Source organism: Sorex araneus, chromosome X (genome assembly GCF_027595985.1).
Source record: "Sorex araneus isolate mSorAra2 chromosome X, mSorAra2.pri, whole genome shotgun sequence".
Classification (NCBI taxonomy): Eukaryota; Metazoa; Chordata; class Mammalia; order Eulipotyphla; family Soricidae; genus Sorex; species Sorex araneus.
Genome location: NC_073313.1, coordinates 338,677,332 through 338,749,420, shown reverse-complemented (window position 1 = coordinate 338,749,420; position 72,089 = coordinate 338,677,332). Strand labels below are relative to the sequence as shown.

General features: G+C 39.3%; 1 pseudogene; it reads right to left on the bottom strand.

The window, feature by feature from the left end:
- Nucleotides 1–17,120: 17,120 nt before the first annotated feature.
- Nucleotides 17,121–71,787, bottom strand: LOC129399670 (uncharacterized; annotated as a pseudogene).
- Between the last annotated feature and the right edge of the window lie 302 nt (nt 71,788–72,089).

Below are 72,089 nucleotides of genomic sequence, written 5' to 3'. Positions count from 1 at the left end.
TTATGCCCATTGAGTGGCTTAAATAGACTTTAATGATTTTTGTTTGTTTTTTTCCTCCTACTGTCTGCATTTGTGTATATCTATATAAATCCTTTTCTTCTATTCTCATAATACAGGGGAAATCAAACAGTTCAACAATTCCCAGAGATATGATTGATTTCAACAAAGGAAAGAATATTAATTTAGCAACTTAGTAATTAATACACTATGGCTAGTGTGCTAATATATGCATATTAATGAAAATCAGATCACAATTTTCACTGAATTGCAAAAAATTTGACCATCAAAAACCTAGGTTAAGTAGTTTACAGAAGGGTAGACCAGTTGACCACATTTCAAATAGCACACTGGGCATTTGCAGGACAACCCAGGACCCTGTTTGCATATCTCGAGGTTATGAGTCACTTATTAGTAGTATTCAGTGACAGAACCAGCCAGGGCTGGGTGTATTTTGTGGAGGAGTCTGACAGCCTGTATTTACCCATTGGATGTATATGCACATCTTCCTAAGCATTCATTTAGCTGACAGTCTGGGAAATGTCAGCGTTCTAATTAACTCCAGCCAAAGAAGGTTGTGCTGCAATTTGAAATCTCTTTGATTGATATGGCTGCAATTAAAGCCTTCTCTCTCTCTCAGCACACTGAAGTGGAAGAGGGTTGAGGAAGAGGCATTGCTGGATCCCTCTGCCAGACAAGGGCTCTCCTCCCTGTGCAGGCATTTTTTTTCATGTCCATAGATTGGATTAGATGAAGAAAGATGCTTAGTTGACTTATCCCAGCTTCTCAATACCCTCAAATAAGGAATTTTATTACCTTTATTAGATTTTAAAATTATTCTATATATTTTTGTAGCTATTATCTATTTAGGGGATTAAGAATGTAAAAGTATATAACTAATATACTTGTGTACATATACTTGTAAAATATATTGATAAGAACATACTTATTTATAATTTTTTAAAATTAAACTGGTAAATGCTATGTTAAAAAAACCACACAATTGAAATGAGAGGAATAAAGATTGTTTAGGTTTCTAGGTACTTCATATAGATGCTGATATACCAGATAATAGTACATCTTTAGAGGTATTAATGATATGGCTTAAGTAATAGAGTACATGACTTGTATGTGTGAGGCTTTGGGTTCAATTACAACAGCGGTAGGGCACCCACAGAAATGAAAAACATGTTGTCTTTTGAGAGCTGAATTCAGTAAATCAATAATTTTTATGGCCATCTCTGTGCAAGGAAATATGGTAATTTTTTTTCTTTTTGGTTCACGTCCGGCAATGCACAGGGGTTACTCCTGACTCTGCACTCAGGAATTACCCCTGACGGTGCTCAGGGGACCATATGGGATATTGGGAATCGAACTCAGTTCGGCCCCATGCAAGGCAAATGCCCTACCCACTGTGCTATTGCTCCAGCCCCAAGATAATTTTAGAAGCTACAGCTACAGATAAGACCTTATGAAGTCATAGAAAAGCTCAGAGTAAGACCTTGGTGAAGCACAGTTAAAGGAAGAGCTGGCATCAGCATGGTTTCAGTCAGGGAAGAGTTGAGGAACTTGGCTTTCAGTCTTAGTAGAAGCATGGTGGGAAGAACCTACACGGCATATTTGTTTAACGTCTGGTTTGTCAGTGCATGATGGTTGGGGCTTAAAGGATTTCTCTCTGAATATTGTGTGGGTGGGGGAGAAGGTTGGATACTGATTCCACAGGCTCTGGAATGCCAACAAGTTTGAGACCAGAAGTGGGAACCTGTAGAGTAGTGGTCTGCCTGGTGGTTTTGGGCTGCTTGTTTTATTCCCTTCCACAATACACTTGGGATATTTGATGCAAAGAATAGATCTTAGATGGTCTTCTGTAGAAATATTTACCCCTTTACTTGAAATTTGAATTTCAGTCCCTCTTATCCTTCTAACAGTTGACTTGGAACTGTCCTAATAACCTGTAGGTTGGTGCAGGTTAAGAGAGCATCTCTAGCCCTCAGGTAGGGGAATAGAAGTCCAGCTGGGTTATCAACTTTTTAGAAGACATGAATATTAAAATTTATTTTTATTTGAAGCACTGTGACTTATAATACTATTAAAGATTGTTTTCTTTGTAATCCAACATCTCATCCCCCACTTTATCTGCTTCTCTTGACCATTGTCTCAGGATTCTCTCCAACCACCCCTCTCAACACCCCATCCCTTAATAAGCGTATTTTTGTTAATTAGCTCTCAGATTATGTTGTTTTTTGACTGTTGATATTATCTTACTATGTTTTATTATATTCCACATATGAGAGACACCATTCTGTATCTATCCCTCTTCTTCTGGCTGGTTTCACTTAGTAAGATACACTCCAATTTTGTTCATCTAGTGGAAATTTTCATTATTTTATTTTTTCTTATAAATGAGTATATTCCATTGTGTGTATATAGCAATTTCTTTCTCTAGTTTTCTATTCTTGAACACTGAAGATGTTTTCAGATCTTGGCTATTGTGAATCAAATGTTGCAATGAACATAGGAGCACATCTGAAACAATGTTTTGAGTCCCTTGAGATAATGCCAAGTGGAATTGCTGGGTCCTATAGGACACCAATTCTCAAGTTTTTTTTTTGAGAAGTGTCCATAAGTTTTCCAAAGAGATTAAAATAATTGATATTCTCACTATGAGTGCATGAGGGTTCCTTTTCCCGTACACCCATACCAACAATGGTTATTCTGAAAACCTGAGTTCATAGGGCACTTCAGCTAGCAATCCTGTAAGCTGGCATTTTTTTGTTGTTGTTGGAGAGGCAAGAATTTGAGGCCCTCCATGCTCAAATGCTTACTGCCTTTTAGGAGGATAAGGCTGGCCAGGGGGAGTATTTTCTGTGCCAATCAGTGATGGTTAATTTTCTGTGTCAACATGACTGGGTCCAGGGATCTAGATATTTATTAGACAATTTTTTCCTGTTGTGTCTGTGATGTTGTTTATGGATAACATGTACTTTTGAATGTGTAGATTGAGTAAAGTTGATTTTCCTTCCATGCTGGTCTAGGTGTGCCTTATCCAGTGTGGTAAGAATCTTTGTTCACTTAGCTCAGCTATCTGAGCTTGTATATGTGGAATTTCTTCTGCCTCAAATTCAGAGATGATCTTATGGGCTGTAGTGATAGTAAAGCCAGTAGGGCACTTGTCTTGTACGTGGTCAACCCAGGTTCAATCCCTGGCACCCCAGATGGTCCCCTGAACCCTGCCAGGAGTAAGCCCTGAGTACTGCTGGGCTTAAAGGAAAAAAGACAGAAATAAAGAAAGAAGAAAGAAAGAAGGAAGAAAGAAAGAAAGAAAGAAAGAAAGAAAGAAAGAAAGAAAGAAAGAAAGAAAGAAAGAAAGAAAGAAAGAAAGAAAGAAAGGAAAGAAAGAAAGAGAGAGAGAAAGGAAGGAAGGAAGGAAGGAAGGAAGGAAGGAAGGAAGGAAGGAAGGAAGGAAGGAAGGAAGGAAGGAAGGAAGGAAGGAAGGAAGAAAAAGAAAGAGAGAGGAATGAAAGGGGATCTTTAAACCAGTAGCTTTCTTGGTTCTTAGGCTTTTGAACTTGGAATTTCTGGAATTTGTACCATTAACCAATTGTGTAATTTGGACTGCTTAACCTCAAGAGCCATTTGAACCAATTCCTTATAGTAAATCTCTGTTTATATGTCTATATCTATTTATATAGTTGCATATGCATACATATCTATATACTTGCATATGCATATATACCCACCTCCTATTAGTTCTGTTTCTCTAGAGAATTCATACTAATAAAGGTTTAATATCCTTTTAAAGAATTTTAATGACTTTACTGTTTTTATATAACAGCAACACATTATAATAACAATCAAATAACATTGATGAGACCATAAATGAGAGTCAAAATAGCTTAATATGCTCAAATATTATTGTGAGACTAAAAAATGTTATGAAACATTGAATAATAAATTGGAATTATTATATTTATAACTCCATGTTTTTATTTTAGATGTTATCAACTTCTGGCTATGAAAGATGAGAGAATAAGCACTCTTACATTTCTTGCCAAATTCACTCCTTTCCCCTGTGACGTTTTTTGTATTATTGTTTCAACTTTGTTAAGATTTAAAGCCTTTCTGGAATTTCCTTAGATGTTTTATATATTAATAGATATGAGATCAAGAGTAAAAATCAATAATCTCTCAAGAACTTTTAAGGGATTATGTAGAAGTAATTTCATTTTTAGGGCATTTGCTTTTTTGTTTGTGTTTTAAATTTTTATTGCAATAAGTTGAGTTTTAGGGGATACATATGTCTATAAACTTAACATTGTATTTTATTTAGAATTTTATTATATCATAGTTATATCTATATCAGATAGATATGTACCAGATATTATATTAATCTACTTGTCATCTCTCTCGCTTCCTCTAAACTCCTTTTCTAATATGATTTCCTCAGATAATTGAGTAAATTGCTAACTTTTTAATTGTTCTACTACCATTTCTTTGAGTATAAGTTTTCCACAGTAACTATATGCACTCAATTTGGGAGAAACTCTATAATTATTTGGAAATAAATAATATATGCCAAATGCCAATTTTCCATAATTGACTTGTAACAAATTTTTTTAGTTTTAATTGTAATTATTAAAGATCACTTGAAAAGCCATTGACTTAGACTTCATTTTGTCTCTGTCATATTGGGTTAAAATTGAGAATTCTGGGTAAACTGATTAACTCTCTGTTGACAGATTCACGAAAACCAACACTCTGTACTTTCATTACGGATTAGGAAAGAAACAAGGGGCCATTTTCTGATTGTTGTAAAAGAACCCCATGTTATTTCTTTAGCAATCTTGTCAACCAATCCAAAAATTTCAAAACAAAAATGTTATAAACGATTCCTTTGCTGGATCTTTTTACATCACTCACCCTGATCTGGGTAAAATACATTACCAGGCTCTCCCTTGGTTGTGGACCTGATCAAAATCCCTGTTCTCAAGCTATTTCTATTTTTTATTTTCTTTTCCTTTTTATTTTTTTTTCAGTTTTTGGGCCACACCCAGCAATGCTCAGCGGTCACTCCTGGCTCTGTGCTCAGGAATCACTCCTTGTGGTGCTTGAGGGATCATATGGGATGCCAGGGATTGAACCCAGGTCGGCTTCATATAAGGCAAATACCCTCCCTGCTGTGCTATCACTTTGGCCCCTCAATTTCTTGATTATATTACAAATTAGTTATTTTTCAGTTGACAGTAATAAATGAAACTTACCCTGTTAATTTTAACAGCAGTATGAATGCTTTTGAGAAATTCCATGTTAAGGACATAATACAACTTAAGCAGACTATCTTATAGTAATATCAAATAGCTTCCGTAGTTTTCAATTTTGGAGAAACTCTTTAATTATTTGGGAATAAATAACATAAGTGCCAATTTCCCATAATTGATTTGTAACAAAAGTACAAGTTACTAGTAGTGCCCAAGTGGCAATGACCCAAAGAGAGGAGAGAGCTCTTTTCATCTAGCATGATGGTAAGAGTGTACAGGTGTGGCTGGTGCAGCCCTTACAGTGGATTTTCCTGTGCCCAGAACTTTCCTATCTTCACTTTCCTTTAGCCTCATGCTTTTCACCTTTGTCTCAGTTTGGCTGTTGTGGTTTTAGTCATCTTGGCCGCATTCTATACATCAGTAACACTGTAGATTTTTATTAAGACGAAATAATTCAGGCAAGCAATTTGAAGTTCAAAGAGATGAAATAACTCTTCCTAGATCACAGACCTAGAAAGTGGTAATTTATCATTGAAACCAGAGTGGCCCAATTTGGAAATCCGTTTTCTCTGCATCTGAGGCGTCTGTGTGAGCTTTCCTTCCACTGGCATGTAGAGCAGACAGAGAAGGGGAACTCGTGTCATCTAAAGGGAATTCAGGAAGAAATCTAAGGTTTTTCCATGCCAGACACATTTTCCCTCCAGTATTATCTTTTCAATCTTCTAAAGTTCTTGTGGTTATTTCATCACTGATGAGGTGACAGTGAATTTGGCAGGGAAGGACCAGTTTCTAAGGAAGATAGGAATTGGCAGGGTGGACCTCTGGTCACCTGTCTCAGGACTCCTGGTTTTACTCAATGTAGTGCACAAACCAATGCTAGATATCACTCTTCTATTCCTCATCGATGTTCTGCGTCAGGGTGGGCCTGAGGTGACGCAGTGGAAGCCATGTGGTCTGGCGAGCCAAACCCTGCCATTCTTACTGGTAACATGAGAACATGAGATGGTATATTTTGCCCATTCAGACTTTCCTTAGGTTTTAGTTTTGCAAACCAAAATTGTGCTGCCTTTTGTATACTTGTCGTTTACTCTCAAACCCTGGTCTCACTAATCTTGAAACAAGGGAATTGACAAAAGGAAACAGAAATGTATAATTAACAGCAGCAAAACAAACGTAGATACCATCTCACACCAAAGTAAAAGCAAGTAACCAAACCAAAACTCAACAACAACAACAACAACAACAACAACAAAACCAACACTCTGAATAATTGTTTACAATCTACTAAAACAAGTTTGTAAGATAGTACAATGGGTAGGGCACTCGCCATGCATCTAGTGGACCTGGGTTCAATCTCTGGCACCCTATATGGCCCCCTTTGCCTTCCAGGAGTGATTCCTCAGCTCAGAACCAGCAGTAAGTGCTGAGTACTGCAGGGTATGGGCACACCCCCCTTTGCAAATAAAAAAAAACCCAAAACCAAATGCATGCAGAAAAGAAACAATAACCCTTTGTTGCGTCAACAGTAAAAAGTCACTATGAACAGTAAGTTTTGCAAGACTGTTTAGATGAGCATATTGATAAAAGATAAATGCAAGGCATGTCTCCTCAGCATCACTGTACAAATGTATCAGAACACTGTTTTTTTTAAATTTTTTTATTTTTATTATTTTAATTTTTTATTTTTAATTATTTTTTTAAATTTATTTTTTGATTAGTGAGTCACAGTGAGGGTAAAGTTACAGATTCACACATATTTGTTCTTGTTTTTCCCTCATGCAATGTTTAAGAGCCCATCCCTCCACCAGTGTCCATTCTCCACCACCAATGTTGAACCCAGTATCCCTCCCACCCCCTGTCCCATCCCCCCACCTCACCCCACCTCTGTGGCAGGGTATTCCAATTTGATATATCTCTTTCCTTTTGGGTGTTGTGGTTTGAAATAGGGGTATTGAGTGGACATTCTGTTCAGTCTCTAGTCTACTTTCAGCATGCATCTCCCTTCCCACGCAGGATCTCCAATCACATATTACTTGGTGTTACCCTCTTTATCTGGGATGACATTCACCCAGCTTGTGAGGCCAGCTTCCAAGCTATGGAGACAACCTCCTGGTATTATATACTACCATTCTTAGATATTAGTCTCGTACTCTGTTAGAACACTGTTTTTTTTTTTAAGAGGAAGCCATGCAATTTGCTGTTATGTGGCTGGATCTGGAGAGTATCATGCCGAGTGAAATTAGGAAGAGGAAGAGGGACAGACAGAGAATGATCTCTCTCATATGCAGAGTCTAAAGAAACATAGTTGGGGAATAACAAGTGCCCCAGAGCAACAGGATGGAAGAGTGTGAGAACTGGTCTTCAGGAGGAAGATTGCCAGTGGGGGATGAGGGGGATGTGTAGGATAGGTCAGGGAAGGGAACAATATGACAATGGTGAAGAAAAGGGGTCACTCTGGAGGAGGATGCAGTGCTAAAAGGAGGTAAAGTAGTGTACAAGATACCCTATCAGCAACAATATTAGAAACGACAGGACCTAATGAAAAAATAGAAGAAAAAAGTGGGTGGAAAGGGAAGTGAAAACTAGTGAAAGGATTGGTGTTGGAGCGTTGTGTGCTTGTAACTCAAGAATAAATTACCTTATTATTCAATTAAATATGATCCAATTAGAAATCATTAAAGACCATAGAACTAATGCAGAAAATAGTAACTCCAAAACAAGAAAAAAAGACATTAATTGAAAAGAAAATATTTTTTGGTTCATGACTTTGCTGAATTTCTCTTCCATTCTGCATCAGCCTGACTAATTGTGGATATTGTTTTAGGGGAGTGTGGGGCTCTTGAGAAGTGCTCCTGGTGACTATTGGCAAGCCAGACTGGCCATTCAAAGTCCCAAGGATGCACTGATCTTTGGGTCCTGCAGTACCAGTTACCACCAGGGTGGTATTGGGTACCACCAGGTACCCCCACAGGGCCACATCAGAAGATACTGAAAGTGAAGGGCTTGTGACTCAGGGATGGAATCTGGCACTAGGCATGTACCCTAACCTCAGTATTATTTCGCAGTCTTTAATCTTAGGTTTTTGAAGGCATGATACTGTATGCACACATCAAGCAGTGGATCTGTATTCCCAGGTATTGATGTTTTTCTTTTTCTTTTTTTCCCCTCAATGGAACTGACATAGAGCTTTGCATTGTGATTCCAGCAAGGTGCAAGTTGTCACAGTGGTGCCAAACAGCAGCCACTGGGTGCCAGGCTACAATCATTGATGGAGACCAGAGAGCAGCTTCATTTGCAGGAGCTGGTGCAGGTGAGCAGAGGTGTTCCTACACTCCTCAGAGTTGGATTGAACAGCATTCCAGCTTTCACAGAATGTTCCAAATTAAGGGTTGTGTCATGACCTTTTCCATGTTTCTGAATACTCATTTTGGGTAAAGAAAGGCTGATAATTGAGGCTGGAGTGATAGCACAGCGGGTAGGGCGTTTGCCTTGCACGCGGCCAACCTGGGTTCGATTCCCAGCATCCCATATGGTCCCCTGAGCACTGCCAGGGGTAATTCCTGAGTGCAGAGCCAGGAGTAACCCTTGTGCATCACTGGATGTGACCCAAAAAGCAAAAAAAAAAAAGAAAGAAAAAGAAAGGCTGATAATTGAATCATGTTGTTTTATATAGAAGTTACTTTGTTCACGAGCCCAGCAAGCTACCCTGTGGCGTATTGGATATGCCAAATACAGTAACAATAACAGGTGTCATTCCTCTGGCCCTGAAAAGAGCCTCCAATTGTTGGGAAAAATGAGTAAAGAGAGGCTGCTAAAATCTCAGGGCTGGGATGAATGGAGACGTCACTGGTGCCTGCTTGAGTAAATTGATGAACTGGATGACAGTGATACAGTGATACAGTGATACTCAGTTCACATGATTAGAGCAGTCCTAAGGTAGCTCCAGTGAGGAAAAGCTACAGGCTTAAAAGCTGGCAGGGACCAGCCAGGCATGCCGCTCACGGGGATTTTCTGGAGGAGAACACGGGGATTTTCTGGAGGAGACAGCCATGCAGGCATGTTAGTTACTCAGCATTGTTGCATTGTCACAAAGAACAACCAAACAAGGATGCTAGGTGATCTAATCTTCCAGTGCCAGTTTTGTAGAATAGCCTATCATATCAATGTTTGGTCTATGAAAAAATTCTTGTGATTTTAAGAAGCCATGTCTATATTGGACAGTTCAAAGACTCTGGTTGAAGACCTCTGTTCTAGTAAAGAAATATGGGTGATTTCAGGTTACCTAAATGTTGCTCTTCACTTAATTTCATAATTAGTTTTTTACCCCTGACAAGTGACTTAACTCCCTAACTTTTTGTCTCCTTAAATATAAGATGAATCACTTATTTATTATTTTAGACCAAGGAGCTGTAATGTTTTAGTCTCTTCATAGGCATCGGCAATGCACCATGTCTTGATGTAAACTCCTCCTTTCTCCACTTCTCAAATACTTCATTACTTCTGTATTTCCTCCTTAAAGGATATATCACTATTTATTCAATAGCTTAAGCTATCTTTCACCCATAGGCATCTTTAATTTGAAATATTATTTTCCTTCACTTTCATAATTTAACTACATACTTTATTAATTCCAGAGTCTTCAAATCTTTTGAGTTCACTCAATTTTCTTGAAACTCACTGACATTTCTTCAATATTAGGCTTCATAATTTTTTTCATGGCTTATTGAAATTGTTTTCCCATTGATACCCTTGTTACTAATTTCAGCCCATCGATCATCCTATTTGTTGCCAGTGCTCACTCTAACTTATGCATTTGGCCAGAATATCTCAAAATTCTTATCACAGAATTGCTCTCAAGGCAAAGTTGTAGTCTTAGCACTTAACAGTTATTCATGATGCTTGTCAACATATGATGGATGGGTGAATAAGTGAATAAAATAATATTTTACAGAAATTTATATATAGGAAAATATTGCCTGCCTCTGGACATTGACTCAGCCCTTGATTCCAGATATCGATGGTACTTAGTACTAGAGCAGAGAATATTTTAGATTTCTTATTTAAAAAATTAAATATGTCCTCAGGTTTAATTTATTCAGCCCTTGAAAGATAAAATAAGTCCTTGAAAAATAAGTTCTATCATTCTTCACAATTTAGTTAAAAAGCAAAAAAATATTCATAGTATAATCCATATTTTGATCATGTGCATACCTAATAAAAATATAGATGAATCCTTCATGTTACTCAATCTTTATTCTGGAATATGTGGATAAAAATCAGAGGGTTTTTCAGTATTTAAAATTTAGAAATAAGTGCTGTTGGAAATATTTGTATAATAAAACTCCTTGTTGTGTGAACAGTATTACCTCAAATTTTTATTTTTGAGGACAATTCATTATTTAATTTCCTGAAAGAGGAGTGCAAAGTGGATAATGCACAAAACCCAGAAACTCATGTGTTGTGGAAGAATTTTCAGTGCCTGCCCTACCACAGAAAGCCTATTTGTCTTATCCTTCTCAGACCAAATCGTATGTGAAATGGAGAGACAAGCGTTTTATTGCTAATTTCAGTATTCACTCATTGGCGAGCACACTTCCTCATAATGGCCACCACCCTTAGTGCTGCAAAATGTCATTGAGAATGTGCAGTGAAGCCCTCAGAATTAACCACTCATACTAATTATAGGTTCCACTGATGAATTCGTTTAACTTTGACCTGGAAAGGAAAGTCATAAATTCACACGCGAACAGGAGAAGGAAGTAGTGTGCTTCAGAGGTTGGAAGTCATTTATTTACTTTTTTTCTCAGAGTTTTTTGGCTCTGCAAACACAATCTTGTCAGGATTATTTTTCAGGTTATTTGTCTAGAGTCCAAAGGAAGGTGACTTTGTTTATCTTCTGGATTTACATGCCATTTCTACAAAATCATCTTTCTTTAAAAATGGATAAAATAGGCTGCATTAAACCTAAAAGGAAATATTAGTGTTGGTTCCTTTCCTAATCCTGGGAGATTAAGGAAAGTATTGTTAGAAAGGACTGGACTCCACTCTGAAAGGGAAGCAAGAAGGATCAAATGGTCTGTACTGTGCAGCTGAACTGAAAGCAAAACACGGCGTGCCATGCCTAATTCAGAGTAACGGCAGAGTGGAGGAAGCCCTCAGGAATTTTGCTGTACTAGAGCTCTTTACCAAAGGGCAGCTGGTGTGTCAATAAGGGCACTGTATCTGGAGTCAGAAGATTTAGGTCCTGGTCTTGGGTGTGCCAATTACTGGTCAGGTGACCCTGGGGAAGAGAGTTAACCTTTTGGGGTCTTGGTTACTCAGCTGTGAAGTGGGGGTAATGATCCATAGGGTAACTGTGAAATCAAATGAGGGAATGGATGTGAACTGAAAACCGAGAGCATTGTACCAATGTAAAGGATGGCTATTTTTTTTAAACTGACATTTAAAAAATAAATATGTATCTTTGATGATATGTTGCCCCTTTAAGAGCCCAATAAGCAGTTTCCAGTTATCAAGAGCATCCTGTGACTTCTGAAGAGACCCAAAGATTTTGGTGTTCTCAGTATTTACAAGAGTGTCAGACCTACTGACACTAACAAATTCCCACTATTCTTCATGCAGTCATATATACTTTTGTCCTCATATGTTTAGGCCTGGTTCTTGGTGATGCCTCTTCTTAGATTTAGTTCCCCTTGTAGCATTTTCAACTATAGACAATATTGTAAAGTTAGCCACATCTAACACATTTTCAGCAAAAAAAGAGAGGAAGAGAGCGTTTAAGGCAGAGACTTCATTATTAATGATAAATCCACCCCTTAAAGTCTTTGAATTCCTTCCTGTGTGCCCTCCTTATTCCAAGACATTTTTAGGACTTCGTGTCCATGTTTTGATTAGCTGCTGATCAAACAGTTAGTACCAGTGACTCATTGAGCCAGGTCCTCCTGAAGCCAGAGACTCTGGCAATTGTACCCAGAAAGACCAGAAAGATAAAGTTAGCCAGAGTGTGTGTGCACTTGCCTCTTCATTAAGCACATGTGTATGCAAGTCCACATTTTTGACAATATATGCTGACAAGTTTTTGCAGTTATATTTTAATTTTAAAATCTCTACTTTTGCACTTAAGCCTTTGGTTTTCCAGTGGCACAGTGCAGATGGATTTTAATTAAAGAGCTCAAGACTCAAGTCAGGGAAGGAGGAGGGAGAGAGGGAAAGAGAGTGAGAGAGAGAGAGGAGAGAGAGAGAGGGAGGAGAGGGAGAGGGAGACGAAGGGAGGGACGTAGGGAGGGAGACAGAGAGAGAAGGGAAAGAGAGAGAGAGAGATGAGGAGATGATTATACAAGGTTTATTGTTAAGGAAGAGTTGTATCTGGTAGACATCTCTCTGTTAAAAGATTACTTGAGATAGGCACTGTCCATTGGTTTCCTTAGTCTTTTGGGTTATGTACTCAGGTATACTTTACTGTGAAGAGTCAGAATGTTCCTTAACTTGGAACCAGTGCACAAAACCACCCAAATTTAAACTGTTTCTGGGAGAGTCAAATTTATGTCTTTCCAGGGATTTTCTCTGGTAAAAGCAGAATTAGATTGTCACAGAAACCAGCTTTCTCTGTAGAACTTGGCAAAAGACTTTACTTAATTTTAAGGAGGTTCCCATTAGAAATGGTGCCCCCTTTGAGTTGCTGTGCAGCAGCATCTTGCCATGTGCTGATTACTTCTAGACTTGTTCTTTCGCTAGACTCCAAGCTCCTATCCATCAATTTCTATCTGTTTCTCAACAAGGGCCATATGGCTTTCTGTGGGCCCCTTGGATATTCTAAAGGAGACACAAGGGAAAAATCATGTGCATGAGGGATCATGTATGAAACTAGGGTCTGACCTGTAGGAGAGGGTAGACACATCAAGGAAATAATGTATAAAGTCCATGATCAGTAAGAGGCTGGCTTCAACTTCCAGGAATCGCATTCTATTGTCTGTTGTCAAGGCACACAGTAGAATTTAGTGAATGTGTGTTTGTCAAATCATTGGAAAATTTGCTAATGAAGTTTGGCTCATTCACAAAATTATCAAGTCAAAGTCGCAGTCTACAAAAAATTAAAAAAAATTCTTTCCAAAATAACTGGAATATATTTTTGACAAGCATCAATAACAAATCATACAAGTTTCAGGCATTCGGGTCCAACTATATGTCAAATGGTAAGATGAGATCATGGGCTAGGTCTTATTTTATTGTATCTGAAGACATGCTTGTCTCTACATATTTTTAACTTATTTTTTGGTCTGAAACTGTGAAGGGAAGTAAAAATCTGGGACACAGATAGTAAGTCAAATTATTAAAAAAAATTGGGAACCTTGCTTAGTGTCTCTGAAGTGGCCCTGGCAGTGATGGGATAGACTCAGTAATTGCCAGGAGGAGCGAGAACCGTTCAGGATGGACCTCTTCTATAGCATCTAGCAATCAGAGAGGGACAGCTTGAACCAAATGGCTGACCATCCTGATTTCAAGTGGCACAATCAGTGACAGGAGTGACAATGTTCTCTCTCAGACCAGAAGCATAAAGCCAGCCACTCATCCTGCAGGGTTCATTTTTTGCTACACTTGAACACATAGGAAACTCATTTCCTTTCCAGGGAGGGATAATGGCTAAAGAAATGTAGCCTAGGAGGGACTGTGAGACTCTGCTAGCCTCGATGTCATTTCTTTGTCCTCTAGGAACCATAGACTTTCCTCTTGCCAATAACACATGCTGTCAGCAGACGAGCTCATCACCATTTCATTTTGTCTAATTATAGTCCGACTTCATTTTTCCTTTCAAATTTCAGCTCTTGGGTTACTTTACCTTCCACCAAATGATATGGAAGTGACATTTGCCTGAGTTTGGTGGGTGAGCTTACATTTCTGGGCTGAAAAGTTAACATAGTGGACATGGCATTTGCCTTGCATGCAGCCAACCAGCACTTAATCCTTAGCACTGGATATGGTTCTCACCTACCCCAACCCACCCTCTTCTAGTCACCACACAAAGTGACCCCTGAGTACAGAGCCTGGAGTAAGCTCTGACCACAGCCAGCGTCATGCAAAACAAATACATGAAGCAAAAATCAGAACCTGTACTTCTACTCTGTCCTTCGCTGATAAGGCATGGTAAGTTTGCAAGAACTGCAGCGGCATTCCATAAAACTCTCAGCAGGTCACAAGTTTATCACAGCAGCTGGCCACTCTCGGGGATCCTGGAGATCAGTCTTAGGTGTCTGGTAGCTCCACCCAACTGTGCTAATGCTTTCCCGGGAAGATACCCATCCATTTCTGGATCTCCTTGCCATTATGAGTGTAGCCATCAAAACTTAGCAATCAACAGGGATGCTGGGGAAAGGGCAGTGGGGTGCTATGGTCATATGTTCCCCCAAGTTTCTCTACAGGCACATGAAGTCCAGACACGGGAATATCAGTTAGTTCATAAGTGGATTTTATTTCAGTGGGTTTTTCAAATTCATTTTCCTTCATAAGATTTCCAATGAATGTATTCTAGGCTGGTGTTTATAGACACCAATTACTGGGACATTTTAACTATTAGTTAAAATAGTTTAAATAGTTTAAATTTTTAAAATTTAAAAATAATTGGCCTCACAAATAGTAAAGATAATAGATACAACTTTAAAGACACCTTATTATAAAAATTCATATACCTACAAAATTTGAGATTAAATAATAGTAGTTCACACTCAAATTCAGCCTCAATAATTATCTACATTGCAAGGATCATGCTTCATCTGTGGAAGGGAAGGGACATAGTTTTGAGGGAGGTATTAATTTTTCCCAAAAGAAAATTAGGCTTCCTTTTCCTAAAATATTTACATATTAAAGTTTTAAAGTAAAAAATATAGACAGTAAGTCACATAAACTTATATCTAGAGTCCAATTTATACAAAGTACCATAGGCTATTACACTCAGCCCTGAGATTTTAGCAGCCTCTAGGGCTGAGTGTAATAGAGATGTTACTGGTGCCCGTTCTAGTAAATTGCCGAATAATGGGATAACAGTGATACAGTGATACCATAAAGTAGGCTAATATATTGTGTTTGCCCTAGAAGCCTTCTTCAGTCTCCTAGATTCATTATTTCTCCCATTAAATATGTCCATTTTTATTATTTTTTGTCTTTATAAATTTGCCTGTTTTAAAACTACAGAATAAAATTATATGTAACGCAATACATCTATATGTTCTTATTATAGAAATGTAAAGAATTAAATTATAAATGTCTGCCTGTCACTCAAAATTATGTGTGTGAGATTCATCCCCGTAATGTCTGTAGCATTGATTTGTGCTTGTTGTTGCTGTGAAATGCTTTGATATTTGGGTTATCATAAGCTTATTTATCTATGCCATTTAAAAATATTTTCAGCATTAGAATATAAAAATGTACACTGCTGCTAAAATCTGGTATATAAGTATACATAACCTACCGATGTATTTAATGAATTAAATATATAGTCAGGCTTGTAAGTTTTACAAGCATCCTGTTTTAGTTAGTACTGCCAGTTTTCCAAAGCGGTTATGCCAGTTTACCTTTTACCAGCAGCACAGAAATATTCTAGTTCCTACATATATTTGCCAATACTTGACCTTGTCCTTCACTTCCTCTTTAGCTCTTCTAGTGGGTATATAAATGTATAGCAGTATATAAATGTAACTGAGATTTTCCTATTTATGATAGCTAATAATACTGGGCACCTTTTCATTTTCTTATTGAATATTTTGTAAAAAGTATAGATTTGGATCCATGTTTTCTTGAATTTTCACTTCTTTTCCAAATAATTTAAATTATCACTGTAAATGCCATGAAAACAGGTCCTTTCTGACATTTGTATATACTACAAGGATAGTTCTCTTTATGACTTGCCTTCTAATTTATGATCAATGAATGTTCTCAATTTTCCTTTCCTTTTTAAAATTTCATTGTTGTTTTTGATCCACCCTATGATACTCTGGGGCTCCACCCAGCAAAGTGTTCAGGGAACCAAGTGGTGCAAGGGATATGCAAAAGATGTACATACACGCTAGCCTTTGAACCTATGTAGAAGTTCTTAATTTCCTTGAATCATGAATCAGAATTTCGGCTAAAGCTTGTGCTATTTTTTATCTTATATGAGAAATCTTGGAGCTGGAGTGATAGCACAGCGGGTAAGGCGTTTGCCTTGCATGCAGCCGATCTGGGATCTATTCTTCTGCCCCTCTCGGAGAGCCCAGCAAGCTACAGAGAGTATCTGCCTGCATGGCAGAGCTTGGCAAGCTACCCATGGCATATTCATATGCCAAAAACAGTAGCAGCAAGTTTTACAATGGAGACGTTACTGGTGACTGTTCAAGCAAATCCATCTGCTATGGGATGACAGTGATCTCGATGAGAAATCTTGGATTACATTAAGATTATGGAGGTGCTTTTCTATATTACCACCTAGATGCTTTATTGTTTTACCTATCTCGGGTTTGCAATTCACATAGCACTGCACTGTAGCACTGTCATCCTGTTATTCATCAATTTGCTCAAGTGGGCACCAGTAATGTCTCCATTGTGAGACTTGTTACTGTTTTTAGCATATTGAACATACCACGGGTAGCTTGCCAGGCTCTGCCATGGGGGCGGGATACTCTCTGGTAGCTTGCCAGGCTCTCCAAGAGGAACGAAGGACTCGAACCAGGTTGGCCATGTGCTAGGCAAAGACCCAACCCGTTGTGCTATCGCTCCAGTCGGCAATTCACATAAACTTAATAATTTGTATGTGGATCGGAATTAAAGCTTACTTGTTTATACATAGGGATATACAATACATTTAACAAAATTGTATCACTTGTGTCACATGTCATCCCGTTGCTCATCGATTTGCTTAAGCGGGTGCCAGTAACATCTCCATTTGTCCTTGTTGCGTGCTAGTGTAGCCCAATGGCATCTGCTCGCTCCAGGAACACGAAGAGTCTCAGACCATTCTTTCAGAATTTTGACAAAGAAGTCTGACCATCTCATAGGTGGGTGGCCAGGTGTTCTTTTGACGTCCCGTGGAATCCAGTCAGTAACAGCTCTAGTCCAGGGGTCGTTTCCAAATTGCATTACATGTCTGGCCCATATGATTTTTGACGCCTTGGCAAATGAGGCAGTGTCCCTCATGCTTGATCGGTGATGGAGGTCGGAACTCCGGATTCCTTCTCTCACTTAAGTGAAATGTGATATTCCAAGCATAGCTATTTCGATTCCTCTTTGGGAGACCCGAATGTGTACTTACCCTGTTTTCATAGGGCTCAGGTCTCTGAGGCATACATTAGTGCAGGAAGAATGGTGGAGTCGAAAAGATGTGCCTGGATTAATTATTATAATTAATAATTAATTAATAATACCAATAAATTAAATTATTATTTTTCCATCCTGACATAGTGCCACTTTTGTTGCAAATCACATGGCTGTACAGATGTATGTCTACTTATGGATTTATATTTTGTGCCATTAGTCTATCTTTTGTCAGTACTGTATTAGGTTAATTACTGTATCTTTGTAATAAAGCTGAAATTAAGGACTATATATTTCAAGTGTTCAACCATGTTCATTTTTGAGATTATATTTTTATTCTCTATTTCTTGCTATTTTTGCTCTTTGCTACTTCCTCATGGTATGAATTTTTCCATTTGACTAAAATAATCCTTACTAGAACATAATTTGGATTATTCTAGTTTTAGATTGATTTGCAGAGAATTAGTAACTTTAAAATACTGTCTTCAGTTCATAATCCTGTTTTTCCATTTATGCAAGAATTATTTTTTAGTCTTAAAAATATAAATATAAAATCTGCTATTTTGATGTATATAATTTAACAGTATTTTTAGAATGCATACATTTACATTTTCACCTTATATTTAAAATATGAATGTAAATATGTTTAAAAATGGTGTATAATCACCACTAGTACCTACATTCAGAGTATTTTCAGAATCCGTAAAGGTATCCTTTACCCCTTAACCCATCACTCTCATTCTTCCTTCCTTGTGGCCCAAGGCAACTGCTAATCTTTCTGTTTACAAGATTTTGCTTATTCTGTACAGTTTAAATCAATAGAAGAATAAATCTGTGGCCTTTCAAAAATATGGCTTTATTCACTTACCATAACATTGTTGAAGTTCATCTATTTGTAGCATATGAGTACTTCATTTTGCTGTCTGAATAATATTCTAGCCTGTGTATGCATGCAACATTTTATGCATGCATTATTTTATAGACATTGTGTTGTTTCCACTTTAGAGCTTGAACATTGGTATACAAGTTTTTATATGGTTGCATTCTCCTTTCTCTTGTATATATATCTAGGAATAAAATAAACCATGTAGTAATTCTATGTTTAATTTTTTTTTGAGGAACTTCAGAACTGTTTTCTGCAGTAGTAACATTATACATGCCATCAACAGTACATGATGGTTACAGTATCTTCACAACCTTGTAAACAATTCTTATCTTCAATTTTTATTTTATATAAAGCAATATGTAATGATGATTTCAATGTGTCCATCTCCACTGACCAGGGGATATCTTTACAATATGGTTATTCCCATTTGCTTATTTTTAATTTGTCTTTTTTTGATTTGTATGAATGCTTTGTAAATTCTGCATATTAGAGCTGTGTAATCTTTGTGACTTGCAGTCAACTTCTTACATTCTGTGGATTGTTGTTTCATGTTCTGAGAGTGTTCTTTGATAAGCAAAAACTTCTAATTAAGGTAAAGACCAATTTGTCAGGTTGTTTTTTGTTGTTGTTGCTTGTGGTATCATGCTTAAGAAAAGATGGCCTATTCTAAGGACACAGAGGGGTACATCAATGAGATGTCCAGTTTTTTTATTCTGTTTTTAAGATATTTTTTGTTACACCTGGAAGTGTATTAGTATTGCTAGAGATTGATCCATATCATCTATCTTTTCCAAGAGTCAAGTATTGACTTTCTAAATTCTTTGCATTACATTTTTCTATTCTTAATTTTTCTTATCTTCTAATTTTCTTTGGTATGACTAAAAGCTTTTCAATGAAAATAACCTCTTGGATTTATGCTTTCAGATTTTCTCTTTTAATTAAAAATATATCTAAAGCATCATGATGTACAAAGTTGTTCATAATAGACTTCAAGGCATATAGTGTTCGAACATCAGTTCCATCACCAGCGTCAACTTCCCTACAGCAGTGTCCTCCACTTTCCTTCTACCTTCCAGCTTGTCACCTTAACAGACATATTTTTAAGCTTGGTTATTGTAGTTTGGGTCTCATGCTTAAAGTGTTGTTGGCTCTGTGGTTTAGGTACATACATATATCTTCTGATTTTCAACAACATTTGTTTTCTGACATATACATATATATCTGTAAATATGTCAGTTATAGAGAGAAAACTTTAATATATCATACATCCATTGCCTTTAGTTAAAATATATTCTTATTTTCTTTTTAACTTTTCTTTTCATGTATATATATATATGTATATATATTTGAAAAAGGAAATGTCAGAAAAGAATTCCAGGAGGTAGTGAAGTAGTGAAGGAAGATAGCTTTTAATTGAACAAAAATTATTTATAAAGATGTGAGTGGGGGATAAGGAAAGGAATGTGTGTTCAAGAAAAAACACGATCTTGAAGAGCAAACAAAGAAACTTAGAGACAAGCAAGTGAGATTCTTGTTCAAGGGAAAATATGGACTTGAAGAACAAGAATTGTCCTCATATATCTTATTTAGAAGTGTTTCTCCTTAATTTTTAAATATTTGGGAAAGTTTTGGACATATTTATTGTCAACTCCTTGATTAGTCCTAAGGTGACTAGAGAATATATTAAATTAGTTAATGTACATTTATAATGGCTTCGTGGCTCATAATATTAACAAATACTACATATGAATTTAAAAATTAGATCTATTCTTTTATGCTTTTCATGTTTTCAGTGTTCCTACTGATTTCTTAGTTTATTGTAACTTTAAAATCATTGTTTTTAAAATATCTATGATTAAGAGATATTAATAAATCTTGAAAGACATCAACTAGCTGCAAAAATTTCTCGAACACCCCATCTCTGTTGAGACCTTCTGGGAGATTTTGGGAAGGTGGATGGGCCACGTTCCTTCCCTACCAAAGCCTCAGCAGCCGCACTCACACCATAATCACTGTTGCCATGACTCTGGCTGGACTACCCAGTTAAATATTCTGGATTTTGTGGAATGTGTGGCCACATTTGCAACTGCACAACATCTCCAAACTCTACCATACTAACATCCCAGTAGGAGCACAACAGATTGGATGGGAATATAACATAGATGCCAACTAATCTCAACAAACAAAAACATTAACACAGAAGGCTTTACTTGCAACAACAGCTTAGTAAACCCTCAGACGAGGACTTAATGTCCCCCTGGTGAGATATAATAATTTTCACAAATTTTATCTTACTGAAATACTTTTTGATCACTCCAACTGGAAAATATGATTTTAGAGAGATAAGCTAAATGGGTCAGAATCAAAAGGTTGATTTTCCTCAGTTGGACTTGGAGAAAAAATGCAGTTAGTCATGCTTTGAACTGCTTTCAGTTATAGGTAGACCTGTTAAGTGTCTCTAACCAGTTGCCAGAAAGTAAATGAGTCAAGTAGCTGTAAAGCATTGAGTTCTGGCCATGATGTGGAAAAGCTTCAATTAGGGCTCCAGACTCCAGAAGAGATCCAAAGTCTTGATTGGCATCTTGACTGAAAACTTGTGATAACCGAACATGGAACCTACTTGAATCCTGTTCTATAGAATGTGAGGTAATAAATTCTTGCTGTTTATTCCTTTAAGTTTGTGGCAATTTGATACACAGTGATACAAAAGTAGATTTTTTTGTTTGATTGTTTTATTTCAGATAGTTAAAATGTTCTTTTGAATTCATAGATCCATGTCTTTCATCTGTTTTGGAAAAATACTCTTTCTACAAATATGATTCAATTCTATTTTTTATTTCTGTTCTATCTTCTGCATTTTAAAAATCTGAGCATGGAGCATGAGGAATCCTTACAGTCTCATAGAGTACCATATATTTTATTTCAAAAACTTTAGAAAATATATATTTCAAGTGAAATCTTGATAAATTCAATCAATAGCTCTTTCCTCAAATTTGTGGGACTTACACCCTAACTGTTCTCTCCAATGCTGTTAGACTTTTGAAATTTCCATATAATGCTTAGCATCCTAGCAGGTGTTTTTTGTTTATTCCTTGGTTAATTGTTCCATGCATGGCCATTTTAAGAGTTGATAAACTGGTTTAAGAGGAAATTGCTAAAAATCACATTTGCTTCTTTGTTTCCCTTATTTCCATCATCTTTGCTCTTAAAATATAGCTGTGGCTCTGAATTTTATCTCTCCAGTCTCCATCTTTCTTACTAAGTGTGTTGGTTCTTGATCGAGTCGGTTGGGGGTGCAGAGATAAGCAAGTCATGTGGAATGTTTGAAAGTGGAGGACTAAAGCTCTCTCAGGCCATTTAACACTAAGTAGCTTTTGCAGCCCCCTTTTATTGGGTTGACAATCAAAACATCCAGCATACATCAAAGTACGTAAGATGAAAATACATAAGATCAAAACACTTTAAAGTATGACTATTTTGTAGCCTAACAATGCACAAAGTTCTTGATGAATTAAATAAGACCACTTTGTACATCTTTACGTCCCACTTCCCATATATTCCTCATCAACATCAATGCAAGCCTACAGACTAACTCAATATGGTATTTGTTTAACTTTCATCCAATCATAGCACAGTTAATCTATAACAGAAGGCATTGGAACATGCTGACCCCAACCCAGTTCACTCACAGTTCCTAGCTGTTTGCAGCTATGACATGCCCTTGTTTGCAAGGCAGCATTCCTGGAGTTGCTTTAAAAGGAAATTGCTAAAAATCACATTCTCTTCTTTGTTTCCCTTATTTCTATGATCTTTGCCCTTAAAAATCTAGTTGGTGGCTCTGAATTTTATCTCTCAAGTTTACATCTTCCTTACTGAGTGTGTTGGTTCTTGATCGAGTCGGTCGGGCGCACAGGGAACTTCCTCATGACTCTGGTCAGGTTCCAACTGAATGAATTCTCCATAGGTTCTAGGCTGTTGTTTGCTCTTTCGCATTAAAATACAGGTGGGGCAATAACTAGGGAGGAGATCTATGCTTTAAAAAAAAAAGTTTAGATTATCTCAATTTGCTTTTCCCCTTGCCAGAGTCTCAACCCTTTTTATCTCTGGTTGCCTTAATTGATCTCTGGTCCTTCCTTAACCTCTGCCCTTTAAAAATGATTTCCAAGTTTTTAAGTTAAATTTTTTAATTAAGGCACTGTAATCACAAACTTACTCATAGTTGAGTTTCAAGCATACTGTTTCAGCACAAATCCCACCACCACTGTAAACTTCCTTCCACCAGTGTCTCTAGCTTCTCTTCTACCTTGTAAATCTTTACATCCCACTTTTCATATATTCCACATCAACATCTATTCAGGCCTACATAATAACCCAATAATCCTTCCTAACTCCCAATCTGCCTCCTGGATAGGCTCATCTTTAAGTTTGCTTATTGTGATTTGGAATTACTATTTCCAGTGGTCGACTCTGTGTTTTGGATATATCACTCCTCTACACCACTGGTGTACCATTGTCTTCTGCCCTCGTTCTATCTGTCTGCTTCTTTTTGTTATCCTCCTCAATTTATAGTGATTGAAGTTGTTCTCAACAGCAGCATTGTTTTAATACTGGCCACTAGATCTAAGCCAGTAGAAAGATTACTCAGGCAGTCAAAATAATGTGAGTTGACATTCTCTAAGTGAATTTTCACTGATCAAAGAAGTCATGTCAAGTACTTTTTAAACATAACTTGAGAATGAAGTGATGAGATTAGTTAGAACTGAAAGAAACATGCTCAATGATTAATTGGAAGCATGTTCATGATTTACGGTTGGAACATGCTCAAAGTTCACTGAATTTCTAAATATGAATTATGAATATATTGACATAATAAAAAAGATTTAGAGAAAGCTGCTATGAAAATAAACAGAGAACTGCCTCAGTTCAGGGACTTGACCTCAGGTGATAAATTCCATGTATGATCTAGCTGTATCTTCTGTGCCTTAAAAAATACTAATTACTATGGGAAATAACTTCAGCTCTGTCCTTTCAATCTTACTTGTTTTTCTTTCTTTTTTTCTTAGAGTGTCCTGGAGTCATAGGAGAACTTTATAGAAAAGGTCTAGTGAAAACCCATGATCCTTGGGGGTCATATAAGGAGATTCGAGTGTCAGTTTATCCACCACCATTCTTTATTGGGCAATTTACTCAGATTCCATCTCGTTTTCCCAACTTGTGACATGAAGGCTCTGACAATTAAGCATGTGTCACTGTCACTCGTCTGGCACACGGCAGGCAATCAGCAAGGTCTGCCCCTTTCTCTCTCTCCCTTTTAGCATTGCCTTTCCACGTTCAGCAGGTTATTACATATGGACACTACTGTGTTACTTAGTGCTGACATCCATCTGGCATCAGTAACTTCCTCTATCATTCTGTGTGGTGTGTGAGTGTTGGGGGAGGGTTGATTTAGAAAGGGAGGAGGTGTGGGAATTTATACTCTGGGAACCCACTCTATCAAAATTTTAATGAATCCAGCAGCCCCTTTTCTAAGTGCCACCAGGCAATGTTCATTATCCCCACTGGCCAAGAGGGTCAGCCTGGTCCTGGAAGTGAAAGGGGAGGGGGCAAGCGGCAATTTCTAGCACAACAGAAGTGGTGGCAGAAGGATCATCCGTCTGCAGAGACCCTGCGAGATGCTATTATGGGACCAATGCAGGGCGAGATTTCAGTAGCATACGGGGCAGGTCTATGGAGGCCCCATTATGATGGGGTGATTACAACTTGTGAACACAGCACAGAGATTCTGAGTTTGGCCAAGCCACGCGTCTGTGTGAGCACAGCAAAAGAAGTGGGAAATTTCATGCCAGCATCTCTACATGGGCCAGTGAGAGTGTCTGCGCACACGTCTATGGAATCAGGGCCCATGCTATCAGGTACCTGAGGGAAAGGGGAGAGGCAGTTACTTTGTAGGTGAAGAATGAGGAGACATAATAGAAAAGAGGCATATCTTTGGGATGACCTACCCCAAGCAGGAAAATTGAAGGCTGTTTTGGAAGAAAAATCCAAACATAGCATACTTGCAAAATCTTAAAATCTTTAGATTTTTCACAAAGTACAAGTGCTTACTGTTATTCTTGAACATGGCTGTCTGTGTGTTCTCTTCTTCTAAGAGCTTGGTATGTCTTTTATAGAACATTGTTTATCATGCTGCCATCTGACTTAATCGGTCTCTGACTAAGCCATATAATATTAGAGACATGGAGGAAATGGGTATGTTTGAGGCTTACAAAATCAACCAGAGACCTGGGACAGAAACCCACCTGAAAAAAAAAAAGCTTGTTTTTCCTTACAACCCCGCTCACCACCCTTATTTCTCTGGAGCATGCAAGAGGAGTGGGTGGAGAGAGAGTGGGAGTTGTTATACATTTAGACTCCAAGAGAGCTCCTGAAAAAGCCTTGTGAAATTTTACCTGAAAAAATTAGTTTAGATTGACTGAAGCACCTCCACGTGATTTCACATCGATGGGGAGACTGCAGGCAGCAGGCAATGATGGATGGCAGGATAATGTTTGGGTGTGGGAAATGCAATCAGCAGGTAGCACTGCCATCCGTATAGAATTTGCTTCGCTGTTCTCTGTCTAGCTCCTCTTTGTCCCTGGTGCAGACCAGCCCTGGACGAGTGCAGAGGGAAAAGTAAACGTGGAGGGCTAGCCTGCACAAATCACCTCTTGGCCTGGGAAGAAAGGAGTGAGTCCAGCTGTATTTTTTTTCTCTTATCCCCTTATGCCTGCCAAATGATCAATCTCCCTTTTAAATATAAGAACTTATAGAAGCAGAGAACCTGAGGTCATTATCCTCTTTTAATCAGCAGGGGCATGGAGCTGTCTCGCTGAAACACAGCATGCAGAACAATCTTACGCCTCCTTCCCTCCACTGTTGATATCTCTGGGGACTGAGGGTTGCCTTCTTGTGACACTGTGAAGAGAACTTTTCTCCAGCCCTTGTATCCACAAGGTGCTGGATCTCATAATCAGCCATTAACTTGTTTTGGGAAGGCATTTTCAATGATAAGAACATGCATCTGTTTAACCCATCTCTCCTGAAAAAGCAAGACAGACTTATACTGGGGAAATGGCACCTACTCAGGAGCCAGGGTAATAGGTCTGACTATGACAGCTTTACTGGGTAGTTGTGTGACTCAGGCAACTTACTTAACTGTTTAGGGCCTCCATTTCATCCATGTGCAATAAAGAAATAGACATTCCTTATGTGACTGTGATGAAGGTTAAAGAAATATGTGAAAGGATAGATGTATATGTTTTTTCATATCTACAGAGACAGATCCCCTCCATATTAGTGCATTCACTTGTTTTTGCATTGCCAACACCGACCTGGTATTTGACCATGGCAGGTGATTATGGAGTCAATGTTGAAATGAACCTTCTTGGGAAAAGCATTTAGGGTGCAGGTTGGTGATAGGAGGATGGTGATATCTTTGGAGGTAGCGAGTTACATACTTGTAGTTCTTCCATGTGCGGTATCTTTGATATCTCATAGGGGCTCTTGACTTGTGGGAATGGCGTAATAATGACCTGGACACGTTGTATATTTAAGGTGTCTAAGATCATGGAGTTCTCTTCCCCTGTTGTTGAAAGGTGGTGGGTTAGAGACTATGTTATTCTCCTAAGTGCACAGATGATGTACCTGACATTCCAGATCTAGCAGCTCTACTGTCATCCTCATCAGACTGTGTTTACCATGAAGGAACTGGGCCATGTGGTATTCTGGGAGTCCACGGCTGGCATATAGAACCAAAGTGAGTCTGTCAGGTTTGGGAATCCAATTTTGCTTGGGTTATGTTCCTGCTTTGCTTCCGAATGGAAAGCAATCTTTCTCGGTCAAATGAAGGATAAAAATGATTTAGGTCTGGATTTCATGCCTGGGAGCTTATTTCTGAAAGTGCAGGTGATGATTCAGTGCCAGGTTAAGAGTGGCCCCTACCTCAAAGAACACAAAAAAAAACAGATCACATGTGCCCTCCACTCACCTCCGTCCATCAAGGAGGTGTCTAATCCCTGCTCTCTCCCTGAATTTCAGTTTTAAAACACCATGACTTGGCGTTGTCCATTTCACAGATGAGGATATAGAGAAAGTCACAGATGAAAATTTTAACCCCAGATTTGCAACTCCAAAGCCTTGCGTATCCCATCAGGGTGGTGCCTTTTGTCAGAACAAAGAGCATTTTTATTTCATGTTTCTCACTATTTAGTTTGATTCTGCTCTAATGTGGAGCTGATGTCAATGCAGGCCTTTTAACAGTGTTAAGCAGCAATAATTCCTTGTGTTTTTTTTGATCAATTACACAGTACTCGCTTCAAAGTACACTCTGAATGCCACACTGCGCTGCAAGTTTCCAAGGGGCTGGGCAACCTATCTTTCACTTCCCATTTATTATTCATGTGTAACGCAGGGGCTCTGGGTTTTCAATCAGCTTAGTTAGAATAGATCTTCTGCCTGTAGAAACAGAGGAAGCTGCATTAAAAGACAGGGGTCAATTGGGAATTGCTTTTTGTTGCTGTTGTTTTCCTGGAGATTATAAATAAGGGCATATTCTCCAAACTTAAAGAGATACCAATTTAAACTTAAAGATAGACTAGAGGTGAGGGGAATTAAAGGGATGTGCATATTCACAACTTAGTCTCATATGTCGTAGGATTTTTATCTTGAGTTAAGGGTCAATTGATAATTTTTTCCAATTACATCTTGATGCCCTCTGTTTTTCTCCAGATTGTGAACACCATAGTCATATATATATATATCTATATATATACATATATATATAGATATAACTTAAACATATACCCAAAACTGACCTGTAAATTCTTAGCTTTGTAGAGATCTCAGGATTATCTGTTCTGTGATTTAAATGGGTGCTTTTGCAATGATATTGCTCCTTCAGAGTGTGAACCAGCTAAAATACTATGTCAATTGGGTTAGAACTGGTGAATACCTCGGGCTTTCCTATTCTTCACTCTTTATACTCCAGACATATTGAGAGTTCAAAAACACTGAGTCAAACTGGCATCTTATGTTACAGGGAGGAAATTCAATATCTCAGAGGAAATGACTCCTCAAGGATTACACAACTAATTAGTGGCAGGGAAAGCACTAAAATTTGATTACTTTAAAGCCAATGTATATTTTTTTCAGTCCTATATTCCACACTGGTTGCTACTTGTCTCTCTCTCTCTTTTTTTTTTTTGCTTTTTGGGTCACACTCGGCAATGCACAGGGGTTACTCCTGGTTCTACACTCAGGAATTTCTTCTGGCAGTGCTCAAGGGACGATATGGGACACTGGGATTTGAACCCAGGTTGGCTGTGTGCAAGGCAAACACCCTACCCACTGTGTTATCGCTCCAGCCCTGTTACTTGTCTATCTCTTGATATCTATCATCTTTTATCAATATATCATCTATCTGTATATTTACCTATCTATTTCATCATTATCATAAGTATATTCACTTGGCCTGTGTTATGTGCCAAAAAGTTAAGTGATCTAAAGTGTTGCCTGTATTCATCCACAGGCTATGATTTTGTATTTCCCCTAATCTAGTCTTTACAGGACTGACTCATCAGCTCATTCTGGAGCCATTCTGCTAAGTTGTGATTGATTGCCAAGAGTTCTGGGTAATCATACCTACTCAAGAAGTATAAAACCTATCTTCTGATAGTTCCCCTTTTCATCTAATTCTGCTTCTTATTGCATCTGGTCCAGATGGCTTCTGACATTTTACATTTATTTCAAGTCACTTATTCCCAAATATTCTTTGGAATCTGACTTCTCCAATTGGCACCTCTCCTCTTTCTGGGGCACTATATGATGTTTGACTTCAGGCTTCCCTTGCATCCCTTCTAGTCACTGAGAGGAAGCCCAATAACATCCCTGCACGAATTAGAGCCTTGCTGTGGGTGACATAATACCTGGGACTGGGCACTTTTTCATTCAGAGAAACATTGTTGGCTTGTTTATTAGCAAGACTCTTTGACATTCATTGGTGGGCTCTTCTGTGATGCTAAACTCCCATTATCTGCTATGTGCTTTAATTTAGGAGGTTTGTTGGTACTATGAACAGAATTTGACACTAACTAAATTAATGGAAGTAAACATTCTTGGAAGAATATTTGGAAGTTTATAGAATTATGGAGGGCTAAAGAATAAAGCTCAACAATAGGGAGGAATCTCAAAAATGAGCATCTATTCAATCTGGTCAGAATACTATTGGCAGAAGTCCTTCTGTCTTCCCTGGCATTGTGTATGCCTAAAGCCAGTCTCATCTAATAATGGGGTTTGAGTGCATTGCAAACTGTTCCCTGTGATCCACACTGCCAAACAGAATGGGACAGCTGATGGAAGAGCCATGTCACAGGCAGTGCAACCCAGATATGAGAAGAAGGGAATTTTATCTTCCACGAACATAGGCCAACTATGTACTCCTATCAAGGTTTACATGGAGGTAGCTTCAAATACTGGGTAGGAAAAAGGAAAATGTCAAAGATGCTTCTCTCTATGTTTATTTCCAACTCTGTGTGTCACTAACAAGATCCAAAGTGCTTTACTGGATATGATTCTCAGAACCTGGCAATCTACCCGTGACATATTCGATATGCCAAAAACAAGTAACAGTAATGTGCTCTTCGTGTTCCTGGAGCGAGCAGATGCCATTGGGCTGCACTAGCATGTGACAGGGACAAATGGAGATGTTACTGGTGCCTGCTCGAGCAATCAATGAGCGATGGGATGATAGTGCCAGTGACAGTGATTCTCAAGGCTGACTTTTCCCTTCTTAAATCTATACATATTCCAGCTGTCTGTTTAATGATGGCTATCCTGACGTCATCAGCTTCCATGAGAGGGGGTCCTTTTCTTAATACCGTGTTGAACACAGGGATGTATTAATACCCTTTGTCACGTTGACTGTATTGTGAACCACTTTAGGGTCTGGAAGAAGCAGTTTTCTCACTCTGACGACTCCATACATTTCTGCATTTACTGTATCTTAGTTGACTTTTTTCCCAAAAAACTTCCTAAACACATTTAGTATCAACTGACATACTGTCTTAGTTTATGTTTTCCAACTTTTTGCCTTATATCTATATGCTCAATAGACTCCTGATCTATACTCCTAAGATACAAGAGATGATATATTAGCTATTATAAATTATAGTTAAGTAGCATCTCTTTCTCCCCAGTTTTCTAACCTATGACATCAATTCTACTGCCACCTACAATCAACTTTTAAGGTAAAAACACACATTTAAATTTTACTTTCTTTCACTTTTCAGTGGTTTAGAGTATTACGTAAATTCAAAGATTTAGTTTTGTATCATTGTATGTGAATAATCATAGCTTCTTTGATCAGCAAAGCTCCTGTTCCATCAAACACCTAAAAGACCCCTCTGCTGTTCTTTTCCACCACCCCTCCCCTTTCCTCTGGTAATCACTATAGTTTTCACTGAATTAGGGGTTAGTTTTGTTGCTATTTGTGGGTTTATTTTCTTCAGGAATTTATATTGCACAATTATGAAACTCTCATAATTGTCCTTTACCACATTATTTATTTCACTTAGCATGGTTACTTCAAGGTCCATCCATTTATCCCCAAAGACAAAATTTATTTATTTTTTATTTATTAAAACTTTTAAAAATTAAATCACTGTGAGATAGACCCTTTACAAAGGTGTCCATGATTGGATTTCAGTCATACAGTATCCCAACACCCATCCTTCCACCAGTGTACATTTTCCAGCACCAGTTCAAAGACAAAATTTAATATTTTTAAATACCACAACTTTTAGTTTTTACCATAACTTCTTTATCCAGTCATATTTTGATGGACACTTAGGTGAATTCCATATACTTACAGCTGTGTATAGTGCCACTATGAAATGTCCTTGTGAATTAGTGTATTTATTTCCCTCAGGTCAGTTTCAGCAGTGGTATTGCTGAATCATATAGAATTTCTCTTTGTGTTTTCTCAAGAAATTTCCCATTGTGGTTGTACTAATTCATATTTCCACCAACAGAATGATGGTATAATTCATTATTTCTGTGACAACATCCTGCTTCAAACTGCTAGTTTTTTCACCCAATCTTTATTGAGACACCATGATCATACTTTTAATGATAGAATTTAATGAATGCAGTGTTCTAATACCACATTGGGGTCAATGGATTTGTTTTGTTTTGCGTTTCTTAATGCTTTATAAATCTTGGCAATCAACTCTTTATCTGATGTACTGTGTGCAAATATTTTCTCCCATTCAGTAGGTATCTTTTAATTAGAACTTGAGTTTCTTTCATTGTACAAAAGCTTTTCAATTTGATATAGTCCCATACTGTTATTGTTTTTGTTGTCTTTGCCATTGTTTCATCTCACTGAAAATTCCTCTATGGTCAATTTCCTGGAAAGTCCCCTTGTTTAATATGGAACCAGATTACGAGGGGTGGGGGGGCTTTTCTCAGAGTTTGATGTTCTCATTCCATCTGCACCCTTATATGAGTCTTTCAACATGATCCCATAATTATCCTATGATTATAGGCAACACCTTTCACTGATTGTCACAGCCAATTCTCAGGTAGAGAGATGCTATATTCTCCAGTTTCAGTTGGACTAAGTCTTTGTAGGCACTCTGTCCTGCATCTTTGACGGAATCTTTATTGTCATTCTTTCTCTCCCCATCTGTAGCATTTCTCACAGTGTTGACCAAGCTATTTTGTGCCTCATTCCCAGATGCAGTGGGCAGGTATTGTCTCATGCCCTGAAGTGGTGGCTTTCTTTTCTTTTCTTAGCAGTTATGTGAACTTAGTTTTGAGGAGGCACTTTCTGACTTGCCAACAGCAGCTGCTACTCCTCATTCTTTCTGATTACATGTTGAGATTATTATTTTTTATTTTTAAAAAAGAACCTGTTGACTTGTGTAAATTTTGCTTTTGGTTTTTGGCTTCCTGAGTTTCTGTGTTTTCACACGAACCTATGTTTGTCCTGTGGCAGCTTGTTAAAATTTCAGCTGAATTCTGATTGGCTCTTATTTGCATCAGAAATGGAAAAATTATGTTTCACTTCCTTTTGAAGGCTGATTTTTCTTAGGACCTAGGCTAGCTGGTTCACTCCATCCTTAGCTCTCTATTCGATTCAAGTAAAGCTATTTTGTAGATCGCATGCCTTTATTGGTAATTATTAAGGGTAGAAGGATGCTCTGTCTAGCTTACCACAATTTACGTAGAAGCTAGAGATCTGCTCTCACCTTTTTAATTGCTAATGTCTCCTTTTTTCTCTAATTTTTTTCTTTCTGAGCAATCTGTTCTTATCATGTGGACTCCTTATTTTCTCTCATCTTTTTGTGATTAATGACAGCATCTCTTCTAAAGTTTCCTCTTCCTGTGTAGTCCCTGCTGCAAATTGCTTTGTTCCTGTTTGATTGTTCTGGTCGATGGCTTCCTTGTTAGAAGCATTTCTCAGATGTCTGGTGTTCTTTGACTGTCTGCTCATGATTAAAAATGGCAGGCTGAATATCAGTCCTGCAGCTCTGAAACTGGACAAAACGAATCCAGTTTATAGTTCCATGGAGAGTGGTCAGAAGAGCTGGACAAAACTCCTGATTTCAGTTTCTTGATTCTTTCCAGTTTGGTGAGTCAGATTCCTTAGAGGAGGTAGTCTGGTCTCCTTCAAGCAGAAAATAGGTTTGGCTACATACTGAATGCTTAGTCTTCTTTTTTCCAGTGGATTCTATTTAAATTTCGCCTGGACTTTATGAATATCTTTTTGAAATAATATTTATCTCACCTTTAAAAAATTATTATTCCTTCCCCAAAGCCAGGATAATTGGTGATTATTTAAATGCCTGAGTAGACTTAAAAGTTTAATTAAATGCTGCAGTATGGTCTTGTTTCGACTTTCCCATCAACTTCTTGGGAGGGTGAAACTTATCCTCTCAGAGCAAAAACCTCTTATACGACACTGTACACTTTAAGGCTCTATGGCTGAGTACGTGTTGACAACTTTTCCAGGATTATTAAAGAATCAGTAAACAGGTCACTTAGCCAGAACTGCAGCCCTATCTCCTTTATGGCAGGCAAATCCAGAACAAGCTTTTGCTCCTGCATCTGTGGTCACAATCATATTTCCTAGAAGCTCAAGTTTCCTAAAGAAATAAAACATTAATTCAGAGTGGGCACAGGGGCTCATAGGCACTCACAGAAAATAACAACAAGTGGTCAGGGGGATAGGCATCAATGCTGAGAACACAAAAGGGATGACTACAAAACAAAGCCCCAGGGATTCACATCTTTGCCACCATCGTCACCTATGTTTTCACAGAACTTACTTTTTTTTTTTTTTAATTTGCTTTTTTGGGTCACACCCTGTGATGTTCAGGAGTCATTCCTGGCTCTGCATTCAGGAATTATTTCTGGCAGTGCTTGGGGGACCATGTGGGAGGCTGGGGATTGAACCTTGGTTGGTCGCATGCAAGGCAGATGCTCTACCTGCTGTGCTATTGCTCCAGCCACCAGAACTTGCTTTTTGCCAAACTCTAACTCCCATCACCCTGGCAATCCTTCTCTCAATGTCTTGTGAGCTGGGAACAATGCAGTTACGATTTCCATTTCACTTTGAGCACTGTGAAGCTCAGAAGATTAAGGGGCCTGTATAATTTTTCAAATGACACACTGGAGACATTATAGGGGTATCAGCATTCTGTCCTTGGTTAGGACTAACCTGAAATAGAGACTGTGCCATTCTTTATTTTTTCTCTTTTTGGATCACACCCGGCAATGCACAGGGGTTACTCCTGGCTCATGCACTCAGGAATTACTTCTGACAGTGCTCTGGGACCATATGAAATGCTGGGAATCGAACCCCGGTCGGTCACATGCAAGGCAAATGCCCTACCCCAATTGCTCCAGCCCCAAAACTGTGCCATTCTTTATGTTGAGATACCTTTGATCTTTGAAATGGGATTATGGAGCATTAACAAAGAAGCTACCTTGGGACCTTGACTTTTAGCAGGGATAAAATGACCTCACGAACACATCCAGGTCTCATACAGAAGCTCTGACTGAGGTTCATGAGAGCAGCTGACACCTTCCTCGGTTTAAGAGCTGATGTTTCTCTTCAGCAATCTCGTGTCTGCTTCTGATTTCTTAATCTTGAGAGTCACAGATTACTCAGCCTCACAGTCTTCTAGAGAGTCTGAATTAGTAATGTTTGAGTGAATAGCTACCTGTAAGCATTTAACGGTGAAATTTGCTGAAACAATGAGCCACCGTGGGGGGGCGGGGGGGACGTTGGTGTGACCTACCAGACTGTGGGGAGCAGTACACCCACAGCTGGCGGAGGAGTTGGGAGAGCAGGGTGACCTTGGCAGGTGCTCCTGTGTGGGTGCAGGAGCCTCATTATGCCCCTCCTCTGCACTCCCTGCAGTCCCTCCTGCCCTGCCCTAATGTTCTCTGCCTGGCTTTCCCTGGCTCAGCACCACCTCTCAGCTCCCCCGCCTGCCTGCTTTTTAATAACGTGGCGAGTATTTATCTCCACGCACGCACAGCAGACGTTTTTGGTTGCCCTCCATTAGACTCTTCATTCGACCCTCTTAAGAGAATCCCGATAGGAGCCTCTTAGTATTCCGCAGGGCTGTTCCTGTAATGCGTTAGAGGATATAGGTGCCACTCGTGTGCAGAGAGCTTGAAAAATGGCCAGGCAGGGCCAAGCTCCGGTGTTTGTTGTCAGCAGTGCCGGCAGGATAATAAATCAACCTGTCTCATGTCAAGGGTCAGTTCGTTTGATGGTTAAAGTGTTTGGGCCAATCTAATCAGGCTGGGCACACCCCATTCATCTGTGAGCTTGGGGTGCCATCCTGGTGCTCTGAGGTGGGGCTTTCTCCCCAGAGGATTTTGCAGGAGCAGGCCCAGGCAGGGATGAAGCAAATAGATTGTAGCTCAGAAGAGGGAACTGCCTGCTGGGATTCCTTAGCTCCAAGAAAAGGCGGGGTGCAGGAGTTGGCACTCAAGGGGAACTGCTCTGCATCTTGCTCTTTAGCTTGGGGGTGGAGGAAGATGTAACTTTAAATGATTTATTTGGTGTTTCTTTTAGAGTACTGAGGAGCAGGGATTGCTCTAGAATTTGAGAGCAGTATAGAATTGTGAGGTCCATTTGCTTAAAAAAAGGCAGAGATATAGCACAGAGCTAGAGTCACTGCCTTGCATACTCTGATCTCAGTTTAATCATTAGCACATACAGTCCCCTGAGAGACCTAGGGAGTGATCCCTAAGCACAAAGTCAGGAATAGTTCCTGACTTTAGGATATTGCCTATTTCCCCTCCCCAGACCTTACCCTCCCGCCCCATAAAACATCAAAAAGTCTGATAAAGTGCTACTGAGGTTCATAAAATAAAAACTTCTTCTTCTGCAGTCTCTCTCTATTTGTCACACTGCTTTTATGTAATCATCATCATCATCATCTTCCCGTTGATCGTAGATTTCCTCGAGTGGTCTCAATAACGTCTCCATTCGTTCTAGTCCTGAGATTTTAGAAGCCTCTCTTTACTCATCCTTCCCAAAGGTGCCTCATTGGAGGCTCTTTCAGGGTCAGGGGAATGAGACCCATCATTGTTATTGGTTTTGGCATATGCATACACCACAGGGAGCTTGCTAGGCTCTCCCATGTGGGCAGGAAACTCTCAGTAGCTTGCCAGATTCTCTGAGAAAGAGAACTAGGCTATAAGCTTCCGGTAACTTAGTTTTATAGTCTCTGGATCTTGGCCGTACATGGGATTACACAGTGCCAAGGGCAGTTTCTGGGTATGACCACCTAGCTACTGGAAAATGGGGGATCTGGGTGGAAGAGGCCAGTCCCGATCTGAGCAGGCTTGGAGATCTCAGCCCCGGGTCTACCACGATTTTAAATAAAGAAAATCAGCATTGAAATCTTACCATGTTTCCCCCTCTCACCTCCATACTTTGTAGTATCAGTTTTAAATGAAAATATAAGAAAATTTAGTTTATGTGAAGAATCATGAAATCACCTAGTTTCATTTTGTGAGTTATTCCTCCTGAGTGCTTCCAGTACATTCAAAGAGGTCAAGCATATGTAAGGGAAAGAGGGTCACCAAGGGGCATGGTCCCACACCCAGGGCTCATTTTGACATCTACTTCCTGCCCCTCTCTTCTGTTTGGAGTAGACTATGAGAATGCTGAGTCAGGCATAGCCCCAGCCATGACCCCAAACAGCAGACAGGCAATGCCTTGAATCTTGAATCTTACTGCATAAAAATTTAGGTCCTGAGTCAGGGCTGTTACTGTACATATCAGGCATCACTAAGAGGAGGGGATGGCACTACCTGATCTATGTTAGCATTTCAGGTTCTATTCCTGATGGTGATGCTTGGTTCCTATGTAGAGACCTCTACTTAGCACAGGGGTTTTGGTGGTCCTGAAGGAGGAGCAGGCAGAGCAAGGCTCATAATGTCCAGGGTAGAAAAGAAAAGACTTATTCTAGAAGGGCTGGGGCGAGGGTACAAAGTGAGTTCATGTGTGAGCCTTCATGCCTTCTTGTCCTACCAATTTCACCCACAGAATGCCAGTTAAGAGGGCACATGGGAAATTTAAGACATTAACAATGGAGCATGCAGTGAGGAGGCTCTGATAAGACTTGCTGCTATCAGGTGACCACTTTTCATCAGAGGCCACCTGGCTACTCCCAAGTAGGCAAGAGACAGAGTTCTGGTGGATTTCGTTTAGTGGGAGAGAAATAGCTTGTGTTATCCCACACGTTAACAGAGCAACAGAGACAGCAACATGGGAGATAAGATTTTTAGGTTCTCCCTGACTTGAATGGCAGAGGGTGACATTGCTCTGAATTCTAAGATATCTTGGAGTGTGGGAAAGGATTCAGCATTTGGTTAGGACTCAGGATGCTGCTTTTCCTCTAGTTTCTTCCACTCACCTGTCCAGATATCACCAGCCATGCTGTCAGATCCAGTGGTTTTGACACCAAGTTTAGATTACTTGGTTTCTAAAGTTAAGATATAAGAAATATTGTGCATGGGTGTGAGGAAATAAAATGGGGTGAAATGACATGACTTTGATCCTCATCCTAGGTCCAGACTCTGGCATCACATGGCCTCCTAGACATCATGAATGTGGCTCTGGAGGTCCGAGCATCAAGCAGCTCTGTATTCTTTGGTCTTCAAAGAGAATAACTGCCGAACTTGACTGGCTGAATATGACCAAGAGTGGACCTCAGGGGCCCCCGAACACCATTTGGGACCTCCTTCTGCTCTTCAAATGAGAATTGTTTTGAATGAGGGTCAGAGTCAAAAATAGAAACAAAATAAATGGCAAACATTGATCACATGGAGCTGTCTGTGCCTTTTCTGGATTGGGAAGGGAGAATTGTCTGCCCAGGTATTTTGCAGATGAAGAAACAGAGCACGACAGGCTGAAGGCTTACAAATAGCAGACATTTATTACCCATATTTCTGTATCCCAGAACTGGTATTATTATGCTAGAATGGTTTAGGTTGGGTGTTAGCCTTTCCAAGCTGCTTTTCTACTTGTCCCAGCCTGGTAAAAGGTCAGAGATGTCTTTGAGATAACATTGATCAGGGTGCTCATACCATCACCCACCCACCTCCCCTCATTTACTCCCAACAGTCTCTACCTCCTAACACTGTCACCTCTGGGGGCAGAGTTCAACCTCTGAATGCAGGTGGAGGTACAGACATTCAGACACTAACACTGCCTAGTCCTGAGAGTAGGAGAGGAAGTGGAGGGATTTCAGCTTTCTGCTCGCATAAAGTGTTTGGTAGTAGATATCAGGAGAAGGCTGATAACCTAAGACAGTCAACCCCTTGTTAGTTTTTGTCCAGCCTAAGAGAGTCAACATTTTGTTAGCTATTGAGTTGTAGAAGACCCAGGATAAAGAGAACAGAGTGTAACAGAGTCCCACATTTAAGTTTCTGGGCTCGAGGAAAAAAGGGGACCTCAAACAGGAGGTGAAAGGAAATGGGTTTGTGTGCTGGGCTTCAATGCTAGGGGGCTCAAATGAGGCTGAAAAGAGACCTGCAGTGAGTGATATTTGGGATTGAACATACTGTGCCCTTCCTTCCTCTATCCAGTGGAATGCCATAATTCTTCTCTGGAACTGCCTGGGTGTCGTTTGTCTTTGTACACATACAAGTTTGTTTGAAAACTTTCACTGAAATAGACCTGTGAAGACAAAACAGTGATGCTCATGTTATTCCACACTTCCATGCTAGTCATTGCCCCTATGCTTACTGGATGCTACAGACAAGAGTGAGAGATCATAGCTTCTCTGTGTGTGAGGGGAATCAAGAGTTATTCCTTATAGTTACGTGTGAAAAATTTACCTGCATGTTCAGGAACAGAGCTTAGAAAAGTGCATTGTTTGTTTGTTTGTATTTGCATAACTGAGCCTTGAATGGTGGTTTTCCAAAGCATATGATGATCCTGTCTTGAAAATATGGGGAGGAGAACCAGACTGCCAAATGTGTTCCTTTAACCTAGGCACTGACTTCCAACTCTCCCCAGCTGTATACGACAGAAGCATCCTTGGGAGGAGCAGCTCTAGGTTAGCACAGAATCATTCAATCATGGGGCATACCCAACTTCTGACCATAAATGGGAGCCCTGAGTTGTCATTTATCCTTAAAAATGAGGGATAATTGCAGGTACAGAGTTGGTTGGATGAGGAAAGAGAAAGAGAAGCTAAAACTGTGGTGATGAAGGGTTTGACAAAGGCCAGGGGAGAAGATGCTGCATCTTCTAGAAGGTATTAAACTAAAATTAAACAAACAAAACCACAAAAATTAAGTGCAAGCATATCTTGTCAGTGGGATGGCCCTTATTTCTAGAATCTGGATCTCTAATGCACTCCCTTCAAAATGGACATTTGTATTCTGGAAATCTTATGGATATAACATCCATAAAAAATGAAGGAGCCCTGGAGTAGAGCTCACACACACTCTCACTGTGTGATCTCAGGGAGGAGTAGAAAGAAAGGCAAGAGAGTTGCAGAAAGTGGCCCAGCGTTGGGGAGTAGGGGCTGATTAGAAATTCACTCCTTGACATTTGCTGAATGAATGCCTCCTAGGAGGTGCAAAGGCATGGGGTCCCCTAGGGGCTGAAGTCTCAAAATAATACTCTTGTTTAATCTCATTAGCCACAAGAGAAAGAGGAAATAGGCCAGCAAACACCATGCTTGTGTGATAGACATTCTTGCTCAACCAGGCTGGGTGAAGGTCAGGCCAGAATGCTCTCAGGGCTATAAGCTGTGACCCTGAAGTCATCTCTATTAGTCCAAGAGACTAAGAGTGAGGTTATGACAAAGGAGTGAGGTCAGGGGGAACTGGAGGCACAAAGGTCATGTGAGAGCCCACACCACTTCTATTTCTGGAGTTTTTGTTTTTTAACATTAAGGTGGTGGTTTAATTTCAGGCTCTAGTATGTAAGGGTTTTACCCCTTTGATTAATATTCTGCTTTAACAAACTTAATCTCCAGAGGGAAAAAATTAAAAACTAAACTTTAAGATATAGAAAAGTTTAAACCAAAATATTCATATGCGTGATTTTATCCCACTGAAGTCATAAAATATAGTTTTGATGCAAGTTTTGCCAAGGACAGGGCTAAAGAAGGCAAAAGTGCTCAGGGCCAGAGCTGGCCAACCCAGCTGTACTTGTCAAGGTGATGAATGTGACAGGGCCACAGGGAACTTCAGTGGCAGGAGATGAAGAGTGATACTTTCTCCTGTGTTTATATACATGGGCACACACACAAGACCTTTCAATGTGCGAACAGGTGAAGTTTCCAAATAGAACTTGTTTTTTTCTTTCTTTAGTGTTTTGAGCATATTTCTAATGAGAATTTTCTCAGTCAGTCCAGCCTGTATTTGGGGAGTGACTTGAGAGTTTGTGCAATGATTTTGGTCCCAAAGTAAAGGAGATTACTGTCTCCTGTTGAATAAGATCAGTGCATCATCTGCAGCTGGAAGAGTCCCCTCATGGTCAGGCACTTTATCAAAAGAAAAGCAAGAACCATGCAACACACTTATTCCTTTCGACCCATAGCACTACCCTCCCACCACACACACACACACACACACACACACACACACACACACACACACACACACACACACTCCTGGAGGGCACATTGGCTAATTCTAATTTAAGCCTTTTTTTTTTTAGCATCAGAAATTTAGGGGATTCATAGATAAATATGTTGCAATTGTGCTTGCAACATTTTGCAATACGTGTCTTGTGACCTCATGATAGAGATTTTATATGCAAAGCAGCTCGTGGGAATTTTTGCCCCTATGTTGTAGATAAGCAACCAAAGTTCAGAGAAATTAGACCATTTGAGGAACCAAGACTAAATTCTTAGTGCTACTTGTTCACTGATAGCATATGATTTTTTCCCCCCTTCAAGATTATGGAATATGTTTTTGTCTGCGTGTTTTCACCCTGGCCTGTCTAGCAGTGAGGTATAACTTGAGTTCTTGCTTTACCTGCTCCACAGTTACGTGCAAAAGTGACTGGGCTCATTCTAAACTTCTCAGTAGCACTGTGAACAATCTCAGTTCTGACTTAAAAGGTCTCCATAGAAAGCTCCATAGCAACTCAGAGTTAATCATCTCATTACATCAGGATTCTCCTTCCCAAACAGCCAGTTAGCCTCCTGTTTCTCCCCTCCCACTTCACGTTCCAACTGTTGAAATGGAATTTCTGGAAAGGGAGAGGCAGACTTCCCCGTGGGTCAATGTAACGGGCAGTGAAAGGCTCACTCATTATTGCCTATGAGCAGCACAGTGGGAGTTGTTCACGAACCATGAGAGGCAAGTCACACTGGACTGGAAGGAACAAACCAGGTTTTGTTCCTGGTAGACAGAGATGTGAGATGTAGGAAGCCCTCTGGTCATGCCCAAAGCATCAAAGAACTGGGAGGAGCTGACCTCAAAGATGCAGCGTGACTTGCAATAAAACTAAAAATCATAAAAGTTTCTAGCTTCCATGGGATAAGCGAATGCATTAGCCTTACATATTAAACTAGTAAAACATTTCATAATAATACCAAATATTAAATAAAATAAATTTAAATAATGAAAGTATTTTCTTTAATCTAAAAGTTAAGTTTTAACTCTCTGATTTTTAAAACATTATGTCCACCCCCACAACTGCTTCCCCAGGCTGGTGGATGGTGACAGATGAATGAAGGAATGGGGAAAGTGGGGAAACGAAGGAAGAGGCCCCAGGCTGGCTGATTGGTAGTCAGTGACCGTTTATTTCATCCTCATTCTCATCCTTACAGATTTATTCTCCTACAGCATAGTTGTTTCTTCCTCTAATACAGCATAGTAATTTCTCCTTTTCCCCTACTACAGTGTCGTTATTTTCTTACCCCTTTGCAGTGTTGTTATTTCTTTTTCTCTCCTTCCTTACAGTATAGTTATACAGAAATTGTGAAGGGTGGGAGTACACAAGTGTGGGTTGAAAATTATCATAACTACAAACAAATGCAAAGTCACTCCTTCAGGGGAGGTTCTAGGAGATTAACTCAGGAACAAAATCTCATCTGAGGATTCAGCACTCGAGATCACCAGGAGGTCCGCTCAAGGGTGGAATCCCATCTCAGGCATACTGCTTCCTCCTTTCCTCAGCTAGGAATCCATTTAAACAATCATAGTGAATTGACTTCTTACTAACATTTTTAGTCATTTTGTATGAACCCAGTAAGAGATATATTAAGCTTAAAGAGTGGCTCTTCCTGGGGTCATCTCACCATATATCCCAGATTACAGTTCTCAGACCAGGTTAGTCTTTCCAAATCTTAGCAGGGTCCTTATTCAGTTACTTCTTTTTGAGTCATGCTAGAGTTTGTTCCATGACCATGCTCTTAACTTATTATACTTCCTTTTTTAAAAAAATATTTTATTAGTGAATCACTGAGGTACAGTTACAAACTTATGAACTTTCATATTTGCATTTCAGCCATACAGTGATCGTTTACCCATCCCTCCACCAGTGCCCATTCTCCTCCACCAATCCTCCCAGTATCCTTCCCAACCCCCACCCTATCCCCCACCACCCCACCCTGCCTCTGCAGAAGGGCATTCCCTTTTTTTCTCTCTCCTTTTGGGTGTTGTAGTTTGCAATAGAGGTATTGAGTGGCCTTCATGTTCCGTCTATGATCTACTTTTGGCACACATCTCTCAACCTGAATGGGTCCTCCCAACATCCTCTACTTGGTGTTCCCTTCACTATCTCAGCTACCTTTCCCCCAGCATGTGAGGCCAGTTTCCAAGTTGTGGGGCAGACCTCCTGGTCCTTATCTCTACTACTCTTGGGTGTTAGTTTTCCACTCTGTTACTTTATAATTCACAGATGATCGCGGTTTTTCTGTCTGTCTCTTTGTTCCTTTAAAAAAATTTTGTGTGTGTGTCACACCCAGCGATGCACAGGGGTTACTCCTGGCTCTGCACTCAGGAATAACCCTTGGCAGTGCTCAGGGGACCATATGGGATGCTGGGAATCAAATCCGGGTTGGCTGCGTGCAAGGCAAATGCCCTACCTGCTGTGCTATTGCTGCAGCCCCTGTCTCTCTCCTTCTGACTCATTTCACTTAACATGATACTTTCCATGTTGATCCACTTACATGCAAATTTTATGACTTCATCATTTCTAACAGCTGCATACTATTCCATTGTGTAGATGTACCAAAGTTTCTTTAACCAGTCATCTGTTTTTGGGCACTCGGGTTTTTTCCAGATTTTGGCTATTGTAAACAGTGCTGCAATGAACATAGAAATGCAGATGTAATGACATTCTACTATACCTTTTTGCCTCTCCGGGATATATTCCCAGGAGTGGTATTGCTGGGTCAAATGGGAGCTCAATTTTTAATTTTTTGAGAATTGTCCATATTGTTTTTCAAAAGGGCTGAACCAGTTGGCATTTCCACCAACAGTGAAGGAGAGTCCGTTTCTCTCCACATCCGTGACAACACCAGTTGCTTTTGTTCTTTTGGATGTGGACCAGTCTCTGTGGTGTGAAATGATATCTTGTTGTTGTTTTATTTTTTTATTTTTATTTTTTTAAATTTATTTTATTGAATCACCATGTGGAAATTACAAAGTTCTCAGGCTTATGTCTCAGTTATACAATGCTCAAGCACCCGTCCCTTCACCAGTGCCCATATTCCACCACCAAAAAAAAAAAAAATGGGGCTGGAGCGATAGCACAGCGGGTAGGGCGTTTGCCTTGCACACAGCCAACCTGGGTTCGATTCCCAGCATCCCATATGGTCCCCTGAGCACCGCCAGGGGTGATTCTGAGTGCAGAGCCAGGAGTAACCCCTGTGCATAGCCAGGTGTGACTTAAAAAGCAAAAATAACAACAACAACAAAAAAACCAGTACACCTCCCACTCCTCCACCCCCACCCCCACCTGCATAACTGATAAAATTCACTTCATTTTCTCTTTACCTTGATTACATTCCATATTTCAACCCAAAACTCACTATTGTTGTTGGGGTTTCAACACAGAACTCACTATTCTTCTTGGAGTTTATCCCCCCAAACTACGGCCCTATTGACAAGGAAACATTTGATAATGAGTTCTCCACTAATGAGAATGAAGAGGTATAAGGATTTAGGATTTCTGTGTTTTAGTAATTAAGTACATGGAGATTTAAGTGGAAAATTTCATCATTTCCCTTCCTGGGGCAGCATAAAGCAAAAGCTAAGTTCACAGTCTGGGGACATGGCTGCGAGCACTTGCTGGGTTCAGAAGTAATCTAGCTGGCTCTGGATCTTGGTCATTCAGCAGCAAAGCGGCTGTGCAAATGCATGGCCACCCTGTTGGAATCTCTTGTTGTTGTTTTAATCTGCATCTCCCTGATGATTAGTAATGTTGAGAATTTTCTCATGTGTCTTTTAGCCATTCAGATTTCTTCTTTGAGAAAATATCTGTTCATTTACACCCCCCCCCATTTTCTGATGGGGTTGGATGTTTTCTTCTTGTAGAGTTCAACCAGTGCCTTGTATATCAACCCCTTATCAGATGGATATTGGGTGAATATCCTTTACCATTCTTTTTGTTTTGTTTTTGGGTCACACCCGGCGATGCACAGGGGTTACTCCTGGCTCTTCACTCAGGAATTACCCCTGCCAGTGCTCAGGGGACCATATGGGATGCTGGGATTAGAACCCGGGTCGGCCGTGTGCAAGGCAAACGCCCTACCCACTGTGCTATTGCTCCAGCCTTATCCTTTACCATTCTGTAGATTGTCTTTGTATTTTGGTCACTATTAACCTGTTATACTTTTTTTTTTCTTTTTGGGTCACACCCAGCGATGCTCAGGGGTTACTCCTGGCTCTGCACTCAGGAATTGCTCCTGGCAGTGCTTGGGGGACCATATGGGATGCCGGGGATCAAACCTGGGTCAGCCGCATGCAAGGCAAACGCCCTACCCGCTGTGCTATCGCTCCGGGCCCCCCGTTATACTTTTTATGGCACTTATCTTGTCTCTTTTTGATGCCAGGGTATCAAAAAAGCCAGCTTACAGCTTCCCTGGCTCCATCCTTGCCCCTCACTGGGATCCTCCTTTTGGAGATGTTAGAAACTAAGGGCAACTGAGGCTTAAGTCAGGTACATATCATTGATTCCCAGGAGTAAATATTATTTGGAGTCAATTAATATTATAAAAGCATAGCATCAACTGTCTTGTATCTATACAAAAAAGGACATTGCTGAACCGTGCAAAGGGCATAGAATAAAGATAAAAACAATATATAGGATTATTAGTGCCTGATGGAATTGGGTATGCCTCAGGAGCACTGTTGTGGGAGTAATTCAATAAACCTAAACTCCTGCAGGAGGAGCAAAGACAACCCAATGTTATCCAACAATGTCCCAAATTTTATATATACTATTTAGCAGTGGCCCCCTCTGTCAACATGTCTACTTAAGAAATGGGAAACTGACAAGTAATTTTTAAGAACTTGCAATTTGTAAAAATAAAGTCAATGTTAATAATCAAAAGAGGAGTTTGGCCACACCAAGGAATAATCTGCTTTGTATGCCAGTAGGATTTATGGTATCTTTGCCAAGATATTTTCCCTAAGTTTAAAATAGAAATGGTTGGAGATTAGTTTTATGGTGCCATCTGGATATTTAACAACACTAAATGACTTCTCTGCTTTTCTGACCTAAAAAATGTATCACACTGGGAGAAACAGACTGTCCTGTTTATCTACTACATCCCCTAAATTGGGTCATGTTAGAGAGGTAGAAGTGTTAGGCTGAAGTCCACCTGGTCATTTTGGTAGTAGATTCATCTGGATGAAGCCCAAAGTGAATCAACTTATTTAGTGTAGATTCATAGGATAGTTTTTAGAGCAAGAGTTTGGACTCAAGAGCCCTAAACTCAAATTCACTCATTACTAGTGATCTTTGATGATGATCAAAGTCATCATCCCAAGGCCTTAGTTTCTTAGGAATCTAAAATCTATGAGAATTATGTTTCTGGTGATGTAGTGTTACAATTACCTGGTGAAGAATAAAGTATATTCAGATCTTATTATTAGATGATAATTTAGTAGCAATTTATTAGTACCTTTCCTAGACTCCAGGCTATAGCCAGCTAGTCTATAGGAATATAGTAATCAAGAATTGTAAGGGTCTTAATATTTGTGTCTTCGGCAAATCTGTACATTGCAATCCTAAGCCCCAAAGTAATGACAACTAGGAGGTAAGTCTTTGGAAGAAGCTTAAGTAATGATAGTAGAACCACTGTCATGGGGTTAGTGCCATTATAAGATATTTTAGAGGCTCCTTCAACTCTTTATTATGTGAAGGGGTCCAATGAGCAGTCATCAATCTGCAGCCCTCAAGAGGCCCTCACCACACCAGTACTGAATCATTCTGGAACTCTGATCTTGGGCTTCCAATATCCAGAACTATAAGAAATAAATACTGTGCGTGGGGAGATAGTACAGTGAGTAAGGCATTTGCCTTGCATGTAGCTGACTGGGGTTTGATCCCCCAGCACTCCACATTATCCTCTCAACCACACCAAAAGTGATCCCTGAATGCAGGCAGAGTCAGGAGTAAACCTTTAGCACTTCCAGGTGTGGCCCTAAACCTTAAATAGCACTGTAGTGCTGTCATCACGTTGTTCGTTGATTTGCTCAAGCGGGTACCAGTAATGTCTCCATTGTGAGACTTGTTGTTACTAATTTTGGCATATGGAATACGCCATGGGTAGCTTGCCAGGCTCTTCCGTGTAGACAGGATACTCTCGGTAGCTTGCCGGGCTCTCCGAGAGGGATGGAGGAATTAAACCCAGGTTGACCACGTGCAAGACAAACACCCTACCTACTGTGCTATTGCTTCAGCCTGACCCTAAATAAATAAATGAAAAAAGAAATGAAATAAATTTATATTGTTTTTGTTGTTTGTACTTTGATGTACCATCCTAAAGTGACTAAGACCAACACCCTTGTAATAGATCTGAATGCAATTGAACTACAAACAAGCTAAAAAATTATGTATAAAGTAAACATGCTACATTCCAGTCCTTCATTCATGATTCTTCTTCTGGTTTTGAAGCATTAGCAGACTTGCCTTCTGCCTTAAAGCCTTCCATACCAAAGAAAGTAATAACCCATAAGTGAGAGAGTAGAGGCTTTCAGAAAAACTGAAGTTGATGGTAGTCTTGTGCTTCTTTTGGGTAAGTTTCCATGGTTTCTCTAAGAAATGCAACACTTTCTTTTACTTAATGGACAGACTCAAGGAAATAGGCCATTGATGCACTGTTAGAGCTTGTCTGATGGAACCCCTTAAACCTTAATGCTGGTGACATCCTTTTATAATGGTGGTGTAGTGAAGAAGGGAGAGAATGAAAAGAGGGGAGAAGTCTTTGAAGGACTGTACTTAATGGTTTAAGAACTCTTAATGGGATAGTAGGTTTCAGAACTCACAGAACTATGGATATGAGTGGATTGAAAATTCCATCCCACATTAGCCTGCTTGTCTCATATAACAGGTAAACTCAAAAAGACCAAGAAGAACTTATGAAGTTCATAGTTCAGGGACATGAGTTTGACAAAAGAGTGAATTCTAACGTTAAGATTATAGAATACCTTTTATCCCTTACCACAGCAATGAGACTTCTATGCTATCAAAAGATTACAGCTCAAAGAATTTCAAGTTCCAGACCCTAAATCAGATGAAATATTTTTGATAAACTAGAGACAGCAAGAAAGATAAAAACAGTGCCACTAGAGAAAAACATAGCCTTTGAAATAATAGCTCCATTGGGGAACACTAGAAATAATATACAAATAAATATAGAAGCATTAAAAAAATTTGTGTTAAAGACCCATTCACCTCAACTATATTTACCCAATGAATTATACACACTTTTCTAAAAAAAAAAACGATCGGGCAAACTAAGAAAAATGCTATCATTTGTGGAAGGAAATCAAGCATCAAAACCAGAAACAGATAAGGGAGATCTTGAAATTATCAGTAGGGAATTAAAACAATCAAGATTGTGTTGATATAATATGGTAAATCTCATCATAATGGAAAAGAAAACAAAAAATATATGAGTAAAGATAATATGAAAAAAATGGTAAAATCTCTGAGAAAGAATCAAAGGAAAGTATCAGAAATAAAAATCACTATAACAAATTAAAAATATCTTATGGGTTGATGAGTGTATAACTGAGAAAAGAATCAATCATTGCATTTAAAGCAATGTCAATAGATATTAAAATTTTAAAAATACACAGAAGAGTATTAAGGAGTCATGAGACAAGTACAAAAGATTTATGATATGTATAAGAGAAATACCAGAAGGAGAAAATAGAAACATAAAGGAAGGAAAAATACAGAAGAAATATCTTAATGTGTAAAGTTAAGAATTTTATATAATAAATGGGAGGCATCAAACCACTGATCCAAGAATTCAAGAGGACACAAAACAAAATGAACAAATAATTAGATAAAAATGCCCCTAGTTATATCATATTTAAATGTACAAAATCAATGACAAAAAAAATCTTGAAAGAATCTCTGGGAAGGTGCGAACACATTGCCTACAGAGGATCAAGAATGAGAATTACATCAAGTTTTCGTTAGAAACTGCAATCGAGAGAATAAAGTAAAATATTCAACAGCTGAAAGCAAAACCTTCACCAACCTAGATTTCTGTATTTAGTAAATTTATCCATTAGATATGAAATGAAGAATTTATTAGACAAACAAAAAAATCAAAGATATTCACTTAGTAGGGCCCCCTGGTAAAATAGAATTTCTTCTAAAAGTAGAAAATTGACCTTTTTCAGAATCTTGGCTCTACATAAAGAAAGAAAAAGCAGTAATATGGGATAGGTTAAGAAAAAGTACTTATTTGAAATTCTTAATTCAACAAATAATTGGAAGTAGAGGAGAATACTTTTTTACAAGGTATGACCACTCTCTATGATGTGAGTGCTATGGTGTTATTGGAAAGCGGATTTTGTTTATTCTGTAAGCATAAATTTAAAAAACTAAAATTAAGAAATAAGAGATATGACCAAAAGAAAAAAATTATAGCTGCTCAAAGAGGAAGCTGAAGAATAGAAGACCGAAAAAAAAAAGCACAAAGACCACTGTAACAAATAGAAAGTAATTAAATATATGATCACTGTCACTGTCATCCCGTTGCTCATCGATTTGTTCGAGCGGGCACCAGTAATGTCTCTCATTGAGAGACTTATTGTTACTGTTCTTAGCATATACAATATATGGTAGATTAATCAAAATATATATATTAATAAACACTACAAATGTGACCACTATAAATATAATAATTACAAATCAGAAACGGTTTCTTGAGCACAAGGTATCTGTCTAGACAAAAAATATGAAGACAGAGCTACACCAAAAGTAAAGAAATGAGGGCTCTGTAGATATGGGTCAGTAAAACAACGCAGCCTTGCGGCCTGAGACACTAACACTCTCCAACCTACCAAGAGTCATTCTGGATACCACAACTGGGTGTGTGCGAGCACCACAACTAGGGCTTTTTGAGCACTGCAACCCCTTTTGAGCATTGCAATTAAGTATGTGAAAACAGAAACCAAATTTTTTATAAGGTGAGAACATTCCATACAACTCAGTAATACCACTTCTTGGCATCTACCCTGGAAACGCAAAAACATTAATTCGGAAGGATGGATGCACACCTGTATTTACTCCAGTGCTCAGTACAATAGTCAAGATTCAGAAACAGTCCAGATGTCCAACTATGACGGGCTGGATCAGCAAATTTTGCTATTAATCTTTTAATTTTATTATTTATTTTTAATGGAAACATCTTGATCTACAAAGTTATTCATAATACATTGGTTTTAGTCATTCAATAGTCCAACACTAATCCCATTACCAGTGTGACCTTCCAATGTCTCCTGGTCTCCTCCACCCCCAGCCTTCTGCCTTAGAGGAACAAATGAATTCACTTCATATTGCTTATTACACCAAAATGGCAAATAGAATTATAAAAAAGGTAATAAAAGTAATTTTATTATCACTGCATCACTGTCATCCCGTTGATCAATTTGCTTGAGTGGGCGCCAGTAACATCTCCATTTATCCTAGCCCTGAGATTTTATTTTATTTTATTTTTACTTTTAATTTTTTGCTTTTTGGGTCACACCCAACATTTCACAGGGGTTATTCCTGGCTCTGTACTCAGGAATTGTTCCTGGAAGTGCTCAGGAGACCATATGGGATGCCGGGAATCGAAGCAGGGTTGGCCACGTGCAGGGCAAACATACTACCTGCTGTGCTATTGCTCTAGCCCCTAGCCCTGAGACTTTAGCAGCCTTTCTTTACTTGTCTTCCCAGCGGTGCCACATTGGAGGCTCTTTCAGGGTAAGGGGAATGAGTCCCATCATTGTTACTGCATTTGGCATATTGAATACACCAGGGAAAGTTTGGCAGGCTCTGCTGTGTAGGCAGGATGCTCTCGGTACCTTGTCAGCTTCTCTGAAAGGGAGAACTACACTATAAGAGGTCGTGCTGTTCTCTGAGAGGAAGAACTAGGCTATAAGAGCTGTATTTTTAAAAATTTATTGGACTTTGGGGTCACAGACAGCCATGTTCATAGCTTACTCCTGGCAGTAGGGGTTCAAACTAGGGATGGCTACACGCGAGGGAAGCAACTTAACCCCTGGGCTAGCTCTCTGACCCAACCCAAATTTTTCACTTTTAGTAAAGAATTTTTTAAAATTCAAATTACTTTTTGCTTTCTTTTTTGTTGTTTATAAGCCAAACTCAGTGGTGCTTAGAAACCTTATAAGATACTGGGGTCAGCTACACACAAGGCAAGCACCTAAACCTGGTACTATCTCTCTGACCCAAATCACCCTTCATTAAAAACACTATTTAGGCGGCCAGGGAGATAGCTCAGTAAGAAATGTGTTCAATCCCTAGTGCCACATCACCTGGTTTGCGCCACCAGGCGTGGCTCTAGTGGCCCCGAGCAATGCTGGGTTTGAGCATCAAACTGTCAGGTCATCATGATAAGGCCTGGGCACTGTTGGGATACCCAGCACTGCTAGATGTGACCCTTACTAAGTATCATTATTAATTTTGGGAGCACACCCAGTAGTACTCAGGGGTCATTCTTGGTTCTACACTTAGAAATTACTCCTGGTTGTTCTCAGAGGACTACAGGGGATGGCAAGGGTCAAACCCAGTTGGTTACATGCAAGGCAAGCACCCTACCTGCTGTACTCTCTCTCTCTGGTCCCCAAGCTATATTTTTTTTTTTTATTTTTGGGGTCACACCCAGCGATGCTCACAATTGTGTCACTAAAGTTATTATCTGAGAATTCACTGAGCTGGATGGTGCTGGCTGAACCTTCTTTGTTCTTATTTTTGTTCACTGAGCTCTGTTGGTGGACTTCTACAGAACTTTCTCATCAGATTTGCTGAAGTCCTACGGGGCTGTCAGTACTGAGAAATTTGAAGGCACACATGACTGCATGCTACAGAAGCTGTGGAGCTGGGCCATATATATATATATATATATATATATATATATATATATATATATATATGTCAGTTTGGTGGTTTGGCAGCTTGTTTGAGTTCAGTCATGGAGATGGGCCATTTAATGTCTGAGGAGATCATGTGTGGTGAGTGTTGGGTCTATCCTCCCCATTCAAAGAATGATGCAGAGTTTTCAGCCAGGAGATTTTCTACCTGGGTGGGTTTTGTGGCTTATTAGGAAGTTGTGCTATGCTTATACAATGAAATTCTGTGCAGTTGTAGGAAAGGATGAAATCATAACATTTTTTCTCTATATGGGTAGAATGATAAAATATCATGCTGAAGGAAGTCATTCAGAAGGAAAGAAATGGGTAAATACTGATCTCTCTCATGTGTTGAATATGAAATTACACAGTAAAGAGCCAAAGCAGTAGTAAAATGAGTAGGGTTCCTACCTTGCATGTGGCCAACCCAGGTTTGGACCCCAGTATCCTATATGGTCCCTAGAGCCTGCCAGGAGTAATCCCTGAGTATAGAGCCAAGGATATGCCCCAAGCACTACTGCGTGTGGCGCCCAAATCCAAACACAAGTACGCAGTAATGGAATAACAAAAGGCTATAGACAATAATACTGAAGTTGGTACAGGTCTGTTGAGTTTGGGGGAGGGAAGGATGTGAAGAAACATTGGGACAGTGGTGGAGAGAAGTGGACACCCTGGTAGTGGATGTGATGTTGGAATAAATATTCATGAAACTATTTTGAAGAGTATAGCAAATCACAGTACCTCAATAAATTATAAAAAAACATGTTTAATTAATTGGTGATAATCTAGATGAGACATATTCCTGGACTGCGCGGCTGCAAAGAGGCTGTGTGACACATGATCACACAGGGAAAAATATACATATATGCCTCTTGGAGAGCCCGGCAAGCTCCCAGAGTATCCCTCCCGCACAGAAGAGCCTGGCAAGTTCCCCGTGGCATATTCTATATGCCAAATACAGTAACAATAACAGGTCTCATTCCCCTCACCCTGAAAAGAGGCTCCAATCGTTGGGAAAAACGAGTAAGGAGAGGCTGCTAAAATCTCAGGGCTGGGACGAATGGAGACATTACTGGCGCCTGCTCAGGTAAATCAATGAACAACAGGATGACAGTGATACAGTGAATCTAGATGAGTCGTCTCTAAAACTGGGAATGATGTAGAATGTCCTCTTTACTCATTCAATAACCATTAATAAAATTAAATTTGATATACTGATTAATTCAACAAGACAAGAAAAGGAAACAAGAAGCAATATTTAGGTTGGAATGAAAGATAAAATTGTTTTTGTTTTCACATGACATAATATCTATAAAGTCATAATACAACAAAAATCATAGAACTAATTTTAAATTACATATATTTCAGGATATAAGTTAACATAAAGATTTTTATTTTTATGTCATCAATGAAAAATTAGAATTTGAAATATAAAACACTATTCGCATTTATACCAATGAAAGTCCTTAGGTAGAAATCTAAGAAAATGCATATATATATAAGCAAAAAATCATTCTATTTGTCTCTGATGATAGAAAACAAAAAATGAAGTAAATGGAAATATAATACAAGTTTACATGTTAAGATGGCATTCTTTCCAACTGCATTTATGCATTCAGTATACTTAAAACCAAATATTAGAAACATACTTTATGGGTATTAATGGTATCTAAAATATAAATGGTATCTTATTTAGAGAGACAAAAACCCCTCTGAATAATAATACAATATTAACGAAGACAAAAGTTGGAATACACACATTAACTGACTTCAATATTTATTATTATTTGGCAATACTCAATAAAATGTAGTTTTGCAAAAGAATAGACAAATAAATAAATGGTATAGAATAGGAAACCCATAGATATATTTACATATCCTCAGGGGACCATATGAGGTGCTGGGGATTGATCTCAGGTTAGCTGTGTGGAAGGCAAATGCTCTACTTGATGTACTATCTCTCACGCCACAGTAGATCATATACCTTTACAAAGGTTTATGGGTCATAGATCTGAATGCCAAGTAGAAAACAAAACAAAAACTTATAGAGAAGATATTATGTTTGATGATAATTTTCCAGATACTGATATCAAAAGCAACATCCTTGACAAAAAATTGACAAAGTGGAATTCATTAATTCATTACAATAAACAAAATTTCTGCACCATAAATGATACCATTAAGAAAATGAAAAAAATGAGCTATTGACTAAGAGAAAATATTTGCAAAATACATGTATTTTAGAGACTGGAGAGATAGTATAGTGGGTAAGACATTTGCTTTGCCTGTGGCCTATCCACTTTTGATCCAGCACACCATATATATGTATGTATATATATATATCCAGCCAGATGTGATCCCGTAGTGCAGATCAGGAGTAAGCTCTGTGCGCTGCTACATTTGACCACAAAACAAAAAAGGGCACATATTTTAAAGGACTTGTATCCAAAACATACATAAAATTTAAACCACAATAACAAAACAAACAGTGCAATTACAAAGTCCACAAAAGATCTAAACATATACCTCAATGAAGATATGCAGATGGCAACTAAGCACATGAGTATGCTCCCCATATTACGTCATCAAAGAAATTTAAACATAATTAGATATCATCACACACGTATGGTAGTGGTTAAAATTTAGAAGAATAATACCAAAATCTCGTTCATTTGTCATGCAACCACTGTGGAAGAACATTGGCTGGTGTCTTACAAGACTGAACATAGGCTTACTATGTGATCTGAAAATCAAATCCTCTGGGTATTTACCCAAAGGAATCAAAAACTTAGAGTGGGGGTCAGAGTGATGATACAGCAGGTAAGGTGTTTGCCTTGCATGTGGATGACCTGGGTTCCTTTCCTACATGATCCCCTGAGCACCACCAGGAATAATTCCTGAGTGCAGGGCCAGGAGTAACCCCTGAGCACCACCAGGTATGAGCCAAAAAGTTAAAAAAAGACTTAGAGTGATAAAACTCCTTGACTTGAATACTAGTCATAATTGCCAAAAAATAGAAACAAAAATTTCAGACATGTTTCTTAATATGCAAATGAATAAACAAAGTATTGTACATCTGAATAGTAAGATATTATTCTTCAATAGAAATAAGTGAGCCATCAAACCAAAGAAAGACAGAGAAGACCACTTCAGAAATTGCTCAGTGAATAAATATATAACTGTCAGAACATATTATATATGGTAGAATTCCAACCCTATGACAAACTGGAAAATGTAAAACTATGGGGATGGAGATTAGTGTTAAAGATCAAGGATTCTGGGTTAGAGAAATGTGTAATTAGGTAGAAAACAGGGATTTTAGGGCAGTGAAATTACTCCTTATAAAACTACTGGATATATGACATTCAGTCATCAGAATCTGTAGAATGAACCAAGAATGGATCTTAAAGTAAGCTATAGACTTTAGTTAAACAGGATATCTAGATATTGGGTCATCAGTCCTAACAATTGTACCACCCTCATGGGTATGGGAGGATCTGTGAAGATCTTTGGGAATTCATTGTAATTTCAATAATTAAATTCATTATTTCTAGTTTTGATAAATATGAAATTGTTCTAAATAAGATTTTATTTAAATAGCACAAACCCCATAAGAATAATAACTACAGGGTAAAATTTGAATATTTAAGTTATTTTCATATCTTTCCCTTGTTTTTTGTGGGGTTCATGCATAGTATTGCTTGGAGGCCATCCTGTGCCAGAGGCAATCCTATCCCAAAATTTACACTTGCTCTATATTCCCAGTCTTTACTGACTTCCATTAAATTTAGGTATATAGTATTTGGAGGGGAGGTTCAGGCCACACTCATCTCTGTTAAGGGCTCACTCCTAGCTCTGTTTTTAGGGATCCCTCCTGGCAGGGCTTGGGACAAATATATTGGGTGTCTGGGCTGTTTTCAGGGTATGCAAGACATTTTGCACTATACTATGTCTTCAGTCCCTATGTATACTTTGAAAATTCATCTGTCTTTTGTATAGAATATATTGTTCCATAACTCAATATTATTTCTTTGCAACCATAATATATATATTTTTTTGCTTTTTGGGCCACACCTGGCAATGCACAGGAGTTACTCCTGGCTCTGCACTCAGGAATTACCACTAGCGGTGCTCAGGGGAACCATATGGGATGCTGGGAATCGAACCCTGGTGGGCCGCATGCAAGGCAAATGCCCTACCCGCTGTGATATTGCTCCAGCCCTTTGCAACCATAATTTTAAGCATTTTGCTTCATATCAAAGTATTCTATGAAGTTACCACTATGAATGGTTACTAAATAATTCCACTATAAGAATGATTCTTGTAGATGGATGCTTATGATGATTTCACTTACTGAACATTATTTTAGGTAAGTCTTTCTGTAAAATTTTGGTAGTTTTTCTTGAATAAATCTCTGGAATTAAGAGTGGACGCTTTCAGAACTTTTGATGTAAATTCTCATTTGCTTTCATTACTTACTCCCTAAAGTTATCAGTTTCAAAAGTGTAGAACAAATTATGTATACTTATTAGAAAAATTGGCAGAAACTCATCTCAACAAAGAGACACGGAGAAGCTAAGATTTATTGAGTGCTCTGATGGGCTGAGGGTCTAAGAATGAACAGAATCTTTCCTGTGTGGGTTGTGTGATGTGGTAAGCAAAAATCATGGACTAGGATGTGCACATACTTTGCTGGGGGATGATGGAGATGATGGAGTGAGTTGGCAGCCCAGGGTTTAGGCTGTCTCCTTGCAGGGAAGGAGACGGGAGGGCTTATATTCCACCTACAGAAACAGGCGTGGGGCTGCTACAGCATGGTCATCATTGGCAGATAAGAAGTAAATTGGCAGTCACCTGAGTCTCTTGAGGAGGACTGACATTCTTTCTGTCACATACTAATGGATAGGAGGACTAGGTGCAATGAACTACTTTAAAAAAATTTTATCGAATTACTGTGAGATAGTTACAAGTTTTCATGTTTGGGTTACAATCACACAATGTTCAAACACCTATCCCTCCACCAGTGCACAATCCCCACCACCAATAAAACTACTTTTAACCAGACAATTATATGATCAGAATTGGATTGTTGTGATTTTTTAGCTGCAATTTTCTAAACATGTTCAATATTAGTAAATTGAAGATCTAACTATAGAGTCATAACCAGTTTCAAAATTGTTTGTTCAACTGATCTCATTTCCATGGTATGTGTGCAAGCTCCTGTCTCGTTGAACTTAGTATGACTTTATCGGGTTTAAGGATTTTTATAGACCAGTTAAACCAAGACCTCAGCACCATGGTCACGATATAATTAATAGAACTTTCTTAGCAGCATGTTCAGTCAGTGCCCAAATATGTTTATATTCTTATGTACATACATGTATATACATTTACACCCATATTTAAATAGCTATTGGCTAATTTGGAGTGTGTTTCAAAGGAGGTTCATTTTGTGCTTGGCATTCTCTTCCACTTTGACCTTTTCCTCTGTTCAGTATCTCCTTCCTCTGCTTGTCGTTACAATTGCAATGGTATTTCTGGGTTCAAGGTTACCAGCCACCTGCTGCTTCCTCTAGGATTTTCCTTTTCTCCTTTAGTATCAGTGGCTGCTCTGGGATGATCCGCTAGGAGCAGTTTTCTTTCAAAGTGAGCATCTGCACATGAGATATCCCCATCAGACACTTTTCCCGGACTCCTATTCTAACACCTGTCAGAGTTCACTGCTAATAGGTTAGGGCCACCCCATCAAATCATGCATTAGGTTCACAGAGCTACTGTATTGCTCTCCTTTGTGAAGTTGTGTGTGAGAGCTTCTTGTTCTGCTATACAAGTTGCTTTATTTTTATGGGCATTCAAGGAAGTTTCAAAAAATTTACAAACACTGAAGCCTTGTCTTTGCTTTCATATTGTTGTTTCAGATGAGCCAGGAGACAGTGGTCTGTCTCTGAGGAGACAGACTGAGGACGGACTGAGGTAGGAACTTATTGGGAGTTTCAGGGCTGGGAGGGAGATGAGTATGAAGCCAATACAGCAATGAAAGAATGTTGAAATTTCAGACTAGAAATACAAGGAATGAACTGTAAAAAATGTCAGATGTAAAGCCATGAGACTTGGAGATCTCTACATGCTTGAATTTGTCATTTGCTCAACATATGTATATATATATATGTATATATATTCATTCATCAATGAACACTCAGGCATTGAAAATTAAACAATAAATAGCAAAGATACTGTTTCTTCTCAATTGTTGAATATCAGTTGATTAAAAAAGCTTCTATGACTTATAATCATGCTTATTTAAAGCAAGTTATACGCCAATGGTGAACTTTAGTATTTCTTAGAATTAAACATTTTCTTAGCTCTCTTCTCTGTAATCTTTTATTTTCTGATTTATCTGATAAATACTTGCATGTTCCTTCTCCCCAATGGCTTGTCATTGTTCCTGCAGTGTGACCTCTATTCCAGGGAGCCTATTTTGCTTAAGTCCTTTAAAATGATTAATTGATGATGACCTTTAAATTAAAATGCCATATTTCTTGAATCTAAAGATACATATTCTTTACCTGTGAGGCTTTCTGAAATCTGAATGCAGCTTGTAATTGATGGTTGCTTTTAGCAGGATCTTTTTTTTTTTTCCCTGAAAAGCTGTTAATAAATAGATGGCACATCTTGTAATTGATGGCATCTTAGAATGGAGGGAGGGTGGTGATTCTCAGTGGTGTGATGGAAATAATGGCTTACATTCTCACTAGCCTAGGAATTCTGTCTCTGAGGAAAGTTGCAATCAGAAATCTCATCCCAATTCTATATAACTTCCGTATTTTGTCTCTTGGTGATTTGAGATTGCTTTCTAATTTCTATTAAAAATTAATTTCTCCCTGTTTGGTCACTGATCCAGATGGATGTGCACTGGGTTGCTAACCCATTGTTTCTTTGGAAAGCTGGTGAGAAACCCGCCCACACACAGTCACCATTTGACACACCCTGCCCCCCACTAGTCTGCTGGTTTCTGCGTGCAGATTTTTAGGATCACACATTTCCTATTGGAGGATCCTCCAGGAAGATGTCTATCTAACTGACAACTTAAAAGCAAACACTTAAAAATATGACAACATTTCACCCTGAAATGTTCCTGAAAGGAACACTCTACTTGTGGATAGTGAAGAGATAATTGATTAAGCTTGTTATTTATGAAAGTAAAAAAAAAATTCAATGCTTTTAAAAAGGGGAGAAGTGAAGTTTTAAGAATTCTGCCCCTGCATCCCCCGCCCCACAAAAATGGATGGTCCTATTTTCAGAATGGAGATGTAAGCTAGTAGGAGAGCATGGCAACAGGGGTACCCAGTCTCTCTGGTCCTGTGATTGACAACACTGCTTGGGCAGGGATGAGAGTAGGGAGTGCAGGCATTGCCCCTGGCTCTGTGCTTCTGAGTATTAGTCTAGGGGACACTCAGGCTGTGCCATGGGCATTTGATTTAGGGACCACAGTTTTTTTAAAAAAGTAATGGCTCAGGGATCCCATTTAGAAACAGATGAATGCCAGGAGGAGAAAAGCAGTCATTTCCTTTTTCTGTTTTTCACTCCTCTTTCCCTTTTGAGGGGCCAGCTTATATGCATGTGTTGTATTTTTGGAGCTCTTGAAAATGGATTTATTGTGCTTTCAGGACAAAAAAAGCAAGATATCAAATATAGTACCATCAAAATTCACTAAGTCCAAGAATGCAGGAGCTGCATGGCATCCCTGAGGTCATTGACTTGCTAATGCATCTCCCACCCCCAGCCCACCTGGGCATGCGCAGAGCCCTCAGTGTGCTCTCCGTGTTTGCCAGAGTGCAGATGACCTGAGGCATGCCATGAAAATCCTGTCCAGCTATCCTCAAGTTTCCTTAAAATTTCCATTTATATGTTTCTGGATTATTGCCTTTTGTTTGATGTGCAGTAAGAGCTCAATAAATGAAGGCTAGTCTAAGCACAGAATCAACTTGTTTCCCCAGTGTAGATCTTTACCTCTTCCCTCCAAAATTTTGCTCATGTTATTTCCATTCTCTGCGAAACTGGATTTTCTAAGCCTTCTTCAAGATACCTTATCATTTACAAAATTCTTTTTAAAATGTTTGGGTCTCTCATTTAGTGCTCAGGAGGCCTGGGGGGCTCCTGCCAATGATTCTTGGCCAACCTTGACAGTGTGTCAGTGCTAAGATATGAAGATGTTGTTGTTATCACACCACGTCGGGAATTACTTAGGTCACCCCAGTAGTACTTAGAGGCATTCAGGGCTCTACCTGGTGATACTCACAGAACCATATGGTGATTAGGATTGAACCTGGGTTGAACACATATAAGGCTTGCACTTTGACCCCTGCACCATCTCTCTAGTCCTCAAGGTACTTCTTTATAATAATACATCCATGAATGGAATATTTCATTCCTTTGAATTTCTCTAGCTCTCATTACCTATTCTAAAACTCTCATGGGGGTTTGAACCATCCTAGCCTTCTGGGTCGGATGTTAGCCACAGAGAAACACCTCTAGTCCAAGTCCTATTTTCACTCCTAACAACATGTAGTTTTTCCTTAGGCTCAGAGAGAGAGCTACAAGTATCATCACTATTATCCAACCTGATCACTTTAATTCGCAAGTGAGAAGTTGGGCACATGAAAGGAAGTTATTTCTTCCTAAGACCCACAGCCTGAGTGTCTAGATACCGCCCGACATTTTTGGAGAAAGAACAAAGGAAAATAAAATCTCTTCTTTATCCAAAAGTAGAGTGTTCCTTTCAGGGTGAAATGTTGTCATATTTTTAAGTGTTTATTTTTGGAAAGGAAGGAAGTTTTTACTTGAAGATTTCTGAAATTAATCAGTAAGAGGTGTGCATTAAAGACCTTATAAATATGATCTATGTAACCATAGGGTTAAATACCATCAAATAATTGACTGGGTTTCAGAATATTAAGGGACAATTTACCATGGAATGACTGACCAATGTAGTATTGATGATTTACCCTAACCTTAGCAGTATAGGTGATAATAAAGTAATGTGAAGAATTCCATATCTTTTAAGAGGAGAAGGAAGCATTGTTTTTTACTACTACATTATGTGGACTGTTAATGTTAAAAGGAATTCATGAATGTGTTTTTAAGTGTCAATGACATAAGTACAAAATACAAAAAGCAAAGCTGTAAAACATTATTTGGGGGTGTCCATCACCACATGTAAAATGTACTTTATCAGCTCCCTCCATCTAGCCATGTATTGGGGTCTCCCAGGGATGCTTCTGGCCATTTTTTTCTGGACAGGAGTGTATGCCTCTGTGATCTGCTTTGGTGAGGAAGATAAGAGGGAATAATGAAAGATAAAAAGACAAAAAATTAATATTTACAGACCAGAGTTGGAGAAAGAACACAGGAAAATCACTGTAGGAACAGCACTGCAGGCAGAAAGAGATTCCTGAGGGCAAACCTAAGACCAATTCTGGTGTGGTGTTGAATTAAGGGGGACCCTGAGTCCTCGGGGAGACCATACCAGAGCACACAGTCCACACTTTTATTCAGCTGAAGACAAGAATGAACAGTAAACTAAGTAGAATTCATATATACAGAAAACAATGAACAAATGATCCTGTTTTTTTTCTATTTTTCTCTTTTTTATTGATTTCTCTTTTGTACTAAAAAATGTCACTAAAATAAAATGATCAGTATAGCCATTTTGTTGTTGTTGTTGTTGTTGTTTGGGGGCACAGCCTTGCTTGGGGCTTACTCCAGGTTTTGTATGCAGGGATTATTCCTGGTGGGATTAGGGTGTCCTAGGGATTGAACCTAGGTCACTGCATGCAAGGCAAGTGCCCTAATCTCTATACTATCACTCCAGCCCTAGTGTACTCATTTTCAAGGATAATAAAGATCTCCTGAAGTTACAGAAGTCCAAAATAAGACAAGCAAGGAGACCAACTCCCAGAGCACTGTGGGAATGATAGACATTTCAAGTAGATATCTAGATGATACCTGCAGTGAGACGGTTCATTCACCAACTGGGCCAATACCCTTGTCTTTACTTTTTGACTTTGCATGTATGCTACCAGTGGAACCATCTGTTTAAAGGGAGGTCCTTGGAGTACAGGGATTTTATCTGCCGTATATTATTCAAGGCTCACACACTGGCTGAGCCAAAAGGTAAATATATACTCCCTTGAACTCTTCCTGTCAATTAACGTCTTATTTATAGTCGTCCTAAGCCTTCCTTGGTCCTTTGTCCAACTGCACTGTTGGGGTGTCCAACGAAATCCATTAATGCTTTTCAGCACTCTTTGTGTGAAAATCACAGAATAAGGACCTTTAAGACCAGTTTATAGGCATTTTAGGACATTCCCTGTCCTCAAGAAACTAAAATTGAATCACGAAGATACAATTATACTTATGCAAAGTTGGGATGTTGTTACACTCAGTCTTGTTATCAAATTAATTGCACAGATTCTGATTACAGGAATCCTCTTTCCTTAAGCTTATTTTAACTGCTTATTTCCTTGTATCCACCTTTCTGTGAGAAGCCAGGAACGAGAAGAGTTTTTACATTTTGACTTCCAAGGGTCCAGCACCTTGTGGATCTCAGGAAATCTGTCATGAATGAAAAAAACAAGTGAGTGAAAGAATGAAGCTTGAGGCTGGATGGTTGGGAAAGAGTTCCTGCAGAGAGGGAATGTGAGCAGTGCCTTGAAGGCAAAGGAAGCATGGCAAATAAATGGACCACATGTCAGTTAACTGGCAGGAAATGGCATGCCATCTGCTGCTTTGGGGTGGGAAAAGACCATGCAGGTACTATGTCCTACACCCAGTGTTATTGACCCAGGGTTTAAGTGGCAGAAATCAGCAGGGCCCATCGCCTAAGAAGATTAGAAGGGATGTCCTCACCCTGAGAGAACTCAACAGTAGATGAACATAGTGATTTGACCATGTAGGTGGTCAGAGTGTGGAGCAGAGATGACATAGGCCCTCAACTGAGTTATGGAACGGAAATCAATAGATGAAATGTATAGAGCAGCTGTGAAGTTGTCAGCTCCTTGAAGGAGAACCATTTACATGCTACCTCCATTGATACACTTAATGTTGCTGTTGGTCAAACATGGAGTGGTGTCAGGACACTGTCATACCTCCTCATTCTGGGTTCTTAAATTTCCTGAAGAAGGATTCCATGGAGAGCATGAAATACTTAAAACAAGCATTTATTTTAAAAGGTAGAGGAGACAAGTACCCTATTGGGGGTAAAGTAACATATTTGTTTAAGGAAAAGAGAAGCAAAGATATTCCTATAAGAATACAGGGTGGGGCTCCAAGGAAGAAACCACCTTTGCTCTCTTTGTTTCACCTCTTTACAGTTTCATGCTTTCTGCCTTTCATATTTGTTTCTACTCTCTTCCCCAAATGGGTGGTGACACCTGGGTCCTGATCACATTTGGTCACTCTTATGGGTTTCCATGGCAACTGTAAAACTATTGTGCCAGTGGGCATGATTTTGATATGTTAAAATATTATAATGATGGTCTAATGAGCTAGAGTTCATTCCCAGGTCTCCTGGGACTAATCTTCATTTACTCCCCCTGGTAACAAGAGAGGGAGAACTTGGAGGGTGTCATAAGACTCTAGTGAACTCTTAACTTTTTTGTAGAATTTGTTTTTATTTATTCCTTATTAAAATATTGTGACTTACAAAGTTATTCATAGTTGGATTCCAGCACCCATCCCACTGCCGGTGTCAACTTCTCTCCATCAGTGTCCCTCGTTTCCTTTCTTTGTACCCAACCTGCTAGCTTGGCTGTCACTTTTAAAGTTTGGTTATTTCATTTGTATCACAGGCTTTCAGTGCTGTTGACACTGAGATTTGTACATAAAGCCATATTACTCCTCTACACTACTAATGTACTCAAGGCCCTAGAGCCCTGTCCCTGGTTATTTTCCTTCTTCTTTTTCTCGCTACCCTTCTCGATTTTTTTCTCTCTCTGACCACTTCCCATACTCTGAGATCAAAGGTGATCGAGTTATCACCTATTTACTAACTTGCATCGAGTTATCCTATAGGCCAAGATAAGTGAGACCATCCTGTGTGTGTCTTTCTTCTGACTTACTTCATTTAACGTGATACCCTCCAGTTTATCCAAGTTGCAGCAAATTGCATAGTCATCTATTGCATCATCTATTGCAGCTGGGTAGTATTCCAATGTGTATATATCACATCTTTACAATCCTCTCCTCTGTCTTTGGACACCTAAGTTGATTTCATATCCTAGCTATACTAATGTGGTATATGTACATAATTGAATACTATGCAGCACTAAGAAAGGCCAACATTATGCCGTTTGTAGCAACATGGATGGGACTAAAGGATATCATGCCGAGTGAAGTCAGTCAGAATAAAAGAGACAGATACAGTATGATTTCTCGCATATAGGTCATTTTGAATGTCCTTTGTGTCCTGGGGATCGATACTCAGGAGTGGAGTTGCTGGGTTGTATGGCAACTCAATTCTTACTGTACTGAAAAATTTCCCTACACTTTCCATAGGGGTTGAACCGGGCTACATTCTCACCAGCACTGGATGAGAGTTCCTTTTATACATTCCCACCAATGCAGATTGCTTCCAGTATTTTTGATAAGTGCCATTCTTAGTGAAATGATACCATTGACATTTTGATTTGGATTTTCTTAATAGTAAGTGATGATTAGCAATTTTTAATGTGCTTATTACAGTAACACAGCAGGGTCTGGCAAGCTACCCGTGGTGTATTCGATATGCCGAATACAGTAACAATAATGGGTCTCATTCCCTTTACCCTCAAAGAATCTCCAATGCAGAACCACTGGGAAGAATGAGTAAAGAGATGCTGCTAAAATCTCAGGGCTAGGACAAATGGAGACATTACTGGTGCCCACTCGAGCAAATTGATGATCAGTGGGATGACAGTGTTACAATGATTACAGTAACATTATTTTTATAACTATAAGTTAGAGCAAGGTTTGGAACCTTGCTTCTGGGAAATCTCTTAACATTGGTTACCCTTCTACATCCTATCCCATCCTACCTCACACATACCATTGGCTATATAGGACTATAGCCACCAGTGTCTGAAGCAACCTTATCACCAGTCAGAATTGGCCCCCAAAGCAGCCACGAAGCAGAAGGGAGCACTCCTGAGAGAGAAATATGTGGCATGTTAAGCTGCAGTGTCCCCTGAGTTATTGAGAACCATTCTCTATTCCAAAGACAGCTGGGTATTTCACCTGAGAATTCTACGTTTTAATTTTTAATGTTCACTCATAAAAGGGGAATTTAAGATTTAATGAAGATGATTTAAAGGAAATATATAAACACCAGGCTTTCCTTGGGTTTTAATTGAATAGTCTTGGTGCAAATGAAGAATAGTCTACCTGGTGCAAATTTCTGGTATTGATATTTGCTGGGGGAGCTCCTCTATGGACATTCCTTTAGAGAATGAAAGAACTCAGACGAGGTATAGCTCTTATCCTCATCAACCATGGTCAAATGGAAATCTTTCATGTTGTCTAACTGGAACAAAGAAATTACATTAGGTACATCATCAGCACCATCATCACAGACTGATTTTGAATCAACTTCAGTGCCCTGAGTGTCCAATTTTTGCACCATTTCAGTCTGCAGGATGGTAGTGTCTTTACTTATGTTTCCTTTTGTTTTGTCTCATAAGCAATTATATTTTAACAGAGAAGAATAATGTTCTTTCCACTTTCTCTAATTTTTGAATAGAAGAATGTACATTGGCAGGTTTTCTTATCAAACAAACTGCACTAAGAAGTGATTAATTTTGTCTTTCCAATTAGTGTGACACTGCACATTCATGTGTGTGTGTGTGTGTGTGTGTGTGTGTGTGTGTAAATCTGCATGTGGTATTTTGTGCTTTCTCCAGGTTAAAACCCTGCCCAATATCACATAGATAGATGGCCAGAATATAAACTGTTCATTTGTCTCTAAGAAATCTCTGCTTTGATTTCTTCCATTCGCCCCATGGTATTGCCCAAATTTTGGAAATGGCTAAGCAGTCATTCTTGACTTCTCTTAAGAGACTCTTGAGATCTTTCAATCTGGTCAAAATCTGCTACGAGGATGAATCATTTTTCCATGGTCATAATCATCTCATGCTCCTACCAGGAACCATATTAAATAATGCTGAGCTTCCATTCCTTGAATAAGTTGACGCTGAACATCTAGATATTTCTTTTATTGTATTCTTTCTCTTTGATTTTATTTCATTTCATTTTATCTTTTTGCAGTGTTAGGGCTCGAACCCAGGGTCTCACACATCAAGGCAAGTACTCTGCAACAGAACTAAATCCCTGCTTCTTCTTTTTCTTTTTTGAATCTAGACAAATGGAATGCGTCTGCCTTAGCTCTTTTCCCCAAACCCTTCTAGGTACTTGTCCAGAATGATGCCTTTAGAAATACACATTTTTACCACCCTTTAAGATGATGACCAACGAATTATGATCCATAAAGGGCAATGTCTACCCTCCTCTGCACTTCCAGCAGTACTTTATTTGTGAACAGGAACATTTGCTCTGATCCGTGCCCCCCTTTCGATCACCAGCATCTTCAGAGTGGTTATCTTCCTGAAGTCCCCTTTCCATTCATTTAAGGTTTCCCTCTCCTTAAGTATCTGCAGAATTCTCTCAAAAAAAAAGATATGCTCAAGGAAAAATGTGTGAATTATAGTGAAACAGATAAAGGGGGTGGACATCAAGTCAACTACAGGATCTATTTTTTCAGTTCCTGGTTTAGCACCCATCCTTCCATGACTGCCTGCTTGCATTTTGGAAAGAGCGCTGCGTGGAGCTCCTGCTGAGCCTGTTCATTAAGAGGAGGAGGAAGTGGGCTGTGGCTTTTCACAACATATTACCACAACCCAGTGGCCATCATACCTGTCACTCTCTGCTGGAGCTGAGGGGGATGCAATTAAAATAGAAGTCAGACAAGCTTTCACCCTGCAAAGACACATCCAGGAGGAGGAAGCAGTGCCTGTGTATGCAACTTTAACTCTTTTCTATGCAGGCTGAAACAATCCCTGCGAAGGGCTTATTTGAACACAGGTTTATCATTTGTGAATGTATATGTACTTACTTTCTACTCTTCATAAACCCCGTGCATGGAAAGTATATGCTGGGGAAGGATGCTTAAGGAGGAAGGATAATAATTTATGCCACTTTTGGTTTTGTGTCTATCCTGAAAATGGAGGGACTTCTGCTAGGAATTTCAGTCTAAATAAAGCCTTGGTCACAGTAAACTCGAGTTTTGGGAAGGAATAGAAGGAAAAATAAAACAAGAAAGAGGTGCTTTACATACACGTGGGAAGAACAATTCTCTGGAAGAATAAGGCAAATGGACTTAACATTCTGGAAGATTGGGCAGCAGACGATAAAGTATGGTTAATAGTGGGATCCACTGGAAATAAAATCCCATGTCTCATTTTGGGAGGTGTTATACATATGCCCCCCCACCAAATCAGGAAAACTGGAATCTTCCTACTTCCTGCATACCTTTGACCAATCTGGCTAACTTAAGCAAATATTGGAAACTGTTCTCACTGAACAGAACCCATTGTCATACAACCCAACCCAAATTCAATGAAAAGGAGATAGTCAAATGAGGAGAGAAAATTAAGGGAACACATGAGGAGGAAAAGCAAGGGAAATTCAGATTCAAGTAACACTGATGACCTCATGTAAAGTCAAAGGAGGTTTGGCTTTATAAGAGGGTAACACTCCAGTGCGCAGATTTGAGACTGTGATTCACCGGCTGCTCCAGTCACAAGAAGGATCAAGGCTATTAACCTCATTCCATCCAGTGTCAAGTGAAAGCCGAGAGAGGTGGAGTAGCTTTCCTAAGGTCTCACAGTGGGTCAAAAAGACCCTGGAGTCTGTACAAATGTGCCCAGCTTCCTTACACTGGGATTCAGTTGAATATGAGTTTAGCTTTGGGTGAGGGATTTTCTATCTTTGAGCCCCATTTTTTCTGGTTTGTGGAGTTTTGGACCATGTGATTAAAGAAGCTACTTCAGGTTTGTTCAGGGAATCTCTAATGTTTGCACCAATCTGAAGTGCTCTTTCAGGAATAGTCTTTGCCTATTCAAGTTAGAAAATATCTCAGAGGTTCAGAATTCTTCTACAAATGCCAAGAGGATCCAGAAAGCACCGAATTTCAGCGCAGGAATCAATGAACAGAAGGGTGGTATCCAAGCACTATTGATCATATGGCAGGAGATGATGTGGCCTAAAGTCTCTCAGTGGGTTGAGCAGGGCACTCAGGAGGCTGGCAAGGCTCGATTACCTTGGAAAGGTCTTGTAAGTCATGCTGTGCTTTCTGGGCTCTATGCCCAGAGGTTTCCAAGGCTCTGTCTTTATAGATCTGGTCTCCATTTCACTTTGTGTCTAAGTTTTGATTTTGAAGATTTCTTGATGGAGACCAGTCACTGTGTCATCAATGACTTTACATCGAGAGACACTACATATGCAAATCAAAACTCATGCACCAGTTATTTCCAGAAAATCACTGATGGGAAAATGATTCTAAAATGCTTGGTTCTGGAAAGAGTCAAGCATGACTGTGAGTTGAGTGAGGGAGAAAGGGTTGTAATTGGTGAGTGTGGAGAGTATAGGTGAGTTCTAGACCAAAACCCCAGGAAAAAATGTAAGTAGCGATCCTTTGTTGGTGGGTCCTCAACATCAGTCAGCAGAACATTGCATGACTTATTCCCACTGTACCTTATCAAGGGAAACTAAAATCACACAAATGCAATTTCATCCAGTTTCCTGGGAGAAATCTGTTGTTCGGGGTCAAATTCAGCTGTGTAATCCTACACCTTACTTTGAGTGATTTTTTTAATTATTTAAATCAGATACTTCACACTTGGCTGAACATGGAGTAGTGGATATAGTGTCTAATGAAACAAGCACTGCAGAAACTGTGACACAATTGTGTAAATCAGTTATCCTATTGTGCTGCCTTTGACCTATTGTTGCTACCTTGTATCTTTAAGTCTCACATATGAGAGAGAGAATTCTGCATCTATCCTTTAAGATCAGACACTGATACCAGTGTTCAGTAGGCTTTAAAAAATTTAAGAAACTGATTGAAATTTCAAGAGCTAGTTCATGAATTAAGGTGCATTTCTTGCATTTGGATGACCTTGGTTTGATCCACTGTACTATGTGTTCCCCCACGCACCACTAAGCTCATCCCTAAAGGCTCCCAAGTATTACTGCAGTGGCCTGGGTAATCTCTGGCACTGCAGGGATTGGTCCCCGGCACTGAACTTCCTGCCAGGTTGGCTAAGAATTACCCTAGACCTCCTGAGTACCATTTGGAACCATTTCCTGAGTACCATCTCCCTGCAAAATATTTTTTCAATAAAACACACAAGATAAAAACCTAAAATGATAAACTTTTAAATTAAGGTTCTGTTATATTAATAAGACATAGTAGTACATTTCAAGATAAGCCCTTAATTCAGAAATTGAATTATATTAAGTTCAATTTATTAAACAAAATATGTTTTGAGATCATTTAAAAAAAGGTTTACTTTTTTTACTTATTCAGTCTTTAAATAATAACACATTTATCCATGTGTTTGTAATTGATAGTTTTAAAATCTTTTAATTGAATCAACATAAAATACATAGTTACAAAGTTACTTATGATTAAGTTTCAGTCATACAATGTTTCAATACCCATCCTTTCTCTTGTATCACTTGTATCACTTGTCATCCCGTTGCTGGAGCAGGCTCCAGTAACGTCTCCATTCGTCCCTGTCACATGCTAGTGTAGCCCAATGGCATCTGCTCCCTCCAGGAACACGAAGAGCTTCAAACTCTTTGTTCAGGAATTTGACAAAGAAGTCTGACCATCTCATCTTGTAGGTGGACAGCCATGCAATCTTATGACATCCCCTGGAATCCATTCCGTAACAGCTCTAGTCCAGTGGTCATCACTGAATCGCATTATGTGTCTGGCCCATCTGATTTTTGACTCCTTGGCAAATGAGACAGTGTCCCTGATTCTTGATCCTTAATGGAGGTCAGAACTTCGGATTACTTCTCTCACTTGAGTGAAATGTGATACTCCAATCTTTTCGATTCCTCTTTGGGAGACCCGAATAGCATTCTCATCCTGTTTGCGTAGGGCACAAGTTTCTGAGGCGTATGTTAGTGCAGGAAGAACAGTGGAGTCGAAAAGATGTGCCCAGAGCTAGAGATTCTTCATCCTCTTAACAACTTCGATGCTCTCTTTTTTTAAAAAAAATTTTATTGTAAGAACAAATGATTTTATTGATGAGCTACAGAAAACAGAATTCATTTACAAAAGTCACTGTTTTATTATAATGCTGTCATACTCTTGTTGCAATGTAACACTGCCATAAGGCTGACATCATATAATAGTGACAGAGTATCTCATGAACATAGTCAAAAATACTCTAAAATATTTTCAATTTATATTCAACGTTTATTTATTTATTTGTATTGATGAGTCACCGTGAGGGTGCAGTTACAGAGTTTCATGCCTGTGTTACAGTTATACAATACTCGAGCACCCATCCCTCCACCAGTGCCCATTCCGATGGCCCCAGGGTCTCTCCCCTCCATGCTGTCTCCACCTCCTCTCTCCATCCCCCCCAGGGAATTACTTATTTTCTCTCTCCTTTCGGGTGTTATGGTTTGCAATGGAGATACTGGGTGGCTATCATGTTCAATCTATAGTCTGCTTTCAGCCAGCCTCTCCCTTTCCGAGTGGATCCTCCACTACACTTTAGTTGGTGTTCCCTTCTCTATCTGAACTGCCCTCTCCCCCAGCATATGAGGTCAGCTTCCAAGCTGTGGAGCAGACCTCAAGGTACTTATTGCTACTATTCTTGGGTGTTAGTCTCCCATTCTGTTGTTTTATATTCTGCAAATGAGTGCAATTTTTCTGTGTCTGTCTCTTTCTTTCTGACTCATTTCACTTAGCATGATACTTTCCATGTTGATCTATATGCAAAGTTCATGACTTCATCCTTTCTGACAGATGCATAGTATTCCATTATGTAGATGTACCGAAGTTTCTTTAATCAGTTATCTGTTCTTCGGCATTCAGGTTTTTGCCAGATTGTGGCTATTGTAAACAGTGCTGCGATGAACATACATGTGCAGATGTCATTTCGACTTTACTTTTTGCCTCTCCAAGATATATTCCCAGAAGTGGTATTGCTGGGTCAAATGGGAGCTCAATTTCTAATTGTTTGAGAAGTGACCATATTGTTTTCCAAAAGGGCTGAACCAGTCGGCATTCCCACCAGCAGTGTAGGAGGGTTCCTTTCCCCCCACATCCACACCAACAGCGATTGCTTTTGTTCTTTTTGATGTGAGCCAGTCTCTGTGGTGTGAGGTGGTATCTCATAGTTTGATCTGCATCTCCCTGATGATTAGTGAAGAGCATTTTTTATGTGCCTTTTAGCCACTCATATTTCTTCCTTGAGAAAATTTCTGTTCATTTCTTCGCCCCATTTTTTGATGGCGTTGGATGTTTTCTTCTTGTAGAGGTCAACCAGTGTAGGATAACATAGCCTCTGATAGTTTAGGTTTATTGGATAACTCCTGTCACAGTGCTCCCATTCCTCTGTTTGTTTGTAACTTCTTTCTTTGTGTTCTATTGACTTGTAAATATTGTTTTTCTCTTCTCCTGAGTCCTTTATATAGTTCATTCAGAGCAATGTCCTTTTTGTATGGACACAGGAAGATTTGACAAATGCTATGCTTTTGTAACCTGGGAGTTATTTGACTCTACATGATATTTTCCTCCTGGGCATCAACTGCCCTTACTTCCTAGCACCCCCAAATGCAGGGTCCCAACAAGGGACAGGACAGACCCAAGGCAAGTGGTGAGTTGTGTGCTACCCTGGCATTGAGATGAGCCTGGCCAAAGTGCCTAATGCTCAACTATAAGTTAAGAGCTTGGTCATGGACAAATGTTGTCATGATCCAAACAGTGTAACTAGATTCGGACCCTGCTAGGATTAGGAATGTAGTCTGGCCTGAGTGCTGTAGTCTGAGACTGTGGCAAGATGTTGCCAGGAGAGCTGCCTTGCAACCTCAACCTCTTGCTATGTCCATACAAAAATAACTAGTATGAAGATGTTAATGAGTATTTGGACTAAGGAAAGGAGAAAAACACCTTAAGAGGTATTTTGACTGCTGACAGTCAGGAAGGGCTTAGGTAGTAAGAGAGTTTCCAAAAACAGATGTCTGTGGTTTTCCCACTCTCAGTATTCCTCGTGCAGTCATGAAGGTGCTGAACCAGTCGACCATATTCCTCGTAGATGTTGTCAACAAAGGCATCTTCCCATGTTGCCGAAATAGTGCCAAAGAGCTCCCAGTTGGTGATCATTCTGGTAGTTCTCTTCTTAAACTTAAACTATGGTGTCCTTTCCCCCTGCTCTGTGAAGTAGAATTTTGCACAAAGGGAGACGGGTTGTCTGATCCCGTTTGGAATTTTGGGACATTAGTGACCTTAGTCAGGCAAAACCTTTGATTGAATATGATGTGGTCAATTTCGTTGTGGAACTGTAAACCAGGAGACTCCCATATCCAATGTTTAGATTCGGCCTTCTGGAACTGTGAGTTACCATGGATGGTCTTGGTCGACATGATGAACCCAGACAGTCTCTCACCCTGTTCATTCCATTCTAGGTCATGAGTCCCAATGTGGAGTTCTTCAGGTGACCTTCTCGGTCCTATCTTGGCATTAAAATTATCAACAATGATCTTGTAGTAGGTGTGGTCTTCTTTATAGAACTTCTCCAGCTTCATGTAGAACTTCTCAATTTCTTCATCGTAGTTGGATATTGGTGCGTAGACGATGAAGATAGAAACTGCTGGCAGTGAGCCACATCTATTCAAGCGTAATCATTTGATTCGAGTCGTTAGGCATTCAAATGAATCAATGCTCATGGCCAAGTTTGTGTTGACAAGGACACAGACGCCACCAATGCCTCTGCTGTCACATGTTCCAAGGAAAAGTTCTTCTCCAATGTCAAAAATGGCGAGATGTGATTGATGCCTTCTCCTTTTGGTCAAACCAATGATGTTGTATTTGATCTTCCGTGCTTGCATCATCAGGTCCTCCATGGATGCTTTTGATGCCAGTACACATGCATTGAAAGTACAGACAGTCATTTTAGTCCTTCTTCGTTTTGGCAGTCTAGTTCACCCTGAGATTTTGTCAGCCTCTCTTTGCTCTTCCTTCTTAATGCTGCCATATTTGGGGCATTTTCATTGTCAGACGAATAAGGCCTATTGTTGTTACTGTTTTTGGCATATTGAATACACCAGGGTAGCTTGCCAGGCTCTGCTGTGTGGGCAGGATATTCTAGGTAGCTTCTCTGGCTCTCTGAGAGGGATGGAGGCTTTTAGGGAAGCCTCCAATTGCCCTTACAGGTGTTCCCATGGTTCACCGCATTTGAACCCCATCAAATATG